The following is a 72,089-nucleotide window of genomic DNA, read 5'->3' on the forward strand; positions in this document are numbered from 1 at the left end:
GGGGACAATCAGGAGGAGCTGAATCCTGCTATATGTGGGGCTTTGGCTGTGAAAGGGAAAATACCTGGTAGAAACAGACACAGCAATGTATTGTGTGAGGGTTTTAGTTACAGAAGAGGGGAGAGCAGGTAGGATGTGCATTTAGTTGTCACAGGGGGCTTTGGTTGAATGGAAGGATATAAAGCATTAAGTAACTAACACCTCTTTCAGGAAAGGAGATGAAAGATGAGAGAGAGAGAGAGAGAGGGAGAGAGGGAGAGAGAGAGAGAGAGAGTCCTTTGTATTTCACAGACATTTATACGTAGCAGGACCAGAAACCTAACTCTGTGTGTGTGTGTGTGTGTGTGTGTGTGTGTGTGTGTGTGTGTGTGTGTGCGCGCGCGCGCGTGTTCATAGATACTTTTGTTGTTAGCTTGGATTAACCTCACACAACCTGTGAACTCCCATGTGTGTATGTGTGTCAGTGGCTATAGAAGAAGGGATTCTGAGCAGTACCTGACTCCAAAATCTGCATGGAGTGGTTGTGGTTGTAAGACTGTGGACCCATTCAAGGACATGACACCTTGCCATATGTAGAGGGATTTGGTTGTAAGGGAATGGGAAATATATCAGAGCCTGGCATCATGATCTTGTGTGAGTGTATGGCTTGGGGGGCTTTGACTATGAGTGATGTGATACCTACTGGACCCAACACCCATCTTTTTCTGTCTTGCCCTCAGGCTCTTCTGTTTCTACCTCCTCTCCCTCTCCCTCTCCCTATCCCTCTCCCTCCCCCTCTCTCCTCTGTGTTTGTGTGTATATAACATGGTTATTCACGATTTAGAACTCAGCAGGTCCTGATATCTAGGTGTGTGTGTGTGTGTGTGTGTGTGTGTGTGTGTGTGTGTGTGTTTGTCTGTAGGGGAGGCTACAACTTGCTTAATCTGATACCCATGTGTGTGTGAGACTTTGCAATGAAGGGGAAAAGTCAGGACTTGACACACAGCATATGGTCCTGTGTTTCCGTGCAGGGACAGAGAAGTCTTTGGTTGTTCTGTGCCTTTCCACACTTCTTCTCTGCCATGGTTGTGAAAATAGATGGTTTCAGAAGGTCTGATTTGTGTTTGCACTGCTTCTAGTCTGTCCTGAGTGAAAGGGCCATCAGGCAATATCTGTGCTCTATATGATATTGATTACTACCTTAAATGCCATCAAATAGCCTTCTTCCAGTAGCTGATGGAAGCAGAAGCAGAGATTCACAATCAAGCACTGAGCAGAACTCCTGGAATCCAGTTGTAGAGAGGGAGGGGTGATGAGCACAGGAGTCAAGACCATGCTGGGAAAACCCACAGAAACAGCTGACCTGACAAGTTGGAGCTCACAGACCACAGTGTGACATCTGGGGAACCAGCATAGGAATGAAACAGGCCCTCTAAATGTGGGTGTCAGTGGGGGCCTTGGGCAGTCTATGGGACTTAAGGAATGGTACCAATGTAGATATATGGGGGAGGACCTAGGTCCTGCCCCAAATGATGTGACAGACTTTGATTATCCCCCAATGAAGGCCTCACACTTTCCTGGGGTGTGGATGAGTCGAGCAGAGACAACACAGGAGCAGGGTGGAGCGGGCATGCAGCCTCTGTCACTCATGCTCCCTGAGCCCCGCCCCAGACGCGCATGCTCAGAGGCTCCACAATGCACATCCCTGGAGACACTGCAGACTTTCCCGCCAAGGCCACTGCCCTGCAGGAAGCACCGCCTCCACAGAGCCCCAGCCTCCTCCAGGCACAACCGCGCTTAAGCCCGCCCCCAGCAGCCTGGCCAATGGGCATCCTGGAAGCCTTGGGAGCCTGCTGAGGGGGTGGGGACTGTCTGTGAGTCTATGGTGAGAGCAGTCCCAGGACAGGAAGACAGGCTGGGGTCTCTGCGGGGAGCCCCCGGGTGGGAGACCCGTCTCCTCAGTGCTAGGCGTCCTCACAGCCCAGCTCTCAGGAGGCTGAGGGGAGGGCAGAGTGGCCTTCTGGGTGGGAATCTCCTCTCTGAGCTGCTCCCGTGAGGCCGGTGCAGTCTCTCAGAGCCGGTGACTCCTCACAGCCCAGGTTCTCATGGAGATCTGGGCTGGCAGGATCGTGACAGGCTTTCCTCCAGTTTATATTCAGGAGTTTAACACTGCCCACGCTTCTTTACTGCCCGTTAGTACTGTGGGATCGTAACACCCTTTTCTCATTCCCTGTGTGGGCAGCTTCAGTGTTCTCTCCTTTTTCTTGGCTAGTGTGCCTAGAGATTTATCTCTGTTATATAGATATGTATCTTTTTCTTATGTCTTGTCATGTTTATTTTCAATTTATCGAATTTTAAAAATGGATTAGGGGCATCTTATTCACGTTATTTTAGTATTTACATAAAAGTTTATGCCAGTGATTATAAACCTATGCAAGTCAGGTGTTATGTATTTCATGCCTATAACCCGAACTCTTGGGAAACAGGCTTCCATGAATTTGAGAACAGCCTGGTTTATACAGGGAGTTCAGGACACCCTGGGCCTTGCTACAGAGTGAGATCTTATTGTAGAGCCTACAAGCAAAATCCAAATGTATTAACTTTCGTATAAAATCATTAATGCTGAGCGAGTCCAGCTTCAGGAAAGACATCAGCCCCTCCAAGACCCCAACCCCAGCGAGTCCAGCTTCAGGTAAGAGTGGGTCTCCGGCGGGGACCGCTCGCCCTTCCCCCATCCCCCTTGGTCTTTGGGGCCCGCTCCCGGCATCCAGAAGACCCGCCCACACAGGAAAGACAACAGCCCTTCCAAGACCCCAACCCCAGCGAGTCCAGCTTCAGGAAAGACATCAGCCCCTCCAAGACCCCAACCCCAGCGAGTCCAGCTTCAGGAAAGACATCAGCCCCTCCAAGACCCCAACCCCAGCGAGTCCAGCTTCAGGAAAGACATCAGCCCCTCCAAGACCCCAACCCCAGTGAGTTCAGCTTCAGGAAAGACAACAGCCCTTCCAAGACCCCAACCCCAGCAAGTACAGCTTCAGGAGACCTACCCACACAGCAAAGAAGTCAACAACTCCAAGACCCCAACCCCAGTGAGACCAGCTTCAGGAAAGACATCAGCCCTACTAGGACCCAAACTCCGTGTCAGCATCCCCAGCTTCAGCTGCATGAAGGAAGGAGACCAGTGGAGACGGAAAGACCCCACCAGCACCCACTGAAAGAAGAGATGGGAAGAAGACAGAATAAGAGATCACTCAGCAATAGAAACACCAACATGACCCCACCAGAATCCAGGGATCCAACACCAGCAAGACCCGAAAAGCACTACATAGAAGAAGAAGAGGAGACAGACCTTAAAAATTATTTCATGAAGTTGATGGAGACACTCAAAGAAGAAACGAGGAAATCCCTTAAAGAAATAGAAGAAAAAACAAACAAAAAATCCATGAAATGGGGGAAAAATTCAACAAATAAACAAATCTCTCAAAGAAACTAAAGAGCACCAAGAAAGAACAACCAAAAAAATGAAGGAAACAACGCAAACAGTGAAGGATTGAAAGCTGAAATAGAAACGATAAAGAAAACACAGAATGAAGGGATGCTGGAAATAGAAAAGCTGGGTAAACGATCAGGAACTACAGATGCAAGTATCACCAATAGAATACAAGAGAAAGAAGAGAGAATCTCAGGTGTTGAAGACTCATTAGAGGATATAGAGTCGTCAACCAAAGAAAATCTCAAAACCAACAAATCCTTAACACAAAATATCCAGGAAATATGGGACACCGTGAAGAAGCCAAACCTGAGAATAATAGGTATAGAAGAAGGTGAAGAAATTCAACTTAAAGGTACAGAAAACATATTCAACAAAATCATAGAAGAAAACTTCCCTAACCTAAAGAAAGATATGCTTATGAAAGTACAATAATCTTACAGACCACAAAATAGGCTCGACCAGAAAAAGAAGTTACCTCGCCATATAATAATCAAAACATCAAACCTACAGAGTAAAGAGAAAATATTAAGAGCAGCTACAGAAAAAGGCCAATTTACATACAAAGGCAGACCTATCCGAATTACACCTGACTTCTCAATGGAAAGGATGAAAGCCAGAAGATCCTGGACAGATGTCCTACAAACGCTAAGGGAATAAGGATGCCAGCCCAGACTACTATATCCATCAAAGCTCTCAATTACCATAGATGGAGAAAACAAAATATTCCATGACAAAGCCAGATTTAAACAATGCGTATCCATGAATCCAGCTCTACAGAAAATGCTAGAAGGAAAACCTAGAGCCAAGGAAGATAACTACATTCACAAAGACACAGGCAATATATAATCACACTTTACAAAACACCAAAAGAAAAAGGGAGGAGAAACTACACAAAATAACTTCACTAACAATAAATCAAGCACAAGCAAGGATCACCAATCAATATTCATTAATATCCCTCAATGTCAATGGCCTCAACTCGCCTATAAAAAGACACAGACTAGCAGAATGGATACGAAGACAGAACCCTTCCTTCTGCTGCATACAAGAAACACATCTCAACATCAAAGACAGACGTTATCTCAGAGTTAAGGGTTGGGAAAAGATCTTCCAATCAAACCGTCCCAAGAAACAAGCGGGTGTAGCAATCCTAATATCTACCAAATTAGACTTCAAATTAAAATCAATCAAAAGAGATGAAGAAGGACACTTCATATCCATCAAAGGAAAAATACATCAAGGCAAAGTCTCAATTTTAAACATCTACACCCCAAATACAAAGGCACCTACATCCGTGAAAGAAACATTACTAAAGCTCAAAATGCACATAAAATCTCACACACTAATAGTGGGAGACTTCAACACTCTGCTCTCACCGCTAGACAGGACCTCCAGACAGAAACTTAACAAAGAAACAAAAGAACTAATAGAAGTTATGACCCAACTGGGTTTAACAGACATCTATAGAACATTCCACCCAAATACAAAGGGATATACCTTCTTCTCAGCACCACATGGAACCTTCTCTAAAATTGACCGCATAATAGGAAACATAGCAAATCTCCACAGAAACAAAAAAATTGGAATAACCCCCTGCACCTTATCAGACCACAATGCATTAACATTAGAATTCAACAATAACACAAATTGCAGAAACCCTACAAACTCATGGAGATTGAACAATGCACAATTGCACCATCCCTGGGTAAAGGAAGAAATAAAAAAAGAAATTAAGGACTTCCTCGATTTCAATGAGAATGAAGACACAACATACACAAACTTATGGGACACTTTGAAAGCAGTGCTGAGAGGAAAGTTTATAGCACTAAGTGCCCACATGAAAAAAAACTGGAGAACAGTCATACTAGAGAATTAATAGCACAGCTGAATGTTCTAGAACAAAAAGAAGCAAACTCCCCCAGGAGGAGCAGACGCCAGGAAATAATCAAATTGAGGGCTGAAATCAATCAAGTAGAAACCAGAAAAACACTGAGAAGAATCAATGAAACAAAGAGTTGGTTCTTTGAGAAAATCAACAAAATAGATAAACCTCTGTCCAAACTAACCAAAAGACAGAGGGGAGAGCATGCTAATTAACAAAATCAGGGATGAAAAAGGGGACACAACAACAGACTCTGAGGAAATCCACAGAATCATCAGGGCATACTTTGAAAATCTGTACTCCACAAAATTTGAAAATTTAAAGGAAATGGACAATTTCCTGGATAGATATCACTTGCCAAAACTAAATCAAGAACAGATAAACAATCTAAACAGACCTATAACCCCTAATGAAATAGAAGCAGTCATCAAAAGTCTCCCAAATAAAAAAAGCCCAGGCCCAGATGGCTTCAGTGCAGATTTCTACCAGAAATTCAAAGAAGAGCTAATTCCAATACTCCTCAAAGTATTCCACACAATAGAAGCAGGAGGCTCACTGCCAAACTCTTTATACGAGGCTACAATTACCTTGATACCCAAGCCACACAAAGACACAACTAAGAAAGAGAATTATAGACCAATTTCCCCTATGAACATTGATGCAAAAATACTCAATAAAATACTCGCAAACCGGATTCAGGAACACATCAGAAAAATCATCCACCATGATCAAGTAGGCTTCATCCCAGGAATGCAGGGATGGTTCAACATTAGAAAATCTATCAATGTAATCCACCATTTTAACAATCTGTGAAAGAAAAACCACATGATCATCTCACTAGATGCTGAAAAAGCCTTTGACAAAATCCAGCACCCCTTCATGATAAAGGTCGTAGAGAGATCAGGGATAACAGGAATGTACCTGAATATAATAAAAGTAATATACAGTAAACCAACAGCTAACATCAAACAAAATGGAGAGAAACTCAAAGCAATTCCTCTAAAATCAGGAACAAGGCAAGGCTGTCCACTCTCTCCATATCTCTTCAATATTGTACTTGAAGTTCTAGCTACAGCAATAAGACAACAAAAGGAGATAAAGGGGATACAAATAGGAAAAGAAGAAGTCAAACTTTCACTATTTGCAGATGATATGATAGTCTACATAAGTGACTCAAAAAATTCCGCAAGGTTACTCCTAGAGCTGATAAACACCTTCAGCAATGTGGCAGGATACAAGGTAAACTCAAAAAAATCAGTGGCCCTATTATATACAGATGATGAAGTGACTGAGAAAGAAATCAGAGAAACATCACCCTTTACAATAGCCAAAAACAGCATCAAATATCTGGGGATAATGTTAACCAAGGAAGTGAAAGACCTGTATATCAAGAACTTTGTGTCTTTAAAGAAAGAAATCAAAGAAGATACCAGAAAATGGAAAGATCTCCCATGCTCTTGGATTGGTAGGATCAACATAATAAAAATGGCAATCTTGCCAAAAGCAGTCTACAGATTCAATGCAATCCCTATCAAAATTCCATCACAATTCTTCAAGGACCTGGAAAGAACATTAATCAACTTTATATGGAAAAACAAAAGGCCCAGGATAGCTAAAACATCCCTATACAATAAAGGAACTTCAGGAGGCATCACCATACCTGACTTCAAGCTCTATTATAGAGCTATAGTCCTGAAAACAGGTTGGTATTGGCACACAAATAGGCAGGTAGACCAATGGAACCGAATCGAAAGCTCTAATTTTAACCCACACACCTATGAACACTTGATTTTTGACAAAGAAGCTAAAACTGTACAATGGAAAAAAGAAAGCATCTTCAACAAATGGTGCTGGCATAACTGGGTACTGGTATGCAGAAGACTGCAGATAGATCCATGTTTATGGCCTTGTACAAAACTTAAGTCCAAATGGATCAAAGATCTCAACATAAATCCAGCCACACTAAAACTTTTAGAAGAGAAAGTGGGAGATACTCTTAAACGAGTTGGTACAGGAGACCACTTCCTAAACATAACACCAGTCGCACAGGCACTGAGATAGACAATTAACAAATGGGACCTTCTGAAACTAAAAAGCTTCTGTAAGGCAAAGGACCCAGTCAAAAAGACAAAAAGGCAGGTCACAGAATGGGAAAAGATATTCACTAACCCTACATCTGACAGAGGGCTAATCTCCAAAATTTACAAAGAACTCAAGAAACAAGTCTCCAAAACACCAAAAGATCCAATTAAAAGGTGGGGTACAGAGCTAAACAGAGAATTCTCAATAGTGGAGGCTAAAATGGCCAAGAGATACTTAAGAAAGTGTTCAACATCCTTAGGCATCAGGGAAATGCAAATCAAAACAACTTTGAGATACCATCTTACTCCTGTCAGAATGGCTAAAGTCAAAAACACCGAAGACAATTTATGCTGGATAGGATGTGGAGAGAGGGGAACACTCCTCCACTGCTGGTAGGAATGCCAGCTCGTACAGCCACTTTGGAAATCAGTATGGAGCTTCCTCAGGAAAATGGGAATCAATCTACCACAAGACCCAGCAATTCCACTCTTAGGCGTATATCCAAAGGAGGCAAATTCATACAACAAGGGCATCTGCTCCACTATGTTCATAGCAGCATTATTTGTAATAGCCAGAACCTAGAAGCAGCCTAGATGTCCCTCAACTGAAGAGTGGATAGAGAAAATGTGGTACATTTACACAATGGAGTATTACTCAGCAGAAAAAAACAATGGAATCTTGAAATTCGCAGGTAAGTGGACAGCACTGGAAGAAACCACCCAGAGTGAGGTAACCCAGCCGCAAAAAGACAAACATGGTATGTAGTCACTCATATATGGATTTTAGACATGGATCAGGTTAGTGCCAGTCTGCACTTCCACTGATAGTCTGGGAAACAGGAAAGAACCTAAAAGATAGGCATATAACATAGTACCCAAGAGAAGAGGATGGAGACAAGATCCCCTGAATGGATGGGGAACACGGCGAGGGGTGGGGGAGAGTGGGACCTGGGAAGAAGAGAGGGGGTGAAGAGGAAGAGAGTTGGTCATGGGGAACAGGAAGTTGAGGGGGTGCGGGTAGAATAGGGAGAAGAGGGAATCATAGGATCAAATACAGATCAGGCACCAGAGCGACCTCGAGTGATCTAAAGGGATAACACCAACTGGCAAGCTAAGCAATAGTGGAGAGACCACCTCGAATGCCCATTCCTGATAATGAACTTGATGTCTATAACCATCTGGGAGCTTTCATCCTGTGACTGATGGAAGCAGAGGCAAACACACAATTAATCACTGAACTGAACCCAAGGAACCCAGTGACAGAGAGAGAGGAGTGATGAGCAAATTGGCAAAGAATGGGCTGGGAAAACCAGCAGAGACAGCTGATCTGAGCAGGGGAGAGCTCTTGGACCCCAGACTGACAGTGGGGAGGCCAGCATGGGACTGATCTGGACCCCCCAAATGTGAGTGTCAGCGAGAAGGCCTGGGCAACCTATGGGGCCCTGAGCTGTGGATCAGTGTCTATCCCTGGTATACAAACAGTCTTTGTGTGCCTATAGCACAAAGAGGGATGCTCTCTCAGCCTGGACTCTTAGGGGAGTGCCTGGACCCTACCCAGAGTAAAATGACAGACTCTAGATATCCCCTATGTGGAAGGATTTGGCAATAGGGTGGGAGGGTGGGGGGGGGGAGGGGAGTGCGGGAGGAGGGGAGGGAGAGGGAACTGGGATTGACATGTAAAACAAGCTATTTAAAATTAAAATAAAAAATCATTAATGCTTTATTTTTTCTAGTTATTGTTTAGCTTTATTCCAGAAAGTATGTTTTATTTTTACTTCAATTCAAAATACTTTTAGTTTCCCTATTACTTTCTCTTTTTATTTACTGATTATTTTAAGAATGAATTTTTTATTTTTCAAGTATTGGGACTTGAACGGTTCTGTTATTAACTTACATTTTAATTTCCCTGAAGTCAGATTGCACACATTGATTCCTATCAGGACTTTCATATTTATTTAAACCTGTCTAATAGCCTGTAATATGGAGCATGTTGAAGAGTGCCCCATGGGTACCAGAAATGCAGCTTAAGCTCTCATCTGATGAGGTGTTCTGTAAATGCCTGTAAGTCCAAATTGATTGACAGCAATGCTCATGTTCTCCTTGTCCTTAACGACTTTCTCTGCTTTTCTTTTTTCTTCACACTGAATTATTCAATATGTGGATTTTTTAAAGACTAAAACCACATTTATTTGACAACTTCTTATTGCTTAGTTCATATTAACAAATGTTAGGAGGTGAAATTTGATTTCTACCTATGCATTTTATTTTTATTGATTCTATGTGAAGTTTATACCATGCACACCAATACCACTCATCTCCCAGTCCCTCTCTGTCTGCTCCTCACTCTTGTGGAGTCCCCCCCTAAAGGAAAGCAAACAAGGAATAAAAATAAGCTAAAAATAAACAATAATAGAAAAGACAAACTCTTTGTTCCTGCTGTCTTTCCCACCTTTCCATCCTCTCTTCATTCATCTCAGTGGCCCTGGGAGCTCTGTGTATCATGCAGGTCCAGTATTGATGGTGTACCAAGCCACATCTCATACACAACAAACATTTGCAAAGATCTTTAGACTTTCTCTCCTTTTGTTCTTTGGACTCCTATCTTCAGCTTTGATGCTGGATTTGTCAGTTTCTGTCCATCTTCTCCTTCAAGTTTGAGGATTGATAGTTAAATTCTTTTTAAGTAGCGTGTTCTGTCTGCCTGGAAAATTTATCCCTTTTCATCACCCACATGTATATTATAATATTTGTGTTATTCATAGTAGATACTTTCCCTAGTAAGGCTCATTGTTCGGCAAGTTTCTTTGCTAGTGATATGGGCACTAAAGCATTTTAGAGAACTATACCTTTTCCTGACTCATTACACTGACTTTCTGCCCATACATTTTTCTTCTATTTAGTGTAGCGTGAAATCCTGTGTGGTTATTTATCTGATCTGGCGATTTCCCCCATCCAGACCTTTGCATTTAATGCAATTACATGGTTAGTTTGAGTCTTCTAACTTGATCATTTTAACTTCACTGGTTCTGTTCAAAATGCTTTTGTGTGTGTGTGTGTGTGTGTGTCTGGTTTGGGGTTCTGTTTATCATTCTATTTAATCCCCTCACCTAGTCTGTTATGTAGACATCTTTAAAAAATTATTAGCTGCTTTTCAGACACTGAAGGCCCATAAGTAATAGCTCCTTCCATGGTAAACATCTTATAAAGCTGCCAGAACTCTGGGGCTTCTCAGTTGTGTGTTGGATCCATCAAACCAAATAAAGTTTATATTTAACAGATTATTCATGCTAAAATGTCTGTCTTTTGTTATGATGGACTTTAAAACTTTTGTAAACCTCTCTTAATTATCTACACATAATGAATGACAATATGGTGTTGGAATTTAGGCACACTGTATCTTTCAGTGACTAAAACTAATGAAATGCTAAAAAATCCATTATGTTTAAATCATATGCGGATTTATTTGCATTAGTTCTGTACAACTCAGATTTCTTATATGGTCCAATTATTTTATATTTTCTGGCCTTATCTGTTTATGATTCTGGGTCCCAGAATGACCTATGATACTTATAATTTATTAGATTATAATCCTTTATTCTTATAAATGAAAGGTAGAATGAAATGACATCTTGTACAGCATACATGCAACCCCCTCTGCCTCTTTGGGCCCATAAATCTCAATAGGGAAATTAAGAAATATTGTTTTTTAAATTGCACATATGTGTTTATAATTGTAGGTGTGTACACAGGGGTGCAGCTCCCACAGAGAATCTCTGGAACTAGAGTTCCTGGTTTATGATTATGAGTGGTGGGTGATGTAAGCATTTTGACAGATCGGATGTGGTGGACAGCGATGGATTATGGCACTCGGGAGCCAAAGAATACTGAGTGTTACAGCTCAGATGGAAGGTATTCTGGCACTCAAGAGCCAAGGAATACCACAGGTCACAATAAGCATAGCAGCTTACAGTCTGCTTCAGGGAAAGTCTTCCCTAGTGTGTCAGCTCTGCTCCAGCAGGAGAGGGTTTCCCCAGTCCATTCCCTTAGAGAGTGTAACAACTTCAGTTCCCCAGGGGGAAGATTTACTCCAGCCAAAAGTGTTACAGCCCTGCTCTGCTCTGCTCTGCTCTGCTCTGCTCTGGGTTGTCTCTGATCCAGTGAAGGAAGGTCTCACCCAAACCTTATTCAAGAGATTTATTGGGAGAGAAAAATCCAGGAGAGTGGCTGTAGCACAAATAGCCATGAGGTGAACAGACACTGGGTTTATATAAGGGTTCTTAGGGGGACAGAGTTTTCCAGGGTAGGGATTGGTCAGATTTCAACCCCTCTGCTTGGGATAGCTAGATATCCTGCTCAGGGATTGGTTAGTTTTCTGCACGGGTTAGGGTCAGATTTGGCTCTGGTTTCAGGGCCAGAGTGTTTTTCTTTCTCTGGTCCTTTTTAAACCTTTGGCTCTAGTTTTAGGGCCAGGGTGTATTATTTCACAGGATATATTTCTTTCAGGGACAAAGTGTGTTCCTTTGGCACTGGTTTCAGGGTCACGGTGCATTTCTTTGGTTCTGGTTGCAGGGTCAAAGTGTGTTTCTTTGCCTCTGCTCAAGGTGTGTTTCTTTGGCTGGACACCCTTTTCCCTACAGGTGATGGGAACTGAACTCAGATTCTTTGAAAGAGTACAGTGTGTTTATCTGCTGAGCCAACTCTAGCCTCATCATTCAAAAAACTTTAAGAGAAGTTTAAAAGATAGTAAGTAGTAGTCATTATGTTTAATTGTATATAAAGTAATAAGTCATTACCCAAATAAGTATTTATTGTTCTGTTTTGTTACTTTTAAAATTAATCTTATTTTTCTGTAAGTTTTAATTATGTAACATAAGTAGTTTGTATACACCCCCTTGTTTCCCTGTTTTACTTCCTTCATCTAATATATTTCACCTTATGCTTTCTCAAAACTTTCATCTTCCTTTAATATGTTTTCTAGATTCCATTTATGAGAGAAGATATGTGTTGTTTGTATTTTGGAGAGTTGTCTATTTCTTTAAACTAAAAGATTCATAGTTGCAACAACATTATTGATAATAACATTATTTTTCTATAATTTTTCTTTATTTATTGAATTATCTCTCATTATTTATGCATATTATGTTTTCTTTATCCATTCATATATTGGGATTATCTGAGATCATTCATTCTCTGAATCGTCTGTTGTAGGGGGTGCAGTAATGAAAATTACACACAAACTCACACACACATATAAGCAACTCAGTATAGTGAGCTCACTTTGATAAGGATACACATGCAGGAGTGATACAGCTGTTATGTTTACATTAAATATTAATTCATAACCATCATTATAGTATTCACAGTGCCTGGAATGCTTTATTTTAAAGTCAACATAGCATGTATGTTATTTTTCATTTGCTTTGCAACATTTAAAAAATTTAGATTTGGTGATTTCACATTTTTTATATTTACTTATTCTGTATACAGTATTCTGCCTCCATGTATGCCTACAGACCAGAAGAGGGCACCAGATCTCATTGCAGATGGTTGTGAGCAGCCATGTGTTTGCTGGGAATTGAAATCAGGACCTCTGGAAGAACAGTCGGTGCTCTTAACCTTTGAGCCATCTCTCCAGCTTTTGATGAAAAATTTAATTATTAAAAAGATACTTAAAACTGGAATTACATGGCAGTTTAAATATTATTTTACTAGTGTGAGAAATAGGTCTGGGGCTCCTAGAAAATTACCATGCAATCTATAGTATTTGAGCCAGGCTTGAAATCCTGCTGAGAATTTATTCTAATGCAAAGGGTTGCCTTGCCTTCCTCTGAGTGATCAGAGTTTGGCATCATGGTTGGTTATCCCAAAGTGGTCCTTTCAATAAACAATTGCATATATATGTATATGTATGTGTTGGCATTTGACATACTGTCTCAGATATGCTGATTATGAATAACTGTTTTCAGAATGTAGAAAATGAAAGTCTGCTCCTTATCTTATACCATACACAAGTTCTGCACCAAATGGGTTATGGATGTCAAAATGAGACCTGAAGCCCTGAAAACACCAAAGGATACAGTAGAGAAATACTCCCACTTCAAAGTACAAGTAAGTGTTTTCTGAATAGGATTCTTGTCCAAGAGTAAATGAAACCAAAAATCAACAAGTAGGATCTCATGAAATTAAGAGTTTCATATCAGCTTAAGAAAATGCAATTTTAGTGCCAGTATACAGAATGTGTGAAAATCACTGGTGTCACAGTGACATGAAAGTTATTGTGTAATTAACTTCCTTCTCATCTGGAGAGACCTGCACTATAGGAAGGAATTGGAATATTGTGCTGTGTGCCTGGTCAAAAGTCCTTGGCTAGACCGAGACAGCACATTAAGATGATGCTACTGTTGTTACTTTGTGTAACAATAGCACCTGTTTTTAAACATTTCTGTTTCTACAAATAGAGGTCTTCAGCTCTCAGTCTTGGTCCTAGTTCTTCTTTCTGAAGTAGGCAGCAGTAAATGCACAGCCTTGTAACTTCAAATTGCTGCAGTGACCATGAGTGTACATTGCTAAATGGGAACTACAGATCAACCACTTCCCCTAGACATAGAGAACATCATGGAAGTGGGTCCTGAATGTCCTGAGGATGAACAGAACTGCTGTAACATGCTGTCTTTTGGACATGACATAGCCGTTGCTCACTCTCAAGAGCTGTGATCACATGCAGCTTCAGATGACCATGTTCAGGACTGACCTTGAACATGCCTGTTGCAGGATCCTGCCAGGGTCCTGTCAGTGCTTTAGCCCCCAAATAACACACAAGTCACTATATTAATTATGAAGCTGTTGGCCGTTTGTTATGGTTTCAGAACGGCTAGCTGAGACTTAATTATTAACTCATAATTACTAATATATATTTTATAAGGTCTTATCTTACCAAGGATGTCAGACATGTGTTCTCTCCTCCCAGGATCATATGACAACTCTCTACCCTTGACTGCATTCCCCTGCATCCTCCTTCTCTCCTACTCTTGCTTCCCTATGGGCCAACAGTGTTTTATTCATTAACCAATAAGAGAGACATATACACAGAAGGACATCCCCCATCACATACCTATCCTGAGCCAGACAGTGGGAAGAGGCAGCCTGCTGGTGAAAAAAAAAGGCTACTGAGCCTTTGTCTCAGTACAGAAAGCTGGCCATTTGCATAACTTATCAGTTTCCTCTTTCTTTCCCTGTCCCCCAGAGGATTTTATCAAAATATTCAAGATGACATACATTCAGTTTCTCACAGAGATTTGTATCGACAGTTTTCAAGAAGTTATGCATCCAGTTGTTCACAGAGTGTAGCATCATTAATTTTCAAGAAGTTTTGTATGTTGATTCACAGTCTTGTATCAGTTATCAAGAAGATATGCATGTATTTTCTCAAACAGTGTATTATTGTTAATATACAAGAAATTGCATATGTATTTTCTCACAGTGTTGTATGTTAATTGTCAAGAAGTTATTCATGTAGTTTCTCATATAATGTTGTATCGTCAGTTTTTAAGAAGTTAAGTGTGTAGTTTCTCACACAGTGTTGCATCGTTATTTTCCAAGAAATGACATGTGTAGTTTCTCACGGAATGTTATATCATTATTTTTCAAGAAGTTATGCATGTTGTTTCTCACAGAGTGTTGTATCGTTAGTTTTCAAGCAGTTATGCAAATAGTTTCTCACACAGTTTTGCATCGTTAGTTTTCAAGAAGGTATGCATGTAGTTTCACACACAGAATTGTACCATTAGTTTTATTCATTTTTTCCTCAATATATGTTTTATTTAAATTAGAAACGTGAAAGTTTCACATGTCAGTCCCAGTTCCCTCTCCATGCCCTCCTCCCTTGTCCCTCCACCAGCCCCCTAGACCCTAAACTGAATCTCCACATCATTACACAGGGAGGGTGAGGCCCTCCTTGGGGGATCTCTAAAGTCCATCATTTCATCATGGGCAGGACCTAGGACCTTCCCCATGTGTCCAGGCTGAGAGAGCAACCCTCTATTTGGAATGGACACCCAAAGCTTATTAATAAACCATTGTGAACACTGATCTACTACCCAAGGCCACGATGATTTCTGTGGCCTCCTCCATGGCACTATATTCACAGAATCTGGATCAGTCCCCTGTTGGCCTCTCAGCCATCAGTCTGTGGTTCAAGAGCTCCCCTTATCCGGTCAGCTGTCTTTTCTGGGATTCATCATCATGGTCTTGACCCCTTTGCTCATCACTCCTCCATCTCTGTCACTAGGTTCCAGGATTTCAGCTCAGTGTTTACTGTGGGTATCTGTCTCTGCTTCCATCAATCCCTGGATGAAGGTACTAGGATGGCATATAGGATAGTCATCAACCTTATCACCAAGGAGGAGCTATTAGTGTAGTCTCTCTACTATTGTTTATGTTGCCAGTTGGTATTATCCTTGTAGATCTCTGGAGATCTCACTAGAGTCAGCTCACTCCTTAAGCCTATAATGACTCGATCTATTATGGTATCTCTCATTCTGCTCTCCTCTATTCTTACCTTGACTCAACCTTCCTGCTCCCCCAAGCCTTCTTCTCCCCTCCTCTTATCCCCCTCTGTTTTTCTCTCCCCTCCTCTGATGCTCCCAATCTGCTCAGGAGATCTTGCCTCATTCCACTTCTCTAGGGTATCATGCATTTCTCTTAGGAACCTCCTTGTTTCCCAGACTCATTGGCACTGGGATTGTAGGCTGACACTCCCCTAATCCATATCTAAAATTCATATATGAGTGAGTACATACCATGTTTGTCTTTTTGTGTCTGAGTTATCTCATTCAGGATGGTTTCCTCTAGTGCCATCCATTTGCCTGCAAATTTCAAGATTCCATTGTTTTTCTCTGCTGAGTAGTACTCCATTGTGTAAATGTACCACATTTTCTCCATCCACTCTTCAGTTGTGGGGCATCTAAGTTGCTTCCAGGATCCAGCTATTACATATAATGCTGCTATGAACATAGTGGAACAGACATCCTTGTTGTGTGAATGGGAACCTTTGGGGTATATGCCTAACAGTGGAATTGTTGGGTCTTGTGGTAGACTCAGACCCATTTTCCTGAGGAATCTCCATATTGATTTCCATAGTGGCTGTACTAGTTGGCACTCCCACCAGCAGTGGAAGAGTGTTCCCTTTTCTCCACATCCTCTCCAGCACTAACTGTCATTGGTGTTTTTGATTTTCGCCATTCTGAAAGGAGTAAGATGGTATCACAGAATTGTTTTGATTTGCATTTCCCTAATGGCTAGTGATGTTGAGAACTTTCTCAAGTGTCTCGCAGCCATTTTATACTCCCCAGTTGAGAATTCTCTATTTAGTTCAATCCCCTACTTTTTAATTGGATCCTCTGGTGTTTTGGAGACTTGCTTCTTGAGTTCTGTTTTTAAATTTTGGAGATCAGCCCTCTGTCAGATGTGGGGTTAGTGAATATATTTTCTCAATCTGTGGGCTGCCTTTTTGTCTTGCTGGCTGTGTCCTTTGCCTTTCAAAAGCTTCTCAATTTCAGGAGGTCCCATTTATTAATTGTCAATCTCCATGTTTGTGCTACTGGTGTTATGTTCAGGAAGCAGTCTCCTGTACCCTAACCCTCCCACTTTCTCTTCTGAGAGGTTCAGTGTGGTTGGATTTATATTGAGGTCTTTGGTCCATTTAGACTTAAGTTTTGTGCATGGAGACAGACATGGATCTATCTACAGTCTTCTACATGCCAATATCCAGTTATGCCAGCACCATTTATTGAAGATGCTTTTTTCCATTGCATAATTTTAGCTTTTTGTCAAAAATCAGCTTTTCACAGGTTTGTGGATTAATCTCACAGTTTTCAATTCGATTCCATTGATCTACCTGTCTATTTTTGCCAATACCAAGCTGTTTTAAGGACTATAGCTCTATAATAGAGCTTGAAGTCAGGGATGGTGATGCCTCCAGACATTGCTTTGTTGAACAGTGTTGTCTTGGATATCCTGGGTTTTTTGTTTTTCCATATAAAGTTGAGAATTGTTCTTTCAAGTTCTGTGAAGAATTGTGCTGGGATTTTGATGGGGATTTCATTGAGTCTGTAGATTGCTCTTGGCAGGATTGCCATTTTTACTATATTGGTTCTACCTATCCAAGAGCATAGGAGATCTTTCCATTTCCTGGTGTCTTCTTTGATTTTTTTCTTTAAAGACTCAAAGTTCTTGCAATACAGGTCTTTCACTTGTTTGGTTAGTGTTACCGCCAGGTATTTTATGTTGTTTGTGGCTATTGTAAAGGGTGATGTTTCTCTTATTTCTTTCTCAGCCCTTTTATCATCTGTATACAGTAGGGCTACTGATTTTCTTGAGTTTATCTTGTATCCTGCCATTTTGCTGAAGGTGTTTATCAGCTGCAAGAGTTCCCTGGTAGAGCTTTTTTGGTCACTTATGTAAACTATCCTATCATCTGTAAATAGTGAAAGTTTGACCTGTTCCTTTCTAATTTATATCCCCTTGATCTCCTTTTGTTGTGTTATTGCTCTAGCTAGAACTTCCAGTACAATATTGAAGAGATATGGGGAGAGGGATCAGCCTTGCCTTGTTCCTGATCTTAGAGGAATTGCCTTGAGTTTCTCTCCATTCAGTTTGATGTTGGCTGTTGGTTTGCTGTATATAGCTTTTATGATGTTTAGGTATGTACCTGTTATCCTGGATCTCTCCAAGACCTTTATCATGAATGGGTGTTGGACTTTATCAAAGCTTTTTCAGCATCTAGTGAGATGATCATGTGATTTTTGTTTCTCAGTTTGTTTATATGGTGGATCACATTGATGGATTTTCATATGTTGAACCATCCCTGTATCCCTGGAATGAAGCCTACTTGATCTTGGTGGATGAGGTTTCTGATGTGTTCTTGCACCTGATTTGCCATTATTTTATTGAGTATTTTTGCATCAATGTTCATGAGGGATATTGGTCTTAAGTTCCCTTTCTTAGTTGTGTCCTTGTGTGGCTTGGGTATCAATGCTACTGAAGCCTCATAAGGAGAGTTTGGCAAAGACCCTTCTGTTTCTTTTGCATGGAATACTTTGAGGAGAATTGGTGTAAGCTTTTCTTTGAATTTCTGTTAAAATTATGCACTGAAGCCATCTGGCCCTGGGCTTTTTAGTTGGGAGAATTTTGATGACTGCTTCTATTTCCTTAGGTGTTATAGGACAATTTAAATTGCTTATCTCTTCTTCATTTAATTTTGGTAAGTGATATTTATCCAGAAAATTGTCCATTTCCTTTAAATATTCAAATGTTGTGGAGTACAGCTTTTCTTTTTTTCTTTTTTTTTTTTTTTGGTTTTTATGAGACAGGGTTTCTCTGTATTGTTTTGGAGGCTATCGGTCCAGCCCGGTCTCAAACTCACAGAGATCCTTCTACCTCTGCCTCCCGATTAAAGGCGTGTGCTACCACTGCCCAGCAAGTACAGCTTTTCAAAATATGACCTGATGGTTGTCTGGATTTCCTCAGTGTCCATTGTTATGTCTCCCTTTTCATTTCTGATTTTGTTAAATTGCATGTTAATACTCTGCATTTTGGTAAATTTGGATAAATGTTTGTCTATCTTGTTGATTTTCTCAAAGAACCAACTCTTTGTTACATTGGTTCTTTGTATCATTTTCCTAGTTTCTACTTTATTGATTTCAGCCCTCGATTTAATTATTTCTTGGCGTCTGCTCCTCTGGGGTGAGTTTTCTTCCTTTTTTTTCTAGAGCTTTCAGTTGTGCTGTTAATTCTCTAGTGTGATTATTTTCCAGTTTCTTCAAGAGGGCGCTTAATGCTATGAACTTTCCTCTTAGCACTGCTTTCAAAGTGTCCCATAAGTTTGCGTATGTTGTATCTTCATTCTCATTGAATTCTAGGAAGTCTTTAATTTTTTCATAAATTTCTTCCTTGACCCAGGGGTGGTGCAATAGTGTATTATTCAATTTCCATGAGTTTGCATGGTTTCTGCTGTTTTTGTTATTGTAGAATTCTATCTTTAAGGCATGATGGTCTGATAAGATACAAGGAGTTATTCCAATTTTTTTGTAACTGTTGAGGTTGGCTATGTTGCCAAGTATGTGGTCAATTTTTGAGAAGGTTCCGTGTAGAGCTGAGAAGTAGGTATATTCTTTTGTGTTTGGATGGAGTGTTCTATAGATGTCTGTTAAACCCAATTGGGTCATAACACCTATTAGGTCCTTTGTATCCTTGTTAAGTTTCTGTCTTGTGGTCCTGTCTAGTGGTGAGAGTGGGTGTTGAAGTCTTCCACTACAATTGTGTGAGGTTTTATATGTGCTTTGGGTTTTAGTAATGTTTCTTTTACGAACGTAGATGGCTTTGCATTTGGGGCATAGATGTTCAGAATGGAGAATTCATCTTGATTGATTTCTCCTGTGATGAGTATGAAGTGACCTCCTTCATCTCTTTTGATTGATTTTAGTTTAAAGTCTAATTTGTTAGATATTAGGATTGCTACCCCTGCTTGTTTCTTGGGTCCATTTGATTGGAATATCTTTTCCCAACCCTTTACTCTGAAATAACGTCTGTCTTTGAAGCTGAGGTGTGTTTCTTGTATGCAGCAGAAGGATGGATTCTGCCTTCAAATCCATTCTGTTAACCTGTGTCTTTTTATGGGTCAGTTAAGACCATTAATATTGAGGGAAATTAATGACCATTGATAGCTCATTCTTGTTTGTTTTGGGATGGTGGTTGTTGTTGGAATTGTATGTGAATTTACATCACTTTTTCTTTTGCCTGTTGGTAAAGTGAGATTATCTATTGCCTATGTTTATCTGGTGATAGTTAACTTCCTTGGGTTGGAGTTTTCCTTCCAGAATTTTCTGTAGGGCTAGGTTAGTGGATATGTATTGTTTAAATCTGGTTTTGTCATGAAATACCTTGTTTTCTCCATCTATACTGATTGAAAGCTGTGCTGGGCATAGCAGTCTTTGCTGGCATCCGTGGACTCTTAATGTTGGTAGAATATCTATCCAGAACCTTCTGGCTTTCAGAGTTTCCATGGAGAAGTCAGGTGTAATTCTGATAGGTTTGCCTTTATATGTAACTTGGCCTTTTTTCCCTAGCTGCTCTTAATATTCTTTCTTTATTCTGTATGTTTGGGGTCTTGATTATTATGAGTCAAAGGAATTTTTGGGGGCATCCACTCTATTTGGTGTTCTGTAGGCTTCTTTTACCTTCATTGGCATGACTTTCCTAAGGTTGGGAAAGTTTTCTTCTATGATTTTGTTGAATATGTTTTCTGCCCCTTTGAGGTGGGTTTCTTCACCTTCTTCTATACCTATTATTCTTTTTTTTTTTTTGGTTTTTCAAGACAGGGTTTCTCTGTGGCTTTGGCTTTGGAGGCTGTCCTGGAACTCGCTCTGTAGACCAGGCTGGCCTCGAACTCACAGGATCCGCCTGCCTCTGCCTCCCGAGTGCTGGGATTAAAGACGTGTGCCACCAACACCCGGCTCCTATTATTCTTAAGTTTGGTCTTTTCATGGTGTCCCATATTTCCTGGATAGTTTGTGTTAGGGATTTGTTGGACTTAAATTTTCTTTGGTTGATGAGTCTAATTCTCCTAGTGTATCTTCAACACCTGAGATTTTCTCTTCCATTTCTTGTATTCTGTTGGTTATGCTTGCATCTGTATTACCTGCCCATTTTCCCAGCTTTTCTATTTCCAGCATTCCTTCAGACTGGGTTTATTTTTTGTTGTTTCCATTTCATATTTCAGCCCTTGTACTGTTTGAATTGTTTCTTGCAATTTTTGATTTGTCTTTTGCTTCATTTCTTGCATTTTTTGGATTGATTTTTCTTCCATCTCTTTAAGGGATTTTCTCATATCTTCTTTGAGGGCCTCTATCATTTCCATGAAATTTTTTATATCATTCTCTTCTAGTTCATTTGTGATGGGATGTTCCAGTCTTGTTGGTGTAGGGTCTCTGGATTTTGGCATTGTCATATTGGTTTTTCTATTGCTCTTTGTGTTTTTATTTTGTCTCCTTCCCATCTGTACTTGCAGTCGGTTCCAGAGGGTGCCTTTTCCTATACTGATGGTTGTGGGACCAGGGTCCCCTTCTGTTGGGTGTGAGGAAGTCCACTGTTCTGGTAGTTTTCTACTTCCTGTACTCTTGGGTGGAAAAATGGACTAGGATTCTGGGGTGCTATGGATCTCACTGGGATGGACGGGGGCCCCAGTGGTATACCCCAGGCACAGGAGTGTGGCCTGGAGACAGGCCCTGTTAGTCTTTGTCACATGAGTGGAGCAGGAGACTAGGATGCTAGGGTGAGTTTGCTCCTGCCTCTGGGATGGAAGCCGCTGTGGCAGTCCCCGAGCACTGGCAGCCAGTCTAGTCCTAGTTCTGTGGGTGGAGCTGGAAACTATGGCACCTTGGCTCCTGCTGCCTCTTCCGGGATGGAAGCCTCAGTGGCAGAACCCAGGCCCAGGCAGGTGGTCCGGAAATGGGCCCTAGTTTACCTGGACCCGTGGATGGGGCAGTAGACTAGGGAGCATTGGCTCCTGTCGCTGGGATGAAAGATGCAGCAGTAGATCCCAAGCACTGGAAGCCTGTCTACTTCTCGGTAATATAGATTATTATAAGGGAGAAATGAGGGAATCTGGTCCAGATATATGTAACTGGATAGATATTCTGAAGATAAAATTTAGTCAATTTTTTTTTCAGAGCTGAGGACCAAACCCTTCAAGGCCTGTGCTTGCTAGCACACCACCACTGAGATAAATCCCCAGGCACCAATTTTAAGGCCATACTTTAGGGAAAAGTCAGAGGGATATGGATGATTTAAGACTTCTAGTAGTCCCTATCAATGTTTGATGCCCTCTCAAAAACTTTTCTAGTGATGTACTGATGTTGTCTCTTGTGGATGTCATTTTCTTAAAGACAACATTGAGCTCAGCTGCACAAGGATGCCCCCTTCAATGGTGAGTTTGCAGCCCTTTAAGGAGAGAAGATATGTAGCAAGTTGATTAAATGAAATGTAGAAAATTCTGCATTGGAAATTTCAAGTAAAGTCAGAATAAGGGAAATTAAATATAGGAGGAATCCTGACAATATGTAAGGAACGTCTTTATTTGCTAACCTTTGATGATTGTCATGACACATCATCTTGGGAATATAAAAATACAATACAATGTGCATCCTTCTTTGAGAACTTGATAAAATATTTGATATTGAGTTCGAGTCTCTGAAATCTTGTAAGAAAAAAAGAACACAATGGACTATGTTTCTGGGAAAGTACTAGAAAAGAACTACTGAAGCAGAGTTTGTGTGGAAACATGTTAGGCATATAAATATGAACATATGTATGCATATGCATGCAAACTTATGAGTAACAAAATCAATAAAACAATCCAGGCAGAGGTCTGATAGAGTCTGAACACTGAGATAAACTCAAAGTCCTGTCCCAAGTATGAGGGCAACCAACTTTCAAGCACCAAATGCAGTTGTGCCTGTTTGAAGTCTCAAGAGTATGGATACGGGTTCAGTTCAGTCCCCAGTTGTCTTTTCTCACATTCAGGTTCTGGTGCTGCACTTTAGAAATTGTATAGATGGAAGAAATTATCTAAAAAAAGTTCAAGTATAAAAAGCAACAGTCAGATTCATGATACTATATTGTCTTGATTAATGTAACGATAACTCATTTGGGAATATGATGAATCAAATTAATAACATTAACATTTTCTTCTGAATTCTTGTTGACACTGCATCATATTTTATGTCAAATTTGATATCTCTGAAATGCTTGTAGCATATTACATAGCTTGAAATAAAACAGGATCTTCTGGACAGGCCAGGACTGCTGCACTCATGAACTCCAAGGTGAAGTCAGTCTGTGGAGGGCCCTAAATAAGGATAGCATAATAGAAGCTATCTTAATATTCCTACTGTGTTCTTAGAGACTAATAGTTAAGTGTGTATTTCTCTGTATGCTTATCTTCCTGTAAAGCATATTTTCAAGGCCTGCAGTCCAGGGTTTCCCATGCTTCTGCCACCTGACCTGCAGTCCAGACTCCCCCAGTTGCAGACTTGTGTCCTTGGAACATACCTTGACAAGGAGAACTTCTGCTTCCCCGCCATTCTGCTACCTGCCTTACTTAAGCCTTGTTGGTACTTTTAATAAATGAGACTTGATAAGAATTCTGTCTTATCTCTATCTCTCATGTCTCTTGTGGCACAATTCTCACTCCCTCCTCTAGGGTCCCTATTGACTGACCCCACTGGCCATGGCACCAGAAAACATTCTAGCAAGGAAGAGAACTACTAGTTGAGGAGCTGGTAGCAGCTGATGGCTTTTGGAGGAGGAATAGTCAGTTCAGTTTAGGATGTTGATGCCAGGTCATTAGAGCAAACCTAGGATAGCAGTTCAATCATATGAAATATCTGATGGAAACTTATATTTTGGAAAAAATGTGAGAATCACTGTTGCTGCAACTTTGATTTTTGATATTGGACTAGAGGATTTTTTTCTCTGCAGACCCAGATAATGGGCCTGGCTCAGCTCATTCACTTATACTGTTAACTATCTTCTTTTTTCCATCCTTAGGAAGAATTATATAATGCCTGTGATTCTTATTGAGCTTTTCACAAATGTTTCATCATCTTCAGAAGAGGTAATCTTAAGTGGCATTCTGTTTTCTTTCTCTTCCAGAATAAAGATTTGACTGTGAAGTACCCTGTAACCTGACTGAAACATGAACATTTGGGAATTCATGTGACTCAGTTATTTAATTTTAATTTTAAGAATAATTCATGATTGTTTCTTTATCCCCTGCAGACTCTGTAGTTATTTTGGATGCCTCCTGTCTTTGTCAGGGTTTCTATTGTGAAGAGACACCATGACTACTGCAACACTTACAAAGGGAAACCTTGAATTCGGTGTGGCTTACATTTTCAGATATTGAGTCTGATAACAACATGACAGGACATGGAGGCATGCAGGCAGACATGGTACTGGAGAAGGTGCTGAATGTAGAGGAGGAGCTGTATCTTGATCCCAAAGGCAAGAAAGAGTGCTCTGAAACACTAGGTGTGGCTTGATCATAATAGTGACACACTTCCTCCAACAAAGCCACCCTTCCTCCAGCAAAACCACACTTCCTAATAGTGCCACTCCATATGAGCTTATGGGGGCCAATTATACTCAAACTACCACACCCCAAGATATGCTTAGAAGGGAGAAGAAAACATTCTTATGGTAGCTCTAATAAAAAACATTTTTGAAGAGTAGAAGACTTTTTTGTAAAGGAGAGTATCAATCATCATTTGGTTGACAAATAAGTGTTTTAGAAGAGAAGTAGTAAATGCAGGAGAAAAAATACATTTTCTTCCTGTCCATCTTAGGTTTGTTGCTTTCCTCTTCTTAATCTCTGTTTTGTTGTAGAGCCCCCAGCAATACAACTAAGATGGATAAAAGGAAATCCAGCCATACTGAGCCTCTTAGAAGAGAAAGTGAGAGGGATACTTGAATGAATTGGCACATAAGACCATTTCCTGAACATAGAGGCAGTAGCATAAACACTGAGATCGACAATTAATAAATGGGACCTCCTGAAACTAATAAGCTTCTGTAAGACAAAGGACACAGCCAGCAAGACAAAAAGGCAGCCCACAGATTGGGAAAAGATATTCACTAATCCCACATCTGACAGAGGGCTGATGTCCAAAATTTACAAAGAACTCAAGAAGCAAGTCTCCAAAACACCAAAGGATCCAATTGAAAAGTGGGATGCAGAACTAAACAGAGAATTCTCAATAAAGGAATCTAAATTGGCTGAGAGACACTTAAGAAATAGCTCAACATCCTTAGCCATCAGGGAAATGCAAATCAAAATAACTCTGAGATACCATCTTGCTCCTGTCAGGATGGCTAAAATAAAAAGGAGAGGATCACTTCTGGAAGTGCAAATTTGTACAGCCACTTTGAAAATCAGTATGGCAGTTTTTTTTGTAAAATGGGAACCAGTCTACCTCAGGATCTAGCAATTCCAATCCTAGGCATATACCCAAAGGATGCACATTCATACAACATGTACATCTGTTCACCTATGTTCATAGCAGCATTTTGTGTAATAACCAGAATCTGGAAGCAACCTAGATGCTCCTCAACTGAAGAATGGAGACAGAAAATGTGCTACATTTACACAATGGAATACTACTCAGCAGAAAAAAATGGAATATTTAAATTTGCAGACAAATGGGTGGAACTAGAAGATAGCTTCCTGAGTGAGGTAACCCAGTCACAGAAAGACAAACATGGTATGTACTCACTTATATATGTGCATTAGACATAGAGCAAAGGGTTGGCAGCCTACAATCCACACCTCCAGAGAAGCAAGAAAACAAGGAGGACTGTAAGAGAGACATACAGTGCCCCCTGAATAAATTGGGAGCATGGGGGTGGGAGAAGGTAGAATAGAGAGGTGGAGAGAAGAGTGGGGTGTGGGGAAGAACTTGAGCAATCAGGAAGATTGAGTAGGGAGAGGAAAAGAGGAGAGAAAAAAGACACACCAACAGAGGGAGCCACTATAGGTTCAAAGAGAAATCTGGCACTAGGGAATTGCACAGAGATCCACAAGAATGACCTCAACTAGGAATGTAAGCAATAGTGGAGAGGCTACCTTAAATGTCCTTCCCATATAGGGAGAATGATGACTACCTTAAATGCCATCCTAGAGCCTTCTTCCAGTAGCTGATGGAAGCAGAAGCAGAGATCCACAGCCAAGCACTCAGCCAAACTCCAGCTTCAGAGAGGGAGGAGTGATGAATAAAGGGGCCCAGATCATGCTGGGAAAACCCACAAAAGCAGCTGACCTGAGAAAGTGGGAAATCATGAACCTCAGTTTGACAACTGGGGAACCAACATAAGACCAAACCAGGCCCCCTGAACATGGGTGTCAACTAGCAGCACTGGGCAGTCTATGGGGCCTCTGGCAGTGGAACTGGGATGTATCCCTAGAGCAGGAATGGACTTTGGGAGCCCATTTCACAAGGACGAATTCTCTCTTAGCCTAGATACACAAGAGAAAAGTGGCAACCAAGGTGAATTAGCAGCTTTTGCTACAGGACCGGAAGACCGAAAGACAGCAAGGCAGCAAGACAGCAGGACAGCAGGACAGCAGGACAGCAGGACAGCATGCCTCTCTTCTGCACCATTACCTCCTCCATATGCACCTCTAGCAGCACAGTCATAATGACTCTTCCTACATTTTCATTACAGTACTTTACTTAGTAAGGAAGTAGCATTCCCTAGTCAACATGAAATTTATGTTCCCTCTAACCTCACAGTCTAATTTTGAAGTTTCCTAACTTCATTAGGTCATCCTCCTAATGAGTACTGTGATGATTCTATAAGGTGTAGCATGGTGATGCACACTTGTAATCTGAACACAAGGAATACAGAGTCACTTGGATATCTGTAGGTCAACACTGTCTATATGATGAGTTCCAGGACAGGCAGGACTACATACATCTCAAGTTAATCAACAACAAGAATGTTACCAGAAAATGTGTAACACATTAGCGTACACATGAGAATAGTTTGTGAATGTGTCAGTAAAGGTATAATATACAAGAGACTTAAAAAGTAACTTCATTTTTATTTTATGTGTATGGGTGTTTTTTCCTGATGTATGTTTCTGAAGCACATGATTGCATGGTCCAAAGACTTTAGGAGAGGGCATAGTATCTTCTGGAACTGGAGTTGTGGAGGGCTGTGACCTCCCTTGTGCGTGAGTGGACTGCAGCCTGGGTACTCTGCAAGAACAATCACACAGTGAAGGTTTTATTAATGTATCTGAGTAGAATGTCTCAAAGTTGCATCTTTTGTACTTTAAATTCACCTTTGCAGAATATTCCAAGGTCAGAATTTGTTTTTCTGTGCATTCAGCTGAAGTTATCATTTCTAACGGGAGCAGTACATTCATTAAATACATGATAAATTAACATGTACACTTTTAAAACATGTACTTTCCAGGAATTTCTGATTCCTACCTATGTGGAAAGATGCTGATGTATATTTAATATAATTGACACAAGGTTATCATATTTATTTAGAATATTGTGTTAATTTAGTTTTATATGCATATTTTTAAGTTATTATATGAGATGATTCTATTCCTGGAAGCATGTCTCAAGTTAAGCCCATGATGAGGTCTGCAAGCATCAACCATGGAAAATTTGCAATGGCTTAATGGTAAATATAATATTCATAAATGCCTTAAGGACCCTCTTTTACAGACAGAGGAGTGGCTAATTCTGATGTGATGTAACAGGTGGCCCCAGACAAGGAAAGTGGCATTTGTTTGCTGATTGAGCACCATAGCAGTGATCTACATTGTTCTACCCCATGGCTATGTGCCTGATGTGTGTGTGTGTGTGTGTGTGTGTGTGTGTGTGTGTGTGCACGCGTGAGAGAGAGAGAGAGAGAGAGAGTTTCCAACTCATGGTGCTGCTACAATAGCCATGATTACCCTCTGATTTGCCACTACTCTTTCCTCAATCTACTGGTCAAAGTTTGAGCATCATACTATTTTTAGAACAGTTTGCTTTCAATATGTGAGGGCTTACATAGGCTCAGGTAGCTCCAGCCAGACCTGTCAAGAGTTAATCACATCTTTACTCACAGCATCATAGTTCTGACACTCTGGGGAAAATTTTCATCACTATGTGATTTCAATTGTTCTGAACCCCAAAATCTCTAAAAGAGGTTTTCCCCTACATGCTGTCACTTTACAGGACTCTTTCCTCCTACTCCCCATCTTCCTGAGCTAATCTTTCAGCATTGTTATTTCTCATCTTACTGAGTATGGCTCTTAAGGAGGGGAAGAGCCACTCCTGTGCAGTGTTTTGAAAGTGAAACTTTGCCTTCCCACAGATAAACTCTCTAATGCAGCAGAGAGCTTGATCTAGGACTTTGGAAGGAGAATGTGACAAAGAGCTTCCTCTGTGACCCTAGAGAGGCTCCTAATATGGCATCTTGGTTTCAGCTCATTTTGGAGTGATGTAAATAGCAGGGAGGTAATGGCTGTTACATGGACATCAGTAGATCCCAACTGGACATTCTACGGTATCCTGGAGATCTCAGGCATTCTTTGTGATGTCACCAGTGGTGTTGCACCACCAACTGATCTTGGGGCTTCTGTTCATTGCCTACAGGCTGCACCCATAGCCAGGCAGGCAAGACTGGACAGGCTCCTTGTGAGACATAAGGGAGAGAATTACAAGACTAGAGAGAGGCAGAAAGAAGCTGGCATTTGGTCTCAATGTCACACATCAAGCAAGAAATATTTCTGGGGAAATCACAGTGAGTCCTGGGCAGGTATGGGGAGCTTCTGGAAGGAGGAAGGCTTCAGCTGGGATTTTCATGTTGGGACTCAGGATCATGGAGATTCAGAGAAGTAATGGGTGTATCTTGCCCCTCTGACTCCCTAAAGAGCAGACCTAGAGTGAAGGTTTCTGATGGTTAGTTTGTCAGAGAGCCAGGAATGGTCAGTGCTGCAGCTTCTGTGCTAGGGGCCCTCTGCTTTCACTCTGAGGGGTAGGGAGGCACAGAGGGATGAATGAGGTTTCAGTTATAGCCCTACACGTCACCTACAATGGATTTCCTTTGGTTATATGCCACTGATAACTGGGAGAATAAAGTTCCTTGGGCAAAGCTGAAGGTTCTCACATTTTACCTCATAGCCACTTGCAGAGCAAGAGCCACCAAATACTGCTGCATGTCAGTGAGCCCTAAGGTTTCTGAGTTCCTGTCCTCTCACTAGCCCATGATCTTTCCTATGACTCAAGTACAGGAATGAGTTGCCACCTTTCCTGCAAGTGTTTGTTCTTGGAGTCTGAGGGCCACCTGTGGATGCCCAGCCCTTAGGTATCTCCAGCATGTCCTATCACTAGGAGATCATGCCTTTGCTAACATCATGATGGATGGGATGCATTCTGCTGAAGTTTTGGGGAAATTTTCATCATTACCCATGTGACTTATCTTTGGTCTGATGGGACACCCACAATCCCCCACCAGCCCACACATTGTAAGAGCCCCGTGGACCTTTCCCAATGTGCTCGCTTACTTCATGGAACTGGTCTTCCCCATCATCCTGAGCTAATTTATTAGTATTCTTTACTTCTCATCTTATTGATTAGAAATCTTAAGGAGAGGAAGAGCCATGCTTAGAGAGTGTTTGGAAAGTGAGTCTTTACCTTCACAAGATGAACTAGTGCAAAGACTCTAATGAATCAGAGCGATTTCTGGATTTGAAGGAGAGGGTGCTGAAGGTCTTCCCTGGAAAGGGCAGCTTGACATTTGGTCAACTGTGGAGGAGATATTTATCAGATAGCTGCTGACAGTTAGCAGTGACCCTAACAATCCCCTCTCTGGACATTCTGTTGTATCACGGAGGGCCCTTGACATGTTCTGTGAATTCATCAGTGTTGTGGCAACACCTACTGTCTTTGGGACATTCATTAAGTACTTATAAGTTGCGCCAGAAGAAATGTTGGCAAGACTGAGCACACCAATATGCAGAGAGCTCTGGCATTCTAAGGAGGGATTGGGGCTTCCAGAAATAGGGTTCAGTAACTGGGATCTTTGGAAGACATGGGTCTGTAATGCTTCAGGGTTCTTAAGGTGCAGACCCAGAGTGGAAGATTTCTGATGGTTAGTTTGGCAGAGAGCCAACAATTGTCAAGACTGCAGCTGCTGTTCTAGGGATTCCTTGATTTCATTTTGAGAGGCAAAGAAGGCCAGCAGGAGGCACAGACTAATGAGTTGTCATGGAGGGTGTTGTTACAATTCATCTCCAGTGGATTGCATAGTTTCTATGGGTATCTGATGCGAATACCAGGGGGTGAAACTCCCCATCCATGTGCTGAAGTCTCAGACATTCAATTGCTTTTAGTTTTGGAAACAGGGAAATAAAGATTTTTGATGCTAAGCACTAGGGACTCCAGGATTTTTCTTCATTCTATCAGATAGGAGCTGACATCTCCAAGCATCACAGCTGGGTATCATTTCCTTCCAGGGTCATTGGGACTGCAGTAGAGGCTGATGCACATATCTAGCCATGGTGATTTGGAGACAGACATGATTTATGGGCCCCCTGCTAGAGGAAAGTTGTCTTGCTCATTGGGGTTTTCACTGGGTTACATGCATTCCCTACTGCTTAGGCTTCTTCTTAGTACTCAACATGATCTTCCCTGCCACTGTACCATAACAACTATACAAATTATTTATCTGCCTACAGGGAGTACTGGAAAGGCATCAACCCCAGCCTCTCCCACTGTGCAGGAGCAACAGATGAACACATTGGATAAACTGACCCATGAACTCCAGATGATGACCAATGAAAGGAATGAACTCCAAGGAATCCTGACCATTTATACTGACAAGGATTTGAACAACAGGTAGTCACTATGCCCAGTTGTCTGGTGATTGTCTTGACTCCATTGAGTCAACCCCAGCATTTCTCAGGTACTGTACTTCCAGGATGTCCCCATGCCCAAAATAATTTTCCTGACTGCATCTGAGAGGCAGAACATCTGAGAGGCAGAACTTAAACCTGTCTAGGAGTGAAATGGAAATACAGGCTATTGTTCTTCCACCAAATGAAAAGCAGAGCCTATGGCCTGGATCAGTCTGGGGATAAGGTCAGCAGTGTGTGAGCTCTCAACATACTATTCCAAAGGCCTTGGCAGGTGTTGGGTTGTGGGTGATGCCATGTGCTGTGAGTTTTTGGTGAGACTTTGTACTTGACCAGCATGTGTAGAAGAAGTTTTGTTCTGCCTAGTCCCACAGCCGTTTAGCCCCAAATCAACACAGAAACTTATATGAAGTATAAACAGCTTGGCCAATGACTCAGGCTTCTTACTGGCTACTGCTCTCTTAATTGTTACCTTGTAATTTCTAATCTGTGTATTTCTGCATGGTCTTATATTACTGGAAAATGTCTGGCATCCTATCTTCCCAACAGGTACATGGAGTCTCCCTTGTGGCCCCTCTCTGCATCATCTCCCCAGAATTCTCCTCATCTTGTAGCCTTGAATATACCTTCCGACTGCCTATTGGCCAATTCATGTTTTATTCATCAGCCAATAAGAGACACAGATATACTTCTGGGCCTCCACCATCAAGCATGTTCTTAGGTGCTGGTTGCTCCTGGCAGCAGCTGGAGGGTTCTGGTCCCACTTGGTCCATCTCAGCGAGTGGCTTGAAGATTGGATCTCATCACTGCTCCTCTCTGGTCCTGTTCCCTATACTCTGAGACAATGTCACTTCACTACATTTAGTTGGCATTCTCAGTGTGCATTTGTTGTGACTGGATCCTAGAAGCTCTGGGTCTGAGCAAGGCATGTAGTTCTTCCTGTGTCACAGTTTCCAGGTGATGCCAGTATTAAGGTCAGGGACTTCACTATGGGCAGCTGGTGTTCTCATTTTGCAACTCTTTAGAATCCAATGAGACTCATGTATCTGTCCTTTAATTGGGTCTCCTCCCTGAAAGTACTAATTTTGTGCTCTGGGCATGTATGTAACAATAGGAACCTGGCACCAATAATCCCTTTTCTAAAGAGAGTAGCAACATTTTCATAGATTTCTGGTGGACCAAGACTTGTGACACAGACCCCTGTGGACTTCCTAGAGAGCTCCAGTGATGGAGCTCATGCAATCCTGGATCACTCCCTTTGCACCTCCTGACCACCAGCCTGGGACCAGGACATAAACTTGAACAAGCACAGGTTGTCCTAGTTCATAGGTACCAGAATGGGGCATTGACTGTGCTGGGGCTGTTCTGGGCACAGCCTGAATTCATGTGATCATTGAGTCCAGTGTTCATGGCGTATTTTGCCTCCTGGGTCTTGCCTTACCATGGGCTGAATTTTGAACTGGAGATGCTGAATATGGAGCATAAAAAAGTGATGTTGGACCTGAAGAAATTCCCCAAGGAGATTAGTGAGGCCTTGCAGAAGTGCAGGGAGCTTACTGAGGAAACTGTCTCCTGCAGGGGAGTGACTGAATTCACTAGGACCCATTATTTGACAGTGACTGCTTTACCATTATTTTGTCTTTGATCCAAAATGGAGACTTTTGTTCTAGCCCATCTGTGCCATAGTAAGCAGCCCATCTTGGGCCTTTTGGACCAGTTTTGCCAAGAGTGAAGTGTCTGTGAGCCCCTCCCAGCATTGTCCTACCAGCTTCAGGATCCTCTAGGTAGAAAAACTGTTTGCACCATGATGGGGAGTCAGGCACCTGTGGGTTTCTGTGGCTCTAGCAGAGACTTACAGAGTTGAGTCCATGGGACCTATAAATTGGAATATATTGCCATTGGGAGTTCTGTGCTTGCTCAGAGAATGTCTGCCTTATACCTTTCTTCCTCCTGATGTTTTCCCAATACCATGAACAGTTAAGCGCCTGTGGGGTGGGAGAGGGGTGGCAAACCCTGCTCACAGAAACACATGGTTCCCTTTTAGTTTCAGGGTTTTCAGAAGTAGTCTGAGTCTTTCTCGAAGTTGGCTTTTCTCTGGCTTTTGTTAGCTACTAAGTTATGCTGACATGGCTGCTGTGATCTCTAGTCTGGAGCTGTCTATAGACATGGGACCTTGAATGGATGAGGTGGGAATGGCAGGCTGAGCCCAAAGGGGTCTCACCATTTGTTTTGTGATGGTTCAACATCCTCCACAGCCAGCTTCTTAATGAGTGGACTCAGCTGAAGGAAAAAGTAAGTGTGCTGAGAGAAGAAAACAGAAAACTGCGAAGGGAGCAGATTTCACTACAAGTGTCCAGTGAGGAGATAAAAATGCTCTGTGGGGAGGCTCATGAGAAGATCTATGAACTCTTGGCTAAGGAGGAGCTGGTCAGCTGAGGCAGAGTGTGCAAGCTTCCCACCCTCCCCCTCTCCCTTCCCTGTCTCTCTGTCTCTGACACAACACAACACACACACACACACACACACACACTCATAACTCATCCATCCCCTTATCTAACAGATCACCAACATCCCATCAATTATTGATTTGTGTGATCTTAGCATCTTGTCAAATCACAGGCTGGAAGCAGCTTTCAACAGAGAGCCCTGTGTAAATGTCAAAAGAGTGGTCCTCACTGTCATCCTTTTTGTCTTCTCTCATATATTGTCTCCCAACATCAGCTCCCTCCCTCCTGCCCTCCCAGTCCTTCATCCCCAGTTCTTCCTACTCCATATTCACTTCTCCTAATTTCACTTGAGAAAATATCAGGCATCCCCTGTTTTTATTTACTTATTAAAATAGTATTGGAGCCTGGACTTTGCAAAAGCTTGTTAAACATTCTAATAATGAGGTGTATACCAAAATCCTTTTAAAATCTCAATATGTGATCTCACTAAGTGTCACAGATGAGCTTTGAACTCATAGTGTAGTTCAGTCCAGACTTTAATGTTTAGTTCTCCTGTCACTGTCCTGAAGTAGCTAGGATTACAGGTGTGCATCACAGGCTCAAGCCTAATCTAAATATTTAAATTAAAATTGAGTGTTAAACCAAATGTCAAAGGTCAGTGGATTACAAATATGTGTTTTTAAGACATAGGTGCTAAATTATAGTGATCTTAAAAACATCAGTGAAAATACAATTTAAGATGATTCATCATTGGCTGTCAGGTAGCTTTAAAAAGAATAACATAAGTTTGCTTCCATCATTTAAACATTGAAGAATATTTGTTGGGAGTCACATGAATGCCAGGCAGTAATCTATACCTAGAAACAACATTTCCAGGAGGAAATGATGAACTTATTGCTTTTCATTCATCTCATACACTACTGCTGATTTTGCTCTGGACAACTCTCCAGCTCTAATTTTGTCTGAGACCTCCAAAAGCAGAGGATTTTCCTGAAGAGGCAGCATTCAACCCCTACTACCATTGTGTCCATGAAATTCAGTCTTCACAGAAAAGGCAATCTTACCTCCTGCCCATTATCCATAGCCTGCAACTTACTGCTATATATGAAAATGATCATATGCCATTGAATTGTAGGGATTTCTGTACTTTGTTAATATTTTAGAGGAAGGAAATCTTATACTCTCCCTTGGGTAGAGACTATATAGTTAATAAATCTGTTCTAGAGTGTGTTTGTAACTATTACACAATTTATGCTTATTCTTATTGAGTGAGTATTTTATTTCTTTTTACTGAAAATACTTATTCTCTCAAACACTAGATCCCAACCTTAGTTTCCTTTCCCTCCACTCCTCCCAGCTTCCACAACCCTCCCCTCTTCCCCAAATCTGCTCCATCTTGCCTACGTTTAAGAAAAGAAAAGGCCTCCAGGAGGCAATAGCCAAACATGATAAAGCAAGATAAGACAAGATAAAAGCCCTCGTATAGAGACTGGACAAAGCAATCCAATAGGAGGAAAGGTGACCCAACAGTAGGCAAAAGAGACAGAGACACATCCCAGCCAGGTGAGCTTGGGTCTCCGGGGGAACACTCCCCATACTCTGCCTGACACCATCCCCTCGATCTTCTGGGGCCACTCCTGGCATCCAGAAGACCCACCCACACAGGAAAGACATAAGCCCTTCCAGGCCCCAAACTCCAGTGACCCCAGCCAGGCCTCAAACTCCGGTGATCCCAGCTTCAGCTTCAGGAAGGAAGGAGACCAGTGGAGACAGAAAGACCCCACCAGCACCCACTGGAAGAAGAGATGGAAAGAAGACAGAATAAGAGCTCACTCAGCAATCAAAAGTCCAACATGACTCCACCAGAATCTAGGGAACCAATGCCAACAAGACCTGAAAAGCACTACATTGATGAAGCAGAGGAGACAGACCTTAAAAATCATTTTATGAAGATGGTAGAGACCCTCAAAGAAGAAGCGAGGAAATCCCTTAAAGAAATAGAAGAAAAAACAAACAAACAAAAAAATCCATGAAATGGGTGAAAATTCAAGAAATAAACAAATCTCTCAAAGAATCCAAAGAGCACTGAGAAAAAACAAACAAACAAATGAAGGAAACAACTCAAACAGTTGAAGGATTGAAAGCTGAAATAGAAATGATAAAAAAAGAACAGAATGAGGGGATGCTGGAAATGGAAAAGCTGGGTAAACGATCAGGAACTACAGATGCAAGTATCACCAATAGAATACAAGAGATAGAAGAGAGAATCTCAGGTGTTGAAGACTCATTAGAGGATATACAGTTGTCAGCCAAAGAAAATCTCAAAACCAACAAATCCCTAACACAAAATATCCAGGAAATATGGGACACCGTTAAGAAGCCAAACCTGAGAATAATAGGTATAGAAGAAGGCAAAGAAATACAGCTCAAAGGCACAGAAAACATATTCAACAAAATCATAGAAGAAAACTTCCCTAACCTAAAGAAGGATATGCCTATGAAAATACAAGAATCTTACAGAACACCAAATAGGCTGGACCAGAAAAAGAAGTTATCTCACCATATAATAATCAAAACATCAAACCTACAGAATAAAGAGAAAATATTAAGAGCAGCTGAAGAAAAGACCAAGTAACATATAAGGCAGACCTATCTGAATTACACCTGACTTCTCAATGGAAAGGATGAAAGCCAGAAGATCCTGGACAGATGTCCTACAAATGATAAGGGAACAAGGATGCCAGCCCAGACTACTATATCCAGCAAAGCTTTCAATTACCATAGATGGAGAAAACAAAATATTCCATGACAAAGCCAGATTTAAACAATACGTATCCATGAATCCAGCTCTACAGAAAGTGCTAGAAGGAAAACCTAGATCCAAGGAAGATAACTACACTCACAACGACACAGGCAATATATAATCCCACTTTACAAAACACCAAAAGAAAAAGGGAGGAGAAACTACACAAAATAACTTCACTACCAATAAATCAAGCACAAACAACAATCATCAGTCAATGATCATTGATATCCCTCAATGTCAACAGCCTCAACTTGCCTATAAAAATACACAGACTAGCAGAATGGATATGAAGACAGAACCCATCCTTCTGCTGCATACAAGAAACACATCTCAACATCAAAGACAGATGGTATCTCAGAGTAAAGGGTTGGGGAAAGATTTTCCAATCAAACGGAGCCAAGAAACAAGTGGGTTTAGCAATCCTAATATCTAACAAACTAGACTTCAAATTAAAATCAATCAAAAGAGATGAAGAAGGACATTTCATATTCATCAAAGGAAAAGTCCATTAAGATGAAGTCTCAATTTTAAACATCTACGCCCCAAATACAAAGGCACCTACATTTGTGAAAGAAACATTACTAAAGCTCAAATTGAATATAAAATCTCACACAGTAATAGTAGGAGACTTCAACACTCTGCTCTCACCGCTAGACAGGACCTCCAGACAGAAACTTAACAAAGAAACAAAAGAACTAATAGAAGTTATGACCCAACTGGGTTTAACAGACATCTATAGAACATTCCACCCACACACAAAACGATATAACTTCTTCTCAGCACCACATAATAAAATTGACCACATAATAAGAAACATAGCAAATCTCCACAGAAACAAAAAAATTGGAATAACCCCCTGCATCTTATCAGACCACCATGCTTTAAAATTAGAATTCAACAATAACACAAATCGCAGAAATCTTACAAGCTCATGGAAATTGCACAATGCAAAATTGCACTATACCTGGGTAAAGGAAGAAATAAAAAAAAGAAATTAAAGACTTCCTGGAATTCAATGAGAAAGAAGACACAATATACGCAAACTTATGGTACACATTGAAAGCAGTGCTGAGAGGAAAGTTCATAGCACTAAGTGCCCACATGAAGAAACTGGAGAACTGTCATACTAGACAGTTAATAGCACAGCTGAACATTCTAGAACAAAAAGAAGCAAACTCACCCATGAGGAGCAGACGCCAGGAAATAATAAAATTAAGGGCTGAAATCAATTAAGTAGAAACCAGGAAAACATTGAGAAGAATAAATGAAACAAAGAGTTGGTTCTTTGAGAAAACCAACAAAGGAGACAAACCTCTGTCCAAACTAACCAAAAGACAGAGAGAGAGAATGCTAATTAACAAAATCAGAAGTGAAAAAGGGGACATAACAACGGACTCTGAGGAAATCCAGAGAATCATCAGGGCATACTTTGAAAATCTGTACTCCACAAAGTTTGAAAATTTAGAGGAAATGAACAATTTCCTGGATAGATATCACTTGCCAAAACTAAATCAAGAGCAGATAAACAATCTAAACAGACCTATAACCCTTACTGAAATAGAAGCAGTCATCAAAAGTCTCCCAACTAAAAAAATCTCAGGCCCAGATGGCTTCAGTGCAGAATTCTACCAGAAATTGAAAGAAGCGCTAATACTCTTCAAAGTATTCCAAACAATAGAAGCAGGGAGCTCATTGCCAAACTCTTTTTATGAGGCTACAATTACCTTGATACCCAAGCCACACAAAGATACAACTAAGAAAGAAAACTATAGACCAATTTCCCTCATGAACATTGATGCAAAAATACTCAATAAAATACTAGCAAACCGGATTCAAGAACACATCAGAAATATCATCCACCATGATCAAGTAGGCTTCATCCCAGGAATGCAAGGAATGGTACAACATTAGAAAATCTATCAATGTAATCCACCATATAAACAAACTGAAAAAGGAAAACCATATGATCATCTCACTAGATGCTGAAAAAGCCTTTGACAAAATCCAGCACCCCTTCATGATAAAGGTCCTAGAGAGATGGGGGATAAAAGGAACATACCTGAATATAATAAAAGCAAAATACAGTAAAGCAACAGCTAACATCAAACTAAATGGAGATAAACTCAACGCAATTCCTCTAAAATCAGGAACAAGACAAGGCTGTCCACTCTCTCCATATCTCTTCAATATTGTACTTGAAGTTCTAGCTAGAGCAATAAGACAACAAAAGGGGATCAAGGAGATGCAAATAGGAAGAGAAGAAGTCAAGCTTTCACTATTTGCAGATGATATGATAATTTATGTAAGTGACCCAAAAAACTCCCCAAGGGAACTCCTAGAGCTGATAAATACCTTCAGCAAAGTGGCAGGATACAAGGTAAACTCAAAAAAAATCAGTGGCCCTATTATAAACAGACAATGAAGTGACTGAGAAAGAAATCAGAGAAACCTCACCCTTTACAATAGCCATAAACAGCATCAAATATCTGTGGATAATGTTAACCAAAGAAGTGAAAGACCTGTATATCAAGAACTTTGAGTCTTTAAAGAAAGAAATCAAAGAGGATACCAGAAAATGGAAAGATCTCCCATGCTCTTGGATTGGTAGGATCAACATAATAAAAATAGCAATCTTGCCAAAAGCAGTCTACAGATTCAATGCAATCCCTATCAAAATTCTGGCACAATTCTTCACAGACCTGGAAAGAACATTAATCAACTTTATATGGAAAAACAAAAGGTCCAGGATAGCCAAAACAACCCTATACAATAAAGGAACTTCAGGAGGCATCACCATACCTGACTTCAAGCTCTATTATAGAGCTATAGTCCTGAAAACAGGTTGGTATTGGCACACAAATAGGCAGGTAGACCAATGGAACCGAATTGAAAACCCTGATTTTAACCCACAGACCTATGAGCACTTCATTTTTGACAAAGAAGATAAAACTATACAATGGAAAAAAGAAAGCATCTTCAACAAATGGTGCTGGCATAACTGGGTACTGGTATGCAGAAGACTGCAGATACTGGCATAACTGGGTACTGGTATGCAGAAGACTGCAGCTATATCCATGTTTATTGCCTTGTACAAAACTTAAGCTCAAATGGATCAAAGATCTCAACATAAATCCAGCCACACTGAAACTTTTAGAAGAGAAAGTGGGAGATACTCTTCAACGAGTTAGTACAGGAGACCACTTCCTGAACATAACACCAGTGGCACAGACACTGAGATGGACAATTAACAAATGGGACCTCATGAAACTAAAAAGCTTCTGTAAGGCAAAGAGCACACTCAACAAGACAAAAAGGCAGTCCACAGAATGGGAAAAGATATTCACTAAGCCCACATCTGACAGAGGGCTAGTCTCCAAAATATACAAAGAACTCAAGAAGCAAGTCTCCAAAACACCAAAGGATCCAATTAAAAGGTGGGGTACAGAACTAAACAGAGAATTCTCAATAGTGGAGGCTAAAATGGCCAAGAGATACTTGAGAAAGTGTTCAACATCCTTAGCCATCAGGGAAATGCAAATCAAAACAACTTTGAGATACCATCTTACTCCTGTCAGAATGGCTAAAGTCAAAAACACCGAAGACAATTTATGCTGGATAGGATGTGGAGAGAGGGGAACACTCCTCCACTGCTGGTAGGAATGCCAGCTCGTACAGCCACTTTGGAAATCAGTATGGAGCTTCCTCAGGAAAATGGGAATCAATCTACCACAAGACCCAGCAATTCCACTCTTAGGCGTATATCCAAAAGAGGCAAATTCATACAACAAGGGCATCTGCTCCACTATGTTCATAGCAGCATTATTTGTAATAGCCAGAACCTGGAAGCAACCTAGAAGCCCCTCAACTGAAGAGTGGATAGAGAAAATGTGGTACATTTACACAATGGAGTAATACTCAGCAGAAAAAAACAATGGAATCTTGAAATTCGCAGGTAAGTGGATAGCACTGGAAGAAACCATCCTGAGTGAGGTAACCCAGTCACAAAAAGAGAAACATGGTATGTACTCACTCATATATGGATTTTAGACATGGATCAGGAGAGTGCCAGTCTGCACTTCCAATGACAGAGAGTCTGGGAAACAGGATATGCATGTACCCAAAAGAAGAGAAATGAGGCAAGATCCTCTGAACAGATGGGGAACACAGCGAGGGGTGGGGGGAGGGGTGAGCTGAGAAATAGAGAGGGGGAGAAGAGGAAGAGAGAGTAGGTCATGGGGGAACAGGAAGGTTGACTGGGGGGTAGAATAGGGGGAAGAGGGAATCCTAGGTTAGAAGACAGATCAGGCACCATTGTGACCTCTAGTGATCTAAAGGGATGACACCAATTGGCAAGCTAAGCAATAGTGTAGAGACCACCCTGAATGCCCATTCCTGACAATGAACTTGATGTCTATAACCATCCTGGAGCCTTCATCCAGTGACTGATGGAAGCAGAGGCAAACACCCACAGTTAAACACTGAACTGAACCCAAGGAACCCAGCGACAGAGAGAGAGGAGTGGTGAGCAAATTGGCAAAGAATGGACTGGCAAAAACAGCAGAGACAGCTGATTCAAATAGGGGAGAGCTCTTGGACCCCAGACCAACAGCTGGGAGGCCAGCATGGGACTGATCCAGACCCCCTGAATGTGAGAATCAACGAGGAAGCCTGGGCAATCTATGGGGTCCTGAGCTGTGGATCAGTGTTTATCCCTGGAATACTAACAGACATCGTGTGTCCATAACACAAAGAGGGATTCTCTCTCAGCCTGGTCTCTTAGGGGAGTGCCTGGCCCCTACCCTGAGTGAAACAACAGACTCTAGATATCCCCTATGTGGAAGGAATTGGCAATAGGGTGGGAGGATGGGGAGGATGGTGGGGGGATGCGGGAGGAGGGGAGGGAGTGGGAACTGGGATTGACATGTAAAACAAGCTATTTAAAATTAAAAGAAAAAAAGAGACAGAGACATGCCCACTCGTACTATTAGAAGTCCCACCAAACACCAACATCTATGTGGCAGAGAACCCCGTGCAGATGCATGTAGTCTCTGTGTTTGCTGCATCAGTGTCTGTGAGTCCATATGAACTGTCTCTCCCTGTACTCTCTCCCTCCATCCCTCCCCACTACACTAACATGATCCCTCTAGCTCCAGTTTTTTTTTTAATTTTAATTACTTTTATTGAAAACTGCACTAAACACTAAATGTCCACCTTCACAATAAACAAATACAGTGAAGGTAACTCACACTAAAACAAAACATATTTCTGATAGCCATTATTTTTCTGCTTGCGACAGTTTAAAGTTTTTCTTTTGTCACAAAAACAGGAATCTACCTATATAAAGAGCTCAAAATAGGCCATCTTTAGAAACAAAAAGGCAATGATTCACAAAAGACTATGAATGAACATGTAACTAGCTGATACAAATCTAATAGGATTTGTTGAAATCAGTCACATCTAATAGCACATCTGAAGTGTTCTCGTATAAAATATCACGTGAAGAAAAGAATTTATCAATGTCTAAAAGGTGGGTTTGTTCATAGCCAATCTGACAAGTTACCATAAAATGTGTTTCCTGAGATATAAGGAAATGCAACATTATTCTTCTTGAACCCTTCTCATCCAAAAATTTCTACTCAATAAAATAGCTGAGAATCTGAAACTGAGAAAATATATTTGAGTACAAACAGCTTGTGAAACTTAATACTTTTTTCTTTTTGTTCTTTTCCTTTTTTTTTTTTACATCATCAGAGGGTTTTACTGAACTCACAACCAGTTGAGACACTTATATACAAGAGCTTTTTACTTCTTCAATCCTGTGCATGTAGATGTCTACATAGGCAAACATATCCTCCCCATTTTTCTTAATTAATCTTCCTACCGGCAAAGGAGGCAACCAGCCCCTGGAGACCAAAGAGGATTTCCTCTCATTTTTTTTAAATTAATGTTTAGAGCTCTTGATGCAACATTCTAGAGCAAGTTGCTCAGGACCTGCCATGTGCAAGGGACCAAAAAAAGAAAGCTCTATTTATTCTTTGTGATATGATGCACAGATGAAAAACTTAACACACAATAACAGAAGTTGGTCGTTAACAAATCACGTCCTAGTCTTTCGACACTTCCAGAAGCAGATACCATCTTCAGTATTCTAGCTCTTGTAGCTTTAACACTGTGACATCAGTGATGCTCAGGATCAGTTTTAAAGACCTCCAAATTCCTTCTTAATTTATCTGTTTGCTACTGTCTCTTGGTCCCAAGTTTATCTGAACGATTACCTTCTAGCAATCTCTGCTATTGCTCGTTGGGGTGCTCTCGATTGTCCCCGTGTTTTGTGGGCTGGTTGGGGGAGGGAGCTTGGGAAGGATGTGCCACTGTGGGGAGGTTGTGAGTCACCTGCATGACTTCCATAGCTGCAGGAAGCCCTCCTGGAGCCACCTGACAATGCCTAGGGATATCCTTATGTGGAACCATTGAGCTCAGGATGAGTTGCTTGCTGGCCGATGACTGACCAAGGAGCTGAAGTAAGGAAAAATTCTTCGTTGACACAGTTTCGCAAGCTTCTGGGATGCGACCTGTGATTGCTCGGGGATCTCAGTGGCAGCTGCTTCCCTCATCTCTAGTGATGCTTGTTCACTGTACCAGACTGTGTTCACCATGCAGATGAGATTAGGTGCATCTTTCAATGGGCCCTGATCAAAGCTGCAGGGCTCAGACTTCTTGTATCCTTCCCTTTTAGAGGGCCTGAGCTAGGGCTTTCTCATCCACCAGACCACCTCTGGCTGCTTTCACAAGGAATGCTCCTTGCCTCATCTGCTTGATAGTGAAGTCCTTGAAGAGGTGGTGGTTATGTTCATTCAGATTGCAGTGCAGGGAGACACATTCACTCTGATACAGCAAGTCTTGCAGGGTGTACACCCGTTGCACGCCCAGAGACCGCTCTACCCCATCCTGTAAGTAGGGGTCATAAAATAGGACGCTGAATCCAAAGGCCTTGGCTCGAAGTGCAACTGCCTGGCCGTGTGACCGAAGCCGATGAGGCCCAGTGTTTCCCCTCGGATCCAAGCGGCTCCTGAGGCAACCTCACGAATCTGCTCCACGCTCTGCGCCCATGTGCCTTCTCGCAGGGCCTGGTACAGCCATGTGTTCCGCGGATATAGATTGAAGATGTGGCAGACAGTGGAATCGGCTGTCTCCTGTACTGCAGCAGAGAGGCAGGAGGGGCGGTAGCTGCGGCTCCCGCCTCCCAGGTGGGCGTCTTTCTCCGTGGACACCAGCGACCCAAGATGAGGGTTTCATCACCTTGAATGGTTGTAAACCGATGAAGCTGCACCCTCGTAAAAAGACAAGACAGTGAGTGAGCTGTAGAATTTGTGGACGCATTTATATCGGGTTCATAGTGGCGCAATGCATGCAAACTCCTGCGAGTTACTCCTAAGTTCTTTGCAGACTGCTTTGCCTTTTTGAATCAGAGAGTTGCAAAGTTCGATAAAGAATGGCCCTTGTGGGTAAGCACTGAGTCAAGCGACAACGATTGGACAGAATTTGTGAAGGTATCCGCCCCCCCAGATCATGAACGGCCCCCTGCATCCCCGCCCCCTAGTGGCATTGCTCGATGGAATTAAGCAGGTTTAGAGTTTGACATGTTGAAACCAAGGAAGTTCCTGTGTTGAAGGAATAAACAGAGCCTTCACTGCAGTGTTGTGTAGACTCTGCTAGAGGGCTCCGTACATTTAGGTTCCCAGGTTCCTCACCATTTCCTGGCATCTTTTCAAGTCCATGAAGTCCATGCATATCTCTACTGAACTGTGACTCAGGTATTGGTATGCTGCTATTTTTTCAAACTAATGTATCTGAATGTTTGGGGAAATGTCTGTTTTTCTAGTTCAGCACAGCGTGTATCTATCAGTTCAATCTCTAAAAGTCTTTTAAGGAGGAGAGAAAATCCAGCCCAGGTGCTGTCTTACCCTTCTCCCTTGAGGAACCAAGGAATGGATGAGCTTGGCTGAAATGTAATGCTGGATTGTTCACCCGAGTAGAGATGGTGGGAGCTCAAAAGCTAGCATGGCAGGTGCCCACTAGGCTTCTGTCCCAGCTGTCTTCCTCCCCTAGATTTGAAAACTTCCAGCATGAACTGGAACAGACCACAGCCTAGGGTGAGAGCCTCCTGCAGATGGAGATGCTACATCAGGAGCACTGAGTGTAAGTGACCACCATTGACTCCTACCCCTGCAGCACTGACATTCATGGGGTTGGTTTTCTTCCTTGACATTGGTTTCCTGTGAGTGAACAGGACCTGGTTTTGTCTGCACCATGGTCCAGTGAAGCTGCCTATGGGAATGATTGCCTTTCCTTCTCTGACAGCACCCCTTGCAAGAACTTAGGATGGTGTAGGAAGCCACATATATTCTCGACTCTAGCATCAACTCTTGCTCAAAAATGACACCTCTTCGTAACTGTGAACTAACTAGTATGGAAAACTAAAATCTACTATCAGGGAATCTATCCACTTTCTGATCCATGTGTCTGATGGTGGACTATTCCTGGAGAAAAGAAATCATCAGAAAGAAGCTTGCGATTCAGAGGACCCATCCAAATTTACTCAGAACACTGACTGGTGCACAGCAGCATGGGGAGCACACGTTACTGAGCAAGAGTCACTCTATAGTTTACTCTCTATGTCTTTAGCAAGCTGACTGACTCCTTATATATATGACCAGACAGGCTGTGTTGATGCCATGCTATTAACTATACACACCACATGGAAAAGAAAAGGAATGCCTCTCCAGTGCAGGGCTGAAGCTAACTCCATGTCACATGACTGTGCTGCTGAAGAGAATGCACTGCAGAGACTACAGCACACCTCACACCTTGTGTTAGTCATTAGATAATCCATGAATAAAATGACTGGGATTCCCCAGTTTCACTGGCATGACCAGTCCTGAGAAAGGATTTATACAAGAGATCTGAATCGCTTTTGGAAAGGCGTCTAGAGTAAGAGTATATTTTTAGCTTAATTGGGGAAGGTTGTCTGCTTTTGTCTCTGGTATTGTTTGATTAGGATATTTAGTTTGCTTTGGTTTGAAGTATTGTTAATTTTTGTTAATTATTTTGTTCATGTCATTGTTTTAATAGTTGACTAAGGTGTCACACTGTATATACTGACTGCCCCTTTTAAGCCCCTGTTGAGTAAAATGAATATTTTATGCATAAAAAAGTGTTGTTGTATTCCTGTAACCCCAGAACTCACAGGCAGAGATGGATCTCTGTAACTTCCTGCAGCCTTGGTGACACATTGAGTTTGCATCCAGCCAGGGCTACACAGGAGGGTGGGACCTGGTCCCACATGATTCTGTGCCTCAGTGTCATCCCTTGCACCGCCTCCCATCTCCATGACTTCAGAACAAAAGGCTCTGCAGCCAGGACTGAAACTACTGGGCTGTTTTGAAAACTGAACCTCATGCCTCAAGCTTTGTCCTCTGCCACCTCTGCAGGGAAAAACAGTAGCAAATTTTCAAATAACATTCATATTTGAGATTTTCTTGAGTATTGCTTCATAGTACATTCTATGTCAGTGATAAATACTGATCTACTACTCAAGGCCCCATAGATTGCCTAGGCCCCCTCACTGACACCCACAATCAGGGGATCTGGATCAGTCCCATGCTTGCCTTCCAGCCGTTAGTCTGGGGTCCAAGAGCTCCCCCTTGTTCAGGTCAGCTGTTTCTGTGGATTAAACCAGCACAGTCTTGACCCCTTTGCTCATCATTTCTCCCTGTCTGTCACTGGATTCCAGGAGTTCAGTTCAGTGTTTAGCTGTGGGTGTCTGCCTCTGCTTCCATCAGTCACTGGATGAAGGTTCTGTTTCCCAGACTCTCTGGCAGTGGGATTGTAGGGTGGCACTCCCGTGATCCATGTCTAAAATCCATATATGCGTGAGTACATACCATGTTTGTCTTTTTGTGACTGGGTTACCTCACTCAGGATGGTTTCTTTCAGTGCCATCCATTTACCTGCAAAATTCAGGATTCCATTGTTTTTTAAATGCCGAACAGTACTCCATTGTGTAAATGTACCACATTTTCTCTATCTTCAGTTGAGGGGCATCTAGGTTGCTTCCAGGTTCTGGCTATTACAAATAATGCTGATATGCATATAGTGGAACAGACATCCATGTTGTATGAATGTACATCATTTGGATATATGCCTGAGAGTGGAATTGATTGCTGTTTCTTATGGTGGACTGATTACCATTTTCCTGAGGAATCTCTATACTGATTTCCAAAGTGGCTGGCTGTATGTGGGACTCCCACCAGCAGTGGAGGAGTGTTTCCCTTTCTCCTCATGCTTTCCAGCATGAACTGTCATTGGTGTTTTAATTTTATCAATTCTGACAGAAGTAAGATGGTGTCTTAGAGTTATTTTAAGTAGCATTTCCCTGTTGGGTAGGAATATTGAGGACTTAAGTGTCTCTCAGGCATTTTAGACTCCTCTATTGATAATTCTCTCTTTAGTTATGTACCCCACTTTTAACTGGATTCTTTGGTGTTTTGTAGCCTTGCTTTTTGAGTCCTTTGCAAATTTTGGAAATCAACCCTCTGTCAGATGTGGGGTTAGTGAACATCTTTTCCCATTCTGTGGGATTCTGTTTTGTCTTGTTTGTTGACTGTGCCCTTTGCCTAACAGAAGCTTCTCAGTTTTAGGAGGTCCCATTTATTAATTGTCCATTTCAGTGTCTCTGCTACTGGAGTTATGTTCAGGAAGCCGTCTCCTGTACCTCCCACTTTCTCTTCTAAGAGGGTCACTGTGACTAGATTTATGTTGAGGTCTTTGATCCATTTGGACTTACATTTTGTGCATGGTGATAGACATGGATCTATCTGCACTCTTCTACAGGCTAGCATCCAGTTATGCCAGCACCATTTGTTGAAGATGCTTTCTGTTTTCCATTGCTTAATTTTAGCTTCTTTGTCAAACATCAGGTGTTCATGTTTGGATTGGTTAATATCAGGGTTGTCAATTCAATTCTATTTTTCTACCTGTCTAATTTTGTGTCAGTACCAAGCTGTTTTCAGGACTATAGCTCCAAAGTAGAGCTCATTGAAGTCATGGATGCTGATGCCTGTGGATGTTGCTTTGTTGAACAGGGTTATTTTGGCTATCCTGTGTCTTTTGTTTTTCCATATAAAGTTGATTATAGTTCTTTCAAGTTCTGTGAATAACTGTGCTGGGATTTTAGTTGGTATTGCATTGAATGTGTATATTGCTTTTGGCAAGATTGTCACTTTTACTATGTTGATCCTACCTATCCAAGAGCATGGGAAATCTTTCCATTTTCTGACATCTTCTTTAAATTCTTTCTTTAGAGACTCAAAGTTCTTGAGATACAGGTCTTTCACTTGTTTGTTGTTTGTGGCAATTATAAACAAAGGGTAATGTTTCTCTGATTTCTTTCTCAGCCCTTTTTTCTTCGGTATATAGTAGGCTTACTGATTTTCTGGAGTTGATCTTGTATCTTGCCACTTTGCTGAAAGTATTTATCAGCTGTAGGAGTTCCCTGGTAGAATTCTTTGGGTCACTTATGTAAACTACCATATCATCTGCAAATAGTGAAAGTTTGAGCTCTTCCTTTCCAATTTGTATCCTTTGGATCTCCTTTTGTTTTCTTATTGCTCTAGCTAGGACTTCAAGTACAACATTGAAGAGCTATGGAGAGAGTGGACACCCTTGTCGTCTTCTAGATTTTAGAGGAATCGTGTTGAGTTTCTCTCCATTTAGTTTGATGTTGGCTGTTGGTTTGCTATATATAGCTTTTATTATGTTTATGTATGTTGTTGCTACTTCTGATATCTTCAAGACCTTTATCTTGAAGGGGTGTTGGAATTTGTCAAAGGCTTTTTCAGCATCAATTGAGATGATCATGTAACTTTTGTTTCTCAGCTTGTTTATATGGTGGATTATATTGATGGATTTTCCCATGTTGAACCATCCCTGCATCCCTGGGATGCAACCTACTTGATCATGGTGGATGATTTTTCTGATGCGTTCTTGGATCCTATTTGCCAGAAGCTCATTGCATATTTTTGTATCAATGTTCATTAGGTATATTGGTCTGAAGTTCTCTTTCTCAGTTTTGTCTTTGTTTGACTTGGGTCTCAAGTTTATAGAAGCCTAGTAAAAAGAGTTTGGCAAAGACCCTTCTGTTTCTAATTGCTTGGAAAACATTGGGGAGAATTGGTATGAGCTGTTCTTTGAATTTCTGGTAGAATTCTGCACTGAGGCCATCTGGATCTGGGATGTTTTTGGTTGGGAGACTTTTGATAACTGCTTCTATTTCCTTAGTGACCATATGCCTATTTAAATTGCTTATCTGTTCTTAATTTAATTTTGACAAATGATATCTATCCAAAAATTGTTATTTTCTTTTCAATTTTCCATTTTTGTGGAGTACAGGTTTTCAGAATATGACTGATGATTCTCTGGATTTCCTCAGTGTCCATTATGTCCCCTTTTTCATTTCTGATTTTGTTAATTTGTATGTTCCCACTCCATCGTTTGGTAAGCTTGGATAAAATGTTTCTCTTTCTTGTTGATTTCCTCAGAGAACCAGCTCTTCCTTACACTGATTCTTTGAGTTGTTTTCCTAGTTTCTATTTTATTGGTTTCAGCCCTCAATTTGATTGTTTCCTGGCATCTACTCCTCTGTGGGTGAAATTGCTTCTTTGTGTTCTAGAACTTTCAGTTGTGCTGTTAATTCTCAAGTATGACTATTCTCCAGTTTCTTCATGTGGGCAGTTACTGCTATGAAGTTTCCTCTTAGCACTGCTTTCCAAATGTCCCATAGGTTTGGGTATGTTGTGTCTTCATTCTCATTGAATTCTATGAAGTCTTCGATTTCTTTTTTTATTTTTCCTTGACCCAGGTATGGTATAATTGTGCATTATTCAATTTCCATGAGTTTGTAGGGTTTCAGCAATTTGTGTTGTTGTTGAATTCTAACATTAACGCATGGTAGTCTGATAAGATACATGGAGATATTCCGATTTATTTGTACCTGTTGAGGTTTGATATATTGTTGATCATGTGGTCAATTTTTGAGAAGGTTCCATGTGGTGCTGAGAAGAAAGTATATTCTTTTGTTTTTGGATGGAATGTTCTATAGATATCTGTTAAACCCAATTGGGTCATAACTTCTATTAGTTCCTTTGCTTCTTTGTTAAGTTTCTGTCTGGTGGTCCTGTCTAGTGGTGGGAGTGGGGTGTTGAAATCTCCCACTATAAGTGTGTGAGGTTTTATGTGTGGTTTGAGTTTTAGTAATGTTTCTTTTATAAATGTGGATGCCTTTGTATTTGGGGCACAGGTGTTCAGAATTGTGACTTCATTTTGGTTGTGATGAGTAGGAAATGACCTCCTTCATCTCTTTTGATTGATTTTAGTTTAAAGTCTAAGTTGCTAGATATTAGGATTGCTACCCTTGCTTGTATCTTGGGTCCAGTTGATTGGAAAATGTTTTCCCAACAATTAACTCTGAGTTAATATCTGTCTTTGAAGCTGAGGTGCGTTTCTTGTATGAAGCATAAGGATAGATTCTGTCTTCAAATCCATATTGTTCGCTTGTGTCTTTTTATGGGAGAATTAAGATCATTAATGTTGAGGGATGTTAATGAACATTGATTGCTCATTTTTGTGTGTTTTGGAGTTGTTATTGTTGGTTGAGTTGTGTGTGGATTTTCATCCCTTTTTTTCCTTTGACTGTTGGTAAAGGGGATTATCTATTGTCTATGTTTTTCTGGTTATAGTTAACTTGCTTGGGTTGGAGTTTTCCTTCCAGGACTTTCTGTAGGGCTGGATTAGTGGATACATATTATTTAAGTCTGGTTTTGTCATGGAATTTCTCCATCTACAGTGACTGTAAACTTGCTGGGTATTATGGTCTCAGCTGGAATCCCTGATCTCTTAGTGTTGGTAGAATATCTGTCCAGGATCTTCTGGCTTTCAAAGATTCCATGGAGAAATCAGGTGTAATTCTGATAGGTTTGCCTTTGTATGTTATTTGTTCTTTTACCTTAGCTGCTCTTAATATTCTTTCTTTATTCTGTATTTTGGGGTCTTGAGTATTATGTGGGAGTGGATTTTTTTGTAGTCCACACTATTTGGTGTTCTGGAAGCTTCTTATAAACATAGGTATGTATCTGAGTGCATAGTCATAACCCCAAGCCCTGAACCAAATTCTCAACCAAAACCATTGCTCGCAGTTTGAGCACAAGTGTATGCACACTGTTTTTGGAGCAAAGACTAATGTTAACCTCCAGAATTCTGTGTCTTTCCCACCCCATTCAACTTATTGAACTTATATATCAGTTTGGGCAGAGTGAAATGCTGAGCAGGGGAAAGTAACACTGAACTAATTGTGAAGACAAGAGTTGTTTGTTTTGACTGGAATATGAGTCTTCCATGAGAAAACTCACACAACAGGAAATATGTATATATTAATGAAGCTGAAATGTTTGATGGCTTCCATCTTCCAACAAGTGTTTTGCCCTAAATACATGTGACAACTCACTAGGGCAGCCAGAGTGATTCCTTTGGGTATTTCTATCAGAAATATTTCTGAGGTGCTAGTGTGTGCCAGGCACTGATAGTGAAGATATACCGCTAGGAGTCCATTTGTATAAACTCATTTAAAGGCATAGTCTAGGGGAAGCTCAATTTCTAAATGCAGGGTCCCACGATATTCAAAGTAAATAGAAGGCATTCATTTCTTGGGGGCAGGGGAGAAGATAACAGGTTTTAATTAGGAGATGGCACTTAACAAGTCTACATAAACTTGGAAGTGTAGGGCTGGGCCATATAAAGCAAGTTCTGTATTCAGGGTCAAAAGAATAATTCAAGTAGCTCTTAGCAGTGCCCACACTTAAGTTCATGTGAGGGCCCTACGTATGAAAGCATGGATTTTTTGGCTGCCTCTAGCTACCACATTTATGAAACACAGGTTAAGTTATTGGCTCCAAATTACTTTTTAATAAAAAGGAAACAAAATGGCATAAATTTTTAGATTTTCTTTTTAAAGCCTAGAAAATAGTCTCCCTGTTAAGAGCATGCATGAATAATGATTTCTGTTGTGTAAGCTTGGGTATCTGACATGTTACTATTGTATGATATTGCAAACAGCTTGTAATTGCCCTGAGAAGATGTTTGAAACTGATAGGTGCTTTTCTTTTGTTTAAGATTAAAATTAGAAGGTGTGCTATGGAACCATAGAGAGTACCTTAACTACAGAGTTTATTCCAGGTGGGGGAGGGAGAGAGATGAGAGGAGACAAAGAGGGTAAGAAAAGAGAGAGGAGAAGAGATGAAGGGAGAGAGGGTGGAGAGGAAGATAGAGAGATGAAGAGGGTAAGAGAGGAAGGGTGTAAGAGAGTGGAGAGAGTGTAAGTGGGTGGGGTCCGTCTTTTAAAGGGGTCCTTTGCACCTGTGAGCAGACTAGCTCTCATGGAAGCCTGGGCTGACCAGAGTACTGCCTGAGTGCCTTCTGCCAGGTAACAGGGTCAAGACAGCATAATGGCTGAACCTTCCAATAGGCATGGGGGGCTATCTTCTTAATATCTTTGTATAATTCCTGCAAAATTTTAAACTACACTTATCAATGGGTCACTGAAATACAGAACCATTGTCAAGTCATCCACATGAAATTATGAATGTATTATTATCTAAAGAGAATCATTTCCATAAAGCAGCAAATACAAATGCAGTCTGCTCTCAGTATCCATGGAGCATGGGTTCAAGATGCCTCCTCAGACATAAAAACCAGAGGTGAGCGATTTTCTTTTTAAAGTTGTTAATTCTGCATGGCTTAGGCTCATGGTCTTGCATTCTAGAAATCATAGATGGTTTGTCATACCTAAAGTAGTACACATGCCATGTAAAGAGTCACCATATTGCACTGTTTAGAGCAGTGGTTCTCAACCTTCCTAATGCTGCCTCCAAAATGCTGGAATTAAAGGAGTGTGTCACCATGCCTAGCTAAAGTATTTTATAAACATGTCATTGGCTGAATCCACTGATGTAGCACTCAAGGGCACTGAAGGTCCACACTCTACTCTAGCAGTTTACTAGGCATCAGGAAGTAAGCCTGAAAATGTCCTTCTGAAGTTGAAACCAATCAGGGCTACCAGATCAACCACTGGAATGGAACGAACCAGCCAAGATGATAGAACACGAAATCCCCTTTTGTACTCCATGACAGTCCTGAAAGACAGCACATGGAAGACAACACTGTCTAGCTCAAACAAACGTATATACTATGGAGGGGAACATGGAGTTCAGTTGCTGTGTTTGGCAGATGCAAAGAGTAAAGTAGGAGAGTAATTGAGTTTAGAGCACTTGGGAAGGCAGTCTGACTAGGTTTCCTTGTATGCTCCACTATGTCAGGCCAGTCCACTATTAGCTCATCACATCTTCCCACTAATGGTCAATACAGGCCTGACACAAACCTACCAGAAGGGTTGAAGGTCCCCGGCCTTCTAATATAACACCAGGTTCTCTGGTAGAGCAGTAAGTAAATGGTCAAGGAAGCCGATTCCTATCGTCCTGTGTTTTATGGAAGGAGTAGAAAGGGAGCGGAAGCGTCCTTTAGGCACCCATCTAACTTGCTGTTGCTCCTCTAGAGACAACTGTGCACCCAAGAAAGGCAATCAAGACCTACAGTTGATTCACATTCGCTGCGATGAGTGAACATACATTTACGGCAATCTTAATCCTCAAATGTTCAAGTTTTCTTTTTTTTTAAAGTTGAAACAATATGTCCAGGCTATAGCTTTTAAAATCTGACCTGTGAGGAGGTTGAACACGTCAGTTTTACACATTGTCCTTCCTGGCCTGTTTCCTCCTTGCAGTCATTCATGAGCTGATGTAATTGACTCCTAGGACACAATGCAGGTCCCATGTGGAAGAAGCCAGCACAACAGTAACCCATCCCAGTCTGGCCTATAGCAAACCCCACCCTATGGGACATAAAACAAGCTCTGCCTCCAGTGTGAATCTAATACAGCTGCTTAGGCCTCCATCCCCATTTATCCAGTCCAGCATCAAGCCTGTCCTTTGTCGCAAATCCCACCTAATAAGATCTAACAACCTCCCAAGTCACGGACTTCTCTGGATTCTTGAAGCCCAATTATATCAGAGCCCTGCCCATCTGCGGTAAGTCCTGCCCACAGCAAGTTCTCCAATGTGAGGCCCTGCACCTTCCGGTGGTGCTCCATTGGCTTCGAGCCACCCACTTAGCTGTCTGTCAATCCCTCCTAATGAGTGTCTCGCCCCACCCCTCGGCTCTCGAGGCTCCTCCACCCTCGGGGCGGGGCTGATTTCTCACCCTGTGCAGCTGAGTGGTGACAAGGTCTCTGCAGAGCCCAGGAGCTCTGCACATGCGCACTGAGGTGTGAGCAGGGACCTGTGGAAAGACGGTTGGGACATGGGATTCTGGCCTCTGAGGCCCGGAACCTGCGCTCAGTGTGCTGTCCCGGGACCTTGGTCTGCCTCTCAGTGGCTTCAGTGCTGTCTCGCTGAGCCAGCAGGAGGGGAAAAGCAATTATTCCCGTCTCAGAGGCAGCAGATCGCGACCCTGGTTTCCCTCATGGGACATCGATAAAGTCCACCCAGAAACGCTTCAGTGAAGGCAGCTCCGCTTGTCATGGCCGTGAGACTTCCTGTCATCTGTTAAAATCAGATTAGAAACGCTAGGGCTCAGCCTCACATTCATGTCCGGAGCATGCCTCCCCACACCAAGGCTTTGCAGTGATCTGACAGCCCTGTTTCCAAAGTCAGCTGTTTGCCTTCAGAAATAGCACGTGTGTTCTTAATCTTAGATGGGTTACTTGGCAGGGTTTGTGGGGCTGTGTAAAGCAGGCATTTTTTTTTCTCGTTTTCATTCCTTTCTTTCTCTTCCTCCCTCCCCTTCTCTCTCTGTTTCTGTCTGTAAGGACTCAGGCACTCTGCTGGCTGCCCCTGTTACCTGGCAGAAGGCACTCAGGTAGTACTCTGGTCAGCCCAGGGTTAAGAGAAAGACACTTCCCTCTTAAAGGTCTTTCTGCCTGCTCCTCTCTTGCTGCTCTCCTCTGTTTCCTGCTGTTCCCCTAGGGGCTCCGGGACTCTCTTCCCTTCCACTTCCATCTGTGTTCCTAGTTGGCCAACACCCACCCCTCCCCTCACTCCCTTTCTCTATAAACTCCATGTGAGCTTGTGAAGTCTGGTGGGTCATGGTGTTAACTGCCCACAGAAGGGGCTGCAGCAGAACAACGCTGTTTCTCTCCTCTCTTCATGGATTATCCTCCATTACGTGTAAGTGAACAAATGCCTCCCTTACGTTGGTAAACACACAGAAACTATTAGTTGAAGTAGCTCTGCTTCAAAACAGTACAAATGCACTTCATATTTGTATATTTCTATTTCTATAGACGTAAGAATTTACCCCCATTTTCAAGAATTTTCACATTTAATGTCAAGTTTTGATGAAATTCATGGAACTACAAAGCTCACTTAACACAAATTCATGTCAGGTGTAGGTTGCTAATATCCACGGCCTTCATGTTTGCTTCAGCTTCACCAGCCTGCTGTTTCTTCCTAACTCCTCATGTCTCACCACCCTGTTCTTAAAAGAATTTACATTAAAAACCTTTGAATGTTAAATCCTTCTCTGCCTCTGTAAGATCTCCTCCTCCTAGCCTCTTAGCGCTTCTGTAGCATAGGACTTTATCAAAGGACAGAGTCATGTCTGAAATATCACACTCAGAAATGGTGGCACCTGTAGTTCCCCATCTCTGTTGAGTGTCTGACATCTCTAACTGCTCCCCAGTCAGCAGAGGCAGATGCAGGTGGTCGAAGGGTGTGGTGCATCCTGTATCCTGGAATCTTCCAGCTCCTTTTCCCTGGGTCACTGTGAAGGCTAATCACACCCAAATAAGAAACTGCCTCTTTCATGCTGTGCCCTGGGCACGTCTGTGGGACATTTCTTGATTTACAGTTGATACAGCAGGGCCTGCCCACTGTGGGTGGTACTGTCATCCCTAGGCAGCAGAGCCTGGGTTGTGCAAGGAAAGTGGCTGAACTCAGCCAGGGAGCAGGCTAGTAAGCAGTGTTCCTCCCTGGCTCCTGTTTCAAGCTCTGCCCTTGAACTGCTTCCCTGGCTTCCCTGGATGCTGAGCCACAGCTGTTATATGAAGTAAACCCTGTCTTCCCCATGTTGGTTCTAGTCAGGCTTCTATCACAGCAATAGAAAGCAATTCCAGAGTGTGTATCCGCTCCAGCCTTTTATTCAGTGACTTATGTCTGTCTCCTTCCTAATGTAAATACTTCCTCAATTGTTTATTCTATTACAATTTTTCTTCCTATTGGTTCTTCAACTGATTCATTATCATTGGAAAGTTCTTACATAAATGCAGGGACAATGATTTGCAGTGCAAAGTGATTCTATTTCTAACCATTTCCTTCCTGAGATGAAGCGATCCACAGGAGTATTCTGTGGGAGTTTTGTGGTAGCACACTTGGAGAAGCTTTCTGTGAGAGGATATGCTTGTTATCTGGGAAGATAATGATGTGTGACGGTGGAAGCTGGCCAGGTCAGCCAGCAGCTTGTTAGGTAACCGGAGCATTGCCTAGCTGTGACACAAGGACATTGCATGTCCAGTGTCCTGGTTGACGCAATTGTTTCTTCAGAGCTCCTGTATGTGCTTCTTCCCCATAGAGACCCTGGTGGTCTGAGAGCTCACTACCCAGTCTTAGGCAATGCACTAACCAATAAGTCGATAGGCTTCCAGTATCCAGTAGTTGCTCATGGACATTAAAGCAGACCCTGTTCCCTGAAACTTCCTCTGGAGTGCTTCGTCTGCATGCCCTGTACTGACCCACAGGCATTACAGTCTGGGGGTGCCCCAGCAATGACTGCCATGATACTTTCCTATTGAAGTGATTGGAAAGACTCTCTAGTTTTATTTTTCATTGTCTATATGTCTTATGTCAACCAGAGGCAGAGATCATGTCTCATATTTCAGTTTTCTTTATGGGAACCTGAGTGATGCGAATATACAAAATGCTCATGAATGCTCTTTAGTTTCACAGGTTTAAAAACAAGTGACTTTTTCAGACAGATAAATTATGTTCCTAGCACTGTAGCTCTGTGTTTTGTACTGAGTATCAAAGATAAGTTTTCACAAGACTCTTTCTGCAAACACATGCTAGCTGGTAAAAGTATCTACATATATGCCATATTACCAATTCTCTGTGCACCAACACAGAGAATTGGTAATTTAAAAAAACAAAACAAAACAAAAAAACTGGTGGTTTCACACATTTGATTTTACTCAACTCTGCTTTCCCCTCTACAGCTGAATGTCTTGACTTCGATGACTTGCAGTCAGTAGATAAAATGCTTCTAGTATGTTTCATTGCCAGCCTTGCCCTAGAACCTCCCTACTGAAATGAGGGGTGGGTGCATTCAGGACACCTTGGCAGGTGGTCATCGTTCCTCACAGTTCAACCCTCACATTTCTCTGTGTCCTAGGAACAGAGTACAAGAACAGCAAGAGTCAGGCTTTCATGTATTACTCCAGGAAGAGAGAACACTGTTGGTGAGTTGGATGCAGAGAATGGAAAAATTCCATTTTCCTGTGCATTCTCATCAAGCTAACCATTCAAGAGATTCTAGAGATTGCCAAAGTAAGGTTTAGCATCATTTTAATATGTATGTTAGAACCAACTTTTAATATAGTATAGATTGTATTTTTAATCAAATATTTTATGATATTTCAGAGACCTCCTGGTTATAACATTATAAAAGGTTTTAAGGAAGAATTGATTTGAAGTCAAGTGTAAAAATTGTGTTATTTAGTGTGAAATTAGCTTATTGTCAGTCATTATTTTAAAATGTTTTATAGTACATTTATAGTATAGCATTTTTTGGCACAGACAATGTAGACCAATACAAAGTAAGGATATTGAGAACATCTATAAAGTGAACAAAGTAGAATATAGATTTATCTTGAGGTCAGCTCAGCTGTTAGTTTGACATTTGGCCCAATTTACTTGGAAATGTGAGTCACAGTACCCTTTCAGGAAGAAAAATAAAATATTTGCTCCCATTTCATCAATGAAGTAATTAGTGAATTCTAGCAAACAGAAATAATTTCAAAACCATTATTGGCAGAAATAAGCAATTATTTCACACCATTACTCTGCAACATGCACTCGGCTTATTGTTTATCTTGACAGAAAGCAATGTGTTGCTTGGTTGGCCATAATAGAGTGCAGTGCAAAAACAGGTAGAGTGTTTTAAGCAGTGAACGTTCCAGGAGCCACTGTGACTAACTTGGGTATTAGTGCAGGGACAAGAAACTATGACATCATTACTCTTTATTTGGGGAAGGTATTTTCATTTCAGTGTGACTTCAGTCTTACACTAGCAGTACAAAGACATTGCAGAGACCTTTTCAGATGCCACACTGGAGTGACTTCCCATTTTTAACTCAGTGTCTTGGGCTGAATATGTCACACAGAATGAGTCAGTTTTACACATTATTATAACATGAAATCCACATTTCACTCACATTAGACATTGAATGCAGCCTCCTTTCCTTTTGCAGGTGCGAGTGTAAATGCAGCCTTCACTCTCAAACTGTGTGCTTGAGTTTGCCTCCTCTGTGGAAATTGCGGAAGTGAGCACACCAGAGAGTAGATGATGAGCCTCTCAATGGGAAAGCCACTTTGTGATGACAGTGTTTCCCCTGCAAGGTGAGGATGCACTGTCCTCTCCGATGGCTTCTTGGGATCCCACCCAAATTTCTCCATGAAATGTTGTCCTCATGTCCTTGTCCATGCTGTGAACATACTCCACAGGTGAGTTAAAGTCAGACCTGTGTGAGTGGTATGTTAAACCACCCCTATTTGTTCTGGGACAGCATCATTCTCCTCCCTGATTCTCAGGTTTTTCTCGGTTTTTAGTGTATAAATAGTGCATTGTAGGCTACCTAGCTTTCACAGTTATGTAGTCAATTCTTTTAATAACAAGCAATGCCCAAATGAAAACTAATTATGTGTGCTTATGTTTAGTTGCTTGTATGTGATGTGTATGCCTGTGTATGAGTATTTATCTGTCTATATGAGTTTGTGTTCATGTATGCATGAATGTATATATTAATGTGGTTTTTGTATTTGCTTTTGTGTGACTGTATGAGTGTATGTGTTCATGTGCATGAATATATATGTAAGTATCTACCTATATGTGTGTACATGTTTGTGTGTCCATTCCTGTGTGTGGATATGTGTCAATAGGCATATTTCTGTCCTTTGTGTACTTATGTGTCTGTGTTTGCTGTGTTTTTATATGTGTACACTTATGTATGCTTCTTATATATGTGTGTCTGCACATGTATATGCCTGTGTGTTCCTCAGTAAATCTTGACTGAAATACCACTACAAATACAATCTGCTGAGTTTCTGACTTTTCTTGTATAGCCTTGGTAGATTCAGTTTTTATTTCCTGAGGACTTTTACTGTGTTGGGTACACTTTCTTCATAGACAATAATATTTTTGTTTTATGTTTCTTTCCCTCATATACTGTGTTTCAGCAATAACAGGAGGAAGTGGCAAGGGAGGACATTCTTCCCTTGCTCACACTGAAGCCTGCCACTGCCCATAGGCTTATATAAACCAATCTCTCCTTTCAAGGAAGCTGAGAGTTTTAATTGGAGTGCATGTTGAATTTCATCAAGGACCTTTCTGGATCAGTTAATACGACAGTAATTTTCCTGCTGCCTTATGGCCCTGGTGCAGCCTTTGCCCCTGACATGGCCTCGTGCTGCAGGAGGAGCTGCTTATGCTTTCTCTTTCCTCTTCCAGAACCCAGAGCATCCTCCAGATCCTCACTGTGAGAACCGTCCAGGAGGGTTGAGCTTGACAGGATGAGGTCAGCAATACAGCAGCATTGTAGAACAGCCTCCTGCAGGTTTCTGGTCCAGGTAGATTCTACTCCAAGTAAGCAGATTAGTGTTGTATCTCTCTGCCTGGAACTATCTCAGCATTCAGAAGTAGCTCACTGTACAAGCTCAAGTCTCTCCTATCTTTGAAAAACTCTTCATGGGACTTTCTGGTTACTAATGAAAAGAGAAAATCACTTCACAGGGTTTTCTAGTTACTAATGATGCTTCACACACCTTGAAGATGAAGCAACTCTTCCCCTTGAGGCCCCATACAATTGTTTTGCCGCAGTGGGACTACAAATGCCTTCATATCATGGGTTCTTTAGGACAATATGTGGTTGCAAGAAATAAAATAGGAGATACACCTTTCACATGGAAACATGAAAATGACTAGATTTTAAAAACATACCTATGGCTGATATTGAAAATATACAATTCATAAAATACCTTTTGTGGTAAATATATAAATTCAGAACAAAATTAGGAAAACTTCCAGAGCACAAAACCCATACCAAGTAAACTTAAAACAAAATGCATTTCACCTCTTTCATTTTTTAAATTAATCTTTATTTAAATTAAAAATAATCTTATTTCACATACCAATTCCAATTCCCTCTCCCTCCTGTCCTCCCATGCTCCCCACCTACCCCCATCTTATCCCCATTCACTCCTCAGGAAGGAAGAGTCCAGCCATGGGAGATCATCAATGTCTATCACAACATTTGGTGCAGGACCGAGGCCCTCCCACCTGTATCTAGGCTGAGACAGTATCCCATCTTAGGCAATGGGCCCCCAAAAGCCCTTTGTGTGCTAGGGATTAATACTGGTTCCACTTCTAGAGGCCCCATAGACTGCCCAGGCCCTCAACTGACACCAACGTTCAGGAGACTTATTTCAATTCCCCAGTTGTCAGAATGAGGTCCATGAGCTCCCACTTGTTCAGGTCAGCTGATTCTGTGGGTTTCCTCAGCATGGTCTTGACCCCTTTGCTCATCATTCCTCCCTGTCTACACCTGGATTCCAGGAGTTGGGCTCAGTGCTTAGCTGTGAATCTCTGCTTCTGCTCCCATCAACTACTGGATAAAGGCTCTAGGATGGCACTTAAGGAAGTCATCAATCTCATTAAAGGGGAAAGGCATTTAAGGTAGCCTCTCCACTATTGCTTAGATTCTTAGTTGGGGTCACCCTTGTGGATTTCCAGGAGTTTCTCTAGTGCCACATTTCTCATTATCAGGAAGGTCGAGTTGGGGGAAGAATAGATGCCTTTCACTTTCATTTTTGTGATGCACAAATGCTTATAGTAAAATGTGTCACTGAAGAAAAGGGGACTACTGATCTAAATGGTAAAAAGCAGTGACTTGAAACGAGTTCTACAGAAGACTGTGCAGCCTGATAAGAAAGAAGAGACCAGCTGAGTCAGTTGGTTCCCAGCATCTCAAGTGGTTCTTGTGGGAAGGGCAGTGCAAGGACCCTGTCAGGGCAGCATCAAGGTTTCTAGCACTTGGGCCTTTATCAGGCCCTGTGTGTGAGTGTGGTGCCCTGACCAAATGTTCTGTTGTCACGGTAGAATTGAGTCTCAGGTGTTTACTCTACAGCGAACTCAATTCCTATGTAGTCACGTCTCTGCATGCCTGGACTAAGATGCATGTCTGTGTTCTCCTCAGTGGGGAAGGACTATGCTGAAGTTAGTGTCCACAGAGCCTGTGGAATCTGGTGCTCTTTCTTACTACTATAGATAGTGCCAGTTCCTGTCTTAAGCACCCTCTACTCTCATTGGCTATAGATAGTGCCAGTTCCTGTCTTAAGCACCCTCTACTCTCATTGGCTTGTCCCTGTACATTGACATTTTCCATCTGTGGATGCTCACCCTAGAAGGTAGCCTTCCTGCATATCCAGTCTGTCTCATGGATTGGTGGCTACTGCCTAGTAGTTAATTAACTTTACCATAAAATATTATTGCACATTCACATACTTCTCTCAGTGAATTTTTAAAAAAATGACTACATTTTCATTTGCTTCATTTTTTGTGTGTACATATGAATGCACAGAAATGTGCAGGTGTGAATGTCAGAGGACAAGCATCAGGAGACTGCTGTGTCCTTCTCCACATGGGATGTGTGGATGGAGCTCAGGTGTCAGGCTCGGTTGCAGACACTTTATCCACTGAGCCATCTCATCACCCTTCACTCTAAGAACTCAAGTGTTTATTCATTTACAAAGTAAAATTCAGTTGTAAATTCTTGTACATGTAGACTGCTTATTGTTCTTATTTTCTATTCTTCAGTTCAGTTGAACAACTTCCTTATACTCCACTGAATGGACTTACTGCTATCCAAAATGCAATTGATTTTAGTCACCGAGGGTCTGTTATGTTGTATAAATAGTTACTCTCTGGAATTTCAGTGCTGGAGCACAAAGCAGTACCAAGCTTTGATCCCTCAAAGATGATTCTGGATCAAGAGCTGTGGGTCTCCTGGAGCAATCTATCCCACACATCTGGTGACTAATGTTGCAATGAACTAGAAGCTACATTACGTAGTCTGTTGTAGTGAGTGATACCCTGCACTGTGTCGCACTCTGTAAAGTTAGAGCACAGCACTGGACGTGACTGTACCTGAAATGACTTGTCTCACACTAAGCTTCTCTAGGCACAACTCACCCTCAGCTTCTCAGCTCTGCATCCTCACTACCTCTAGCTTACCTTTTCCTCAAACATGATGCAGGTTCTAAGCTTATACTTCTATCTTACTGGTGATGCTGAAGGTCTGCACTTGGACTTTTCTTAGAAGGAAACAACCCAGGATGTTGAAGTTAACCTTTGACTTAATAGTTGGAGGGGGCCCAATCAGACACCCCACTAAATACTCCACCATCTACTGCATAGATACTCATGGAAGCATTTGAAACTCAAAGTATCCAGTTACTCTGATAACCAGGTTCCAACTGTGCAATGTGTTTTGCAACATAATGAAATTCAGTAAATGAGAAGTAAGGTTTTTTGTATACATAAAATGGTTTTGGTGGGACAATTAAACACCTCAGAAAGAGTCTATATCAACTGTGCTTTAAAGCTAGACACAGATTTATTAACTAAGCTGTTATGGAATGTAAGATTATTGTGACTGAATGGAAACTAAGTAATTAAAAAAGAAGCAGGCCTGAATCTAATTATGTCAATGTTATGTTAATTATGCAAACAGTAGCTTAAATTCTACATATATTTTTTGCCTCTCTTTGACTACAGCACTACTAGTTTCCAGGAAATAGGGTAAAACTGTAGTTTTAAAAAGCAGATTGAAGAGGGGTGGTGATGAAGGCAGAGCCAAGATGCAGGTTCCTGCAGCAGGCTGGAGGCAGAGGGCTAGAGGCAGAGCCTGGGGTGGTCTCAACACTGCTCTGCTGCGAGGAGTCTGTAGAGACTGACACATACACAGATTAACTAAGACAAGGCAGGGGATGGGAAGATACTTTTGACAAGTTGTCATGAAGCTGGAAAGAAAGGTGGTAGAGCAGAGTTGCGCATGTGCACTCACAGGGATGCGTGCAGTGGAGAATGGCGAATCCAGAGTTGCAGCAGAGAAGTGTTTGGGATCAATGTGGGAGAGCATGGCACAGAGGACATAAAACATGATGTGACTGATGCCAGCAAGGAGCAAGTGACTGTGATGCTGTCCCAATGCTGCAAGCACAAAGGTCACGCTCATTGAGCCACAGGGCTACAGACAAGGAGATTTGTGACATATGGCCAGCCTGCACTATGCAACCAGCATCGCTTCAACCTGTGTTGCTTGCCCTGCTGGGAGGAGGGGAGCTTGAGCAGAGGAGGCAGCAACCTTAGGCTCTAAGTCCAACAGCTGTGCTCACTGAGACCTGGGGTGATTGTTATCAAGAACAGGGTGATATACAGTGGCATGAAGCTTGAGAAAACCCTTCACCCATGCCCTACCTAGCTGCAAGATCACCTGACTCTGGGCCATAGCAGGGTATCCAGACAGTCTCAGTGATTGTCCAGTGTTTATGGTGCTTCAGAAATCAGAAACCTTGAACCAGTCCAATGACTGGCTGTAATGAGTATGTATGAGCATGTAAAGCTGAGAGCTCTTTCCAAAGAGTAGTTTGCAATGCCAAATATGAGATGGGGCAGTGGGAAAGATGGGGGACTGAACTCTACATGCAGAGTTGGAACTGGAGATGGGATGGTGGTTACTGATATGAGAGGACTCTTCAGGTTGCACTGGGCAGGGAGAGCATGTCAGAGTGAAGTAGGACGAGCAGGGTGGTGTGGAACATCCTGGAGCTTGTGTAGACTCTGTCCACAAACATGCAGCCAAACTGCATCATCCTTCTGACACTGATCAAAGACAGGAGCTTCCAGATGGAGAACAGTTTGCTTTCTTATTGGGGCTCCTCAGAAGACTTTAAAGGTTGTGTTGCCCGCAGAGACAATGTTCTTATCCCTTCTTCCTCCTACATCTGTACTGTGTCTTTGGTCTTTGCTGCCACCTCTGATAGTATTGTTGCCTGAGGTCCATATGAGAAGTTCATGGTCTGTGCTGCCACCAGAAACCACTTGGAAATCCATGGTCTGTGCTGTCATTGACTAGAAGGACAAGGAAGCTTCTGCAGTGGTATTGATGACTGCAGACACACAGATGAGAATGACAGACATAGAAGGCTTCTGTGACTTCTGTCTCCCACTCTCTACAAGAAGCAGGATAGACAGGAAGCCCTTGAAGAAAACAATTAAAATTGTGATGGGGATCTTGAAGTGTAGCTCTTCACAGCTGATGGTTTCTGGCAGGAGTGGGGTGGGGAAGGAGCTGGCCTTGAGAGTCTGACCATGCTCCAGTGAGCATTGAGTAACACAGATGGATCTTGGTATTTTTCATTCATTCTTTGCTTTGCTTTTTCTTTTTTGGGGGGGAGGTCATAAAGGATGGGGTGCATCTGAAAAGATGGACAGTGAATGAATGTGATCAGGTACATTATGTAAAATTCCACAATAATCAGCTAAATAGTATATTGGAAAAAAAACAAACCAAAGCAGTTTTTCTAACCCATAAGTATAAAAAAGAAGACTCAGGTGGAGCTAACTAGGCAGTTACGGAATGATATATCTGAGAAAGTGAAGAGATGAAACTCTTTTCAGAAATTTGTCAGTGGCAGTGCACTACTATGGTTCAGGAAAAAGGAACCAAAATATGTGTGAACCCCAGCAAGTGCTTCAGCTGTGGTCTCAGGGAGCACTGCACCATACAGTATGGGGAGGAGTACCCAAAAGGAGAATTGGTCCAGCTCATGTCATGAGACAGAAGTTATTGCCCAGGGTCACTGGATTTAGGCAGAACCCATATGGTCCTCTCTAAAATATGAAGCTGTGTATAAGCAAGACAGCGCTCCACAAAACAGAGAAGGGACACTTCATACAGGTCTGTGATATGAAGAACCACCAGACTATGTTGACATGGGTCTGAGTCACTGTAGCATTGAGGTTTCATTTAATTTCACATGTATTCAGCTCTTAACAGTGCATGTAAATGTACAAAGTAACTTAATTCTGTATTTTCTTACATTAAATGCTTACCAACACTGCTTGCAAACCAAGACATTTCCTGGTACAATTCATGGGACCTGAAACGTTGTCCTTTTTCAGAACATAGAAGATTATGAGTGGTATAAAGAATGCATTAATTAACATTAACTAAGGTTCTATCAATTCATGTATACTTTTAATCAATACCTCAGATTGGAATATAGACCGGTTGACTGGAAACAAGAAGAGGCTGTTTAGCAAAGATTCCTGGGGAACAAACTTTTTGATTCTTTGTTCATGAGAGTGTGTTTATGAGCAAACACCCAGAAAATAGATGGTAGAGAAATATTTAACAGATACTCAAGAGTCATAGAAGAAAAGTATCAAAAGAAAAATGACACTTGAGTTGTACTATTAACAGTCCAGGAATGATGTCTAAGTATATTATCACCAAGAATCATCCACAGGATGACTCAAAACATGATCACCCCTGTTAAAATGTTTAGGTTTATCCAGTAATGAGACACAAACCGTGACTCAACGATCCCACGTGGAGTTTACTGGTAGACAGGGAGGTAAAGGGGGGTGAGAGGTAACCAACCCGTGCAGAGCAGAGAGAGAGATAAGATATGAGAGAGAGACAGAGACAGAGATGAGAGTAAGAGTAAAAGAGTAAGAGAGTAAAAGAGTAAGAGAGCCTAAGCAGGCAGGGGTCAGTCCTTTAAAGGGGTCTTTTGAACCTACGTGGTTTCCCACAGAACTTTGGGCTGGCCAGAATGCTGCCTGAGTACATCCTGCCAGGTAACAGGGAAGGCCAGCATAATGCCTGAACCTTTCAACCCCCACCCCAAATCAAGAAAAGTACCTTAAAAAGTAGCATCATTTGCAGCATCCCACAATCTTTGTTTTTATGTATGGAGACAATCTTTCTAACACATTATTTTATCTTAAAAACGCTCATAAATTCTTACTCATCATATATTTAAGGTTTGTGTTTCATTGTATTGCTTTTTAAATTATTCATTGCAATGCTGCAAATGTGACATCTAACCATACCTTTTTGATAGTTAAAGTAAATACATTCATCTGTTCTGTGTAAGCAGAGACTCAGGGACCTACAGAGTGGGGTTCCTATTGAAAACTGTAGAAGGCCAGCTTCTAAAATTTTCATTCAGCGTTCAATAAAGAAACTACAAATAAGCAAAGGAACTAAAATCTGAGGGGAAAAAAGAATTGACTCACACATAATTGATCTTCTGCATGTTCCTTTATTCTTTTTTTTTCACCCCAAATGTTTTCAGCTTCTATACCCTACAACCAGTTATCTCTGAACCCATGACTGGAATTCTTTTGCAGCATAAAACACAGATATGAATCTTCACATAGGAGGAGTTGAGGGTGAGAGTGTCCAGCAAATGTCTCATGAAGGTTAGTTAAGAGATTGGATCATCAGGGAATTCTAGAAAAACGGGAACTGTTGTGCTACACTACATTTTTAAGTAATTAGATGATAGGTTTATATTCAGTAAAAATCATGAGTAAGGCAAAGATGGTCTTTTTTACTCTGGGCTGCTTGTCTCCCAGCATGCATTGGGAATACTGGATAACCAGGCAACCTAGTAAACAACAGAGGAAATGTAAGCAAGTAGCTTGTGATGTGATTGTCTTACTTTTGCTGTGGTTTCCTGATAAGAGAGGCTTTTAACATCATTTGCTTAGGACTGTAAGCCAAGGAAGGATCTAAGTTTAATTTGCACAACAAATAGAACTTGGTGACTTCCAGAGCTCTGTGGCCTCTTGGGTCTCCAGGAAAGTTTATTTTTCCCTGAGGATGAGCAATTGGGCTGATTTCCTTTGTCTTTCTGAGCTAGAATTTTGGGTAATAAACTGGAATGAGAAGTTTGAGAATCTTTTAGTGCAGGGTTAGTTTAGGTTATGGTTTCTCTATCTGCCAGTGAGGGAAAACCGGGACATGCTTAGTTTTTCTATCCATCTAGGCAGTTATAAACCAACAACTTTGGGTGTGTAGTAATTCTATGTCCTTGGTTATCTGGGAATATCTTCAATGGAATGCTTTTGTCTGGGCCCTAAACACTGACCAAATGCCTGTCAATAAAGATAATCTCAGGAAGGCAGATCTCTGCAATTGAAATTGAGAAGGGAACAAGAATCTGCTAGTGGGAAACAGGTCTCTCACATAGCTAAGGAATAATGGTTTGTAACCAACCCCCTCTTAAACGAAGACAAGCATTTATAAACAGTATTGGAAATATGATCATAGTTTTCTAGACTACTTCCTGTTGATTGGTGTGTATTTATAATCTTTTTAATAATATTTTTATTTAACTTTTTACAGTTGTTACTCTCAGTTCCCAACCCCCCACACCATTCCATCCCCCCTCTGCTCCCCAAGGGAGGGTAAGGGCTTCCATGAGGGATTTTTCAGAGTCTATTATATCATCCAGGGCAGGGCCTAGGTCACTCCCCCATGTGTCCAGGCTGAGAGTATCCCTCCATGTAGAATGGGCTCCTAGATTATATTTGTATGCCAGGAATAAATACTGATTTACTCTCCAAGGTCCCCTTGATTGTCAAGGCCGCTTCTCTGACACCCAGGATGCGGGGCGGGGAGGGGGGGGGAGTCTGGATCAGTCCCATGCTGGCCTCTCAGTCATCAGTCTGGGGTCCATGCATTCACCCTTGTTTAGGTCAGCTGCCTCTGTGGGTTTCACCAGCCTGATCTTGATTCCCTTGCTTATTGATCCTCTTTGCTACTGTGTTCCAGGAGTTCAGTTCAGTGTTTAGCTATGGGTGTCTGCCTCTGCTTCCATTAGCCACTGGATGAGGGTTCATGCATATATCTCTTAGGGTCCTCCCTGTATCCCAGACTCTTTGGCAGTAGAATTGTATGTTGGGAATCCCCTGCTCCATGTCAAAAATTCATATGTGAGTGAGTACATACCATGTTTGTTACCTTACTCAGGATGGTTTCTTCTAGTGCATCCATTTGCCTGCAGATTTCAAGATTTGATTTTTTCCCACTCAGTAGTAGTCCATTGTATAAATGTACCACATTTTCTCTATCCACTTTTCAGTTGAGGGGCACTAGGTTGCTTCCAGTTTCTGGCTATTACAAATAATGCTGCTAAGAACATAGTTGAGCAGATGTCCTTATTGTATGAGTATCTTGTGGGTATATGCCTAAAACTGGAATTGCTGGATTGTGGTAGACTGATTCCTGAATCTCCATACCGATCTCCAAAGTGTCTACACAAGTTGTCACTCCCACCAGCAATGGAGGAGTGTTGCCCTTTCTCCAGACCCTCTCCAGCATAGAGTGTCATTAGTGTTTTTGATTTTAGCCATTCTGACAGGAGTAAGATGGTACCTTAGAGTTATTTTGATTTGCATTTCCCTGATGGCTAAGGATGTTGCACACTTTCTCATGTGTCTCGTGACACTTTTAGACTCCTCTATTGAATTCTCTATTTAGTTTTGTAGCCCATTTTTTAATTGGATCCTTTGGTGTTTTCGAGACTTGCTTCTTGAGTTCTTTGTAAATTTTGGAGATCAGTCCCCTGTCAGATGTGGGTTTTGTGAATATCTTTTCCCATTCTGTGGGCTGCCTTTTTGTCTTGTTGACTGTGTTCTTTGCCTTGCAGAAGCTTTTTAGTTTCAGGAGGTTCCATTTATTAATTGTCGATTTCAGTGTCTGTGCTACATGGTGTTATTATCAGGAAGCAGTCTCCTGTACTAATTCATTTAAGGGTACTTCCTACTTTCTCTTCTAAGGGATTCAGTGAGGCTGGATTGATGTTGAGGTCTTTGATCCATTTGGACTCAAGTTTTGTGCATCGTCATAGATATGGATCTGTTTGCTGGCTTTCACATGCCAGCATTCAGTTACTCCAGCACCATTTGTTGAAGATGCTTTCTTTTTTCCATTGTATAGTTTTAGCTTCTTTGTCAGAGATCAGGTGTTCAAAGGTGAAATCAAAGGTTGATTTCAGGGTCTTCAGTTTGATTCCATGGGTCTATGTATTTGTTTTTGTGCCAATACCAAGCTGTTTTCAGGACTATAGCTCTATAATAGAGCTTGAAGTCAGGGATGGTGATGCCTCCTGAAGTTTCTTTATTGTACAGTGTTGTTTTGGCTATTGTGGGTCTTTTGTTTTTCCATATAAACTTGAGGATTTTCTTTTCAAGTTCTGTGAAAAAAATGTGTTGGTATTTTTATAGGGATTGCATTGAATCTGTAGATTGCTTTTGGTAAGATTGCCATTCTTTTCTATGTTGATCCTACCTATCCAAGAGCATGGGAGATCTTTCCATTTTCTGGTATCTTCTTTACTTTCTTTCTTTAAAGACTCAAAGTTCTTATTATACAGGTCTTTTGCCTATTTGGTTATAGTTACCCAAGATTATTTATGTTGTATGTGGCTATTGAAAAGGGTCATGTTTCCCTGATTTCTTTTTAATTCCCTGTATTGTCTATATAGAGTAGGGATACTGATTTTTTTGAGTTAGTTTTGTGTCCTGCCACTTTGTTGAAGGTGTTTATCAGCTGTAGGGATTCCCAGTAGAATTCTTTGTGTCACTTAAGTAGACTATCATATCATCTGCAAATACTGAAAGTTTGACTTCTTCCCTTCTAATTTGGATCTCGTTGACCTCCTTTTATTGTCTTATTGCTCTAGCAAGAACTTCAAGTACATTATTGAAGAGATTCAGAAAGAGTGGACAGCCTTGTCCTGTTCCTGATTTCAGAGGCATCGCCTTGAGTTTCTCTTCATTTAGTTTGATACTGGCTGTTGGTTTGCTGTATATTGCTATTATTATACTTAGGTATGTTCCTGTTATCCCTGAGTTCTCCAAGACTTTTATCATGCAGGGGTTTTGAGTTTTGTCAAAGGGTTTTTCTGCATCTAGTGAGATGACCATGTGGTTTTTCTATTTTATATTGTTTATATGTTGGATTACATTGATGGATTTTCATATGTTGAACCATCCCTGAATCGTTGGATGAAGCCTACTTGATTATGGTTTATAACTTTTCTGATGTGTTCTAGGATTCGATTTGCCTTCAATGTTCATGAAGGAGATTGGTCTGTAATTGTAATCTTGGTTATGTCATTGTACGGTTTGTGTCCTAAGGTAATTGTAGCCTTGTAAAAAGAGTTTGGCAGTGACCCTTCTGCTTCTATTGTGTGGAACAATTTGAAGAGTATTTGTATTATCTCTTCCATGAATTTTTGGTAGAGTTCTGAACTGAAGCCATGTGCCCCTGACCTTTTTACGCATGGAAGATTTTTATGGCTACTTCTATTTGTTTATGGGTTATAGTTCAGTTTAAACTGTTCTTCTGTTCTTGATTTAATTTTGGTAAGTGATATCTATCCAGAAAATCATCCATTTCCTTTAGATTTTCCAATTTAGTGGAGTACAGGTTTCAAAGTATGACCTGATGATTCTTTGGATTTCCCCAGTGTCGGTTATATCCCCTTTTTCTTTTCTGATTTTGTTAATTAGAATGTTCTCTCTCTGTCTTTTGGTTAGGTTGGTTAAAGGTTTGTCTATTTTGTTGATTTTTCAAAGAAACAATTCTTTGTTTCATTGATTCTTTATATTGTTTTCTTTGTTTCTACTTTATTGATGCTTTCAATTTGTTTATTTCCTGGCATCTACTACTCCTGGGTGAATTTGCTTCTTTTTGTTCTAAAATTTTCAAGTGTTTTGTTATTCTCTAGTGTGGCAATTCTCCAGTTTCCTCATGTGGGCACTTAGTGCTATTAATTTTCGTCTTAGAACTACTTTCAAAGTATCCCAAAAGTTTGCATGTGCTATGCCTTCAGTTTCATTCAATTCTAGGAAGTATTTGATTTCTTTCTTTATTTCTTCCTTTAATAAGGGGTGATGCAATTGATCATTGTTCAATTTTCATGTGTTTGTGGGGTTTCTGCAATTTGTGTTGACATTAAATTCTAATTCTAAACCGTGGTGGTCCGACAAGATCAGGGGGTAATTCCAATTTTTTTGCATCTGTTGCAGTTTGCTTTATGCCCAAGCATGTGGTCAATTTTAGAGAAGGTTGCAAGTGGTGTTGAAAAGGAGGTGTATTCCTCTTTGTTTGGGTGGAAGGTTCTATTTGGGTCATAACTTCTGTTAGTTCCATTTTTTCTGTGTTAAGTTTCTTTCTGGTGATCCTGTCCAGTGGTGAGAGTGGGTTGTTGAAGTCTTCCTTTATAAGTGTGTGGGGTTTAATGTGTGGTTTGAGTTCCAGTAATGTTTCTTTTATGAATGTGGGTACCTCTATATTTGGCACATACATGTTCAGACTTGAAACTTCATCCTGAAGGATTTTTCCTATGACGAATATGAAATGACCTTCTTCATCTCTTTTTATTAATTTTAGTGTAAAGTTCATTTTGTTAGATATTAGGATAGCTAAACCCACTTGCTTCTTATGTACATTTGATTGGAAAATCTTTTCCCCACCCTTAACTGTGATGCAACATCTGTACTTGAAATTAAGGTGTGTTTCTTGTATGCTGCAGAAGGATGGATTCTGTCTTCTTATCCATTCTGTTAGCCTGTGCCTTTTTATACATGAGTTAAAATCATTATTATTCAGGGATATTAATGGCCATCGATTGTTGATTCTTGTTTGCTTTGGACCTGTTTTTGGTGGTGGTTTTGTGTGTGAGTTTTTCCCCTTTTTCTGACTTCTGGTAAAGTAAGATATTTTTTGAGTGTAGTTATCTTCCTTGGGTTGGAGTTTTCCTTCTAGATCTTTCTGTAGGTCTCGATTTGTATATACGTATTACATAAATCTTTTGTTGTCATGGAATACCTTGATTTATCCCTCTATAGTGATTGAGAGTTTTGCTGGGAATAGTAGCCTGGGCTGGAATCTCTGGTCTCTTAGTGTTTGTAGAACATCTATCCAGGACCTTCTTGCTTTCATAGTTTCCATGGAGAACTTGAGTGTAATTCTGATTGGTTTGCCTTCATATGTTACTTGGCTTTTTTCCTTTGCTGCTTTTAATATTCTTTCTTTAATCTATGTGTTTGGTGTTTTGATTATTATGCTTGCATCTGTAATTCCTGATTGTTTATTAAGCTTTTCTATTTCCAGCAATTACCTCAGTTTGTGTTTTTTTATTGTCTCCATTTCAGTTTTCAGGTCTTGGACTGTTTGAATTCTTTCTTTAATCTGTTTCATTGTTTTTATTTTCTTGGCTTTCCCTGATTTCTTTAAGATTTCTTGCATTTTTGGTTTGTGTTTTCTTCCATTTCTTTAAGGAATTTTCTGATATCCTCTTTGAGAGCCTCTATCACTTTCATGAGGTTGTTTGAAGGTCATTCTTTTCTGTTTCATCTGTGTTGGGACGTTCAGGTCTTGCTGGTGTAGTGAATCTAGACTCTGGT

The 72,089-nt window shown here is 41.3% G+C and overlaps 1 protein-coding gene and 1 pseudogene across 1 annotated transcript; one reads left to right on the forward strand and one right to left on the reverse strand.

Annotated features, from left to right (window-relative positions):
- Positions 1-24,411: 24,411 nt before the first annotated feature.
- On the forward strand, positions 24,412-33,347 carry LOC121133095 (disks large homolog 5-like). The gene is made up of 4 exons (XM_040728822.1): positions 24,412-24,496; positions 30,735-30,893; positions 32,357-32,493; positions 33,171-33,347. The coding sequence occupies exons 1-4, from the start codon at positions 24,412-24,414 to the stop codon at positions 33,345-33,347; spliced, it is 558 nt and encodes a 185-aa protein (XP_040584756.1).
- An 8,594-nt stretch (positions 33,348-41,941) lies between these two features.
- Positions 41,942-43,951, reverse strand: LOC121133096 (annotated as a pseudogene).
- Between the last annotated feature and the right edge of the window lie 28,138 nt (positions 43,952-72,089).

The sequence above is a fragment of the Mesocricetus auratus genome, unplaced genomic scaffold, assembly GCF_017639785.1.
Source record: "Mesocricetus auratus isolate SY011 unplaced genomic scaffold, BCM_Maur_2.0 Super-Scaffold_100020, whole genome shotgun sequence".
Taxonomy (NCBI): domain Eukaryota; kingdom Metazoa; phylum Chordata; class Mammalia; order Rodentia; family Cricetidae; genus Mesocricetus; species Mesocricetus auratus.

Excerpts from the sequence above, each read along its gene's own strand:
- LOC121133095 (XM_040728822.1), top strand. The coding sequence starts at position 24,412 with ATGACAGGACATGGAGGCATGCAGGCAGACATGGTACTGGAGAAGGTG. Across the intron at positions 24,497-30,734 it reads GCTGTATCTTGATCCCAAAG|GGAGTACTGGAAAGGCATCA; the intron begins GCAAGAAAGAGT and ends ATCTGCCTACAG. Across the intron at positions 32,494-33,170 it reads AAACTGTCTCCTGCAGGGGA|CTTCTTAATGAGTGGACTCA; the intron begins GTGACTGAATTC and ends CTCCACAGCCAG.